The sequence below is a fragment of the Phacochoerus africanus genome, chromosome 6, assembly GCF_016906955.1.
Source record: "Phacochoerus africanus isolate WHEZ1 chromosome 6, ROS_Pafr_v1, whole genome shotgun sequence".
Lineage (NCBI taxonomy): Eukaryota > Metazoa > Chordata > Mammalia > Artiodactyla > Suidae > Phacochoerus > Phacochoerus africanus.
This window is the reverse complement of record NC_062549.1, coordinates 92,779,378-92,834,269: the sequence shown is the minus strand read 5'-3', so window position 1 is coordinate 92,834,269 and position 54,892 is coordinate 92,779,378. Positions and strand designations below refer to the sequence as shown.

General features: G+C 40.6%; 1 protein-coding gene and 2 long non-coding RNA genes across 5 annotated transcripts; 1 reads left to right on the top strand and 2 right to left on the bottom strand.

Annotated features, from left to right (window-relative positions):
* Positions 1-5,409: 5,409 nt before the first annotated feature.
* Positions 5,410-30,709, bottom strand: FCRL4 (Fc receptor like 4). 3 transcript variants are annotated; one of them, XM_047784236.1, is made up of 13 exons: positions 30,119-30,709; positions 28,480-28,580; positions 23,777-24,031; positions 22,115-22,369; positions 21,523-21,807; positions 20,110-20,397; positions 13,962-14,075; positions 13,399-13,509; positions 12,750-12,777; positions 11,687-11,769; positions 11,462-11,527; positions 7,015-7,046; positions 5,410-6,915 (listed from the first exon to the last, which is right to left on the bottom strand). In XM_047784236.1, the coding sequence occupies exons 2-13, from the start codon at positions 28,556-28,558 to the stop codon at positions 6,799-6,801; spliced, it is 1,713 nt and encodes a 570-aa protein (XP_047640192.1). In that variant the 5' UTR covers positions 28,559-28,580; positions 30,119-30,709; the 3' UTR covers positions 5,410-6,798. The 3 variants fall into 3 exon arrangements, with proteins under 3 accessions (XP_047640192.1, XP_047640191.1, XP_047640190.1); XM_047784235.1 differs by having other exon boundaries at positions 28,480-28,573; positions 30,119-30,708; XM_047784234.1 differs by lacking the exon at positions 28,480-28,580 and adding an exon at positions 28,384-28,407 and having other exon boundaries at positions 30,119-30,704.
* On the top strand, positions 21,682-34,387 carry LOC125129496 (uncharacterized). Its single transcript, XR_007135487.1, has 5 exons — positions 21,682-21,737; positions 24,330-24,375; positions 28,501-28,548; positions 30,044-30,193; positions 33,745-34,387. It is a non-coding gene; the product is annotated as an uncharacterized LOC125129496 (long non-coding RNA).
* Positions 34,388-39,088: 4,701 nt separating this feature from the next.
* LOC125129494 (uncharacterized) lies at positions 39,089-54,629 on the bottom strand. The gene is made up of 4 exons (XR_007135486.1): positions 54,452-54,629; positions 46,303-46,479; positions 44,868-45,568; positions 39,089-39,440 (listed from the first exon to the last, which is right to left on the bottom strand). It is a non-coding gene; the product is annotated as an uncharacterized LOC125129494 (long non-coding RNA).
* Between the last annotated feature and the right edge of the window lie 263 nt (positions 54,630-54,892).

Here is a 54,892-nt window from a genome sequence, read left to right as displayed (position 1 = left end):
ACTTCTGGGGTCATCTGTTACAACTATTAATGTTACTTTCCCTAACACATGGGCTAAATGCACATTTAATATTACTTTGAATCTCTTTATGTATCTATCTCTTCCAGAATATTACTTCAGAAACTTCCTAAAGAAAGACTTTTTTTTTCCTGATGAATCTTTATGTTTGGTCTATTAAGTGCACAATAACTACTTGCTGACCTAGAAAATATATCAGTGGCTTACTAAATACTAATAGTGATCATGAATATGTATTGAATACTTATATGCAAAAGGCATATTATCAGGCACTTACATTCATTGCTTTATATAATTCTCATAATTCAAAAATGTTCATTAAGCGCTTACCATGTATTGGGTTCTAAAAGAGGCACTGGGGATACATTAGCGAAAAAACAGATAAAAGTCCTGTTGCCATAGGGCATAAATTATAGCTGGGGTAATCAGATAATAAAAAATAAGAAAAAAATTTAGAATATCAGATTATGAAAGTGCTTTGAAGAAATATGAAGTAGCACAAGAAGAAGAGGAGTTAATGAGGGTTGGAAGTGTAACTACCCTAAACAGGTGGTAAGGAAAAACCTTATGGAGATTTTAACATTTGAGTAAACACTGAAAGTTGAGAGGAAACAAGTAGTGGCTATCAGTGGGAAAAGCATTACAGACAGAGGGAAGAGCAAGTACCAAAGCCTTGAGTAGGAATGTGCTCACAATGGCACATTGTCTTTACTTTACATAGAAAGAAATTGAACCCAGAAAATGTAAGTAATTTCCATCTTAGAACTTATGAGTGGCACCAAGGCTTGAACTGAAAGCTTTTGGATTTAAAAGCCCATATTCATTTTGATACACTTCCCTGCCTCCTTTGACTTTTACTAGTTACTTTAAAAGTACACACACACAGGAGTTCCCATTGTGGCGCAGTGGAAATGAATCCAACTAGTATCCATGAAGATGTGGGTTTGATCCCTGGCCTTCCTCAGGGGGTTGGGATTTGGCATTGCCACGAGCTATGGTGAGTTTGTAAACCTGGCTCGGATCCCCCATTGCTGTGGCTGTCGTGTAAGCTGGCAGTTACAGCTTCAATTCAACCCCTAGCCTGGGAACCTCCATATGCTGCAGGTGCTGCCTTAAAAAGACAAAAAAAAAAAAAAAAAGTATACACACACCATTCTAAAAGAACTACAAAGACAGATCCTGAAGAATGGCTTTCCTAATATCAGTGCTTTCTTTGTTGCTTCTTCTTCAATAGAGAGGGGAAGGATGACGCTAGGGTTTCTCCTTCACAAAACAGATCACCTACCAGACTTAGAGGTAGGCTTTGGTGTAATGAAATTACAGCTCTGGGATCTTATAAAAGCTGATGGTAGAGCTGGGCATTTTATTCTTCTGAGTTGCAGAAAGAAAGGCTCTACTGTCTGGTCAGTTTCCAATTTAGTGGTGTTGAATAGCAATTATAGTGGCTTCAGGATTTTGGAACTTTGCCAGTCACAGCTGAGATCCTGTGGGATGTTTTTTGTCTTTTTGCTATTTCTTGGGCCGCTCCCGCGGTATATGGAGGTTCCCAGGCTAGGGGTTGAATCGGAGCTGCAGCCACTAACCTATACCAGAGCCACAGCAATGCTGGATCCGAGCCACGTCTGCAAACTACACCACAGCTCACGGCAACACTGGATCCTTAACCCACTGAGCAAGGGCAGGGACCGAACCCACAACCTCATGGTTCCTAGTCGGCTTCGTTAACCACTGTGCCACTACAGGCACTCCCCTGTGGGATCTTGAATCAGCTGTGGGGGCAATGGCTCCTCTCTTGCCAGGTCACTTTGGCAGTTTGCTTCTGGGAGTTGGTTCTGGTGGCTCAACCTAGGGCCTCATTCTCCAGCCTTTCCCTTAATACTCTATATTGGAAAATCCCTTTTTTTGTAAATCGTAAATATTTCTTTGTATATAATAGATCCTGTTGTTTGCCACCAAACCCTGACTGATAGGGTAACTGGCACAAAATACAGGGTGGCCATTACATTCTGATAACTCAAGCCAGACTTCCAGTTTGTTTTCAGTTTTACAGATATAGCTTGCTCATCTGTCTTGGTCTCAGGATTCAAAGTCTTTGTCAGCCATAGTATTCTGATTACCATTCTGACCTTGCTTTCTATTATAGTAGACCTGCCTTACCTTGGACTTAACCACACTGAACTCCATCATAATCAAGGAACCTATTTCAGAAGCAATATCTTCATCTTTGCCTATTTCTATTATGCTTTTCAAAGATACTTGGACTTTTATCACTAATGTACTTTTCAATGCTATGTCTGGAAAGGGGTATCCTCTAGACCCTCTTGGGAGGTACACTTAGGGGTATGTGAATGGGTCATACGTGATAAATTCACTTCAACACTCTCATTTATATTAATCTTTGAATTCTTCCACTACATTATTCCAACTGTTGTCTCAATTTCATTTAGCCCAAACCACTGCTGGGAAATTTTTTATCTACTGAGAGAGCAACTAATTATGACCACTTCCAGCTGCTTGTGTCCATACATTGAATCCAGAATCTCTATCAAGTGAAAATATATCAATTAACTTAGCCCCAAACAAAATTATCCTCCTTCCTTCCTGGTCTACTCTCCTTAGCCAAATATCTAGGTTTTTGTGATTATAAATTCATAAACTTTAAAAATTCTCTTAACATGTAATCATGCCTTTCCTGGCTTTTACCATGTTATTGGCCCTCTGCAAAATACTGAGATAGTCATCTCAAAGTAAGATTAGTTATAGCTCCATTCATTAAGAAAGAAGCCCAACCAGACCTCTGGATAGAAGCTACATATATCACATTTGGTTGCCCTATTCTGACTTAATAACTGAATAACTCATAAAGCTGTTACCTTTGAGAGGGGCCCTAGGTAAAGAAGAGGTCTTCAGTTGCTCTAGGCTAAAGTTTAATCAGTTCTGTCTTTGGTTTTTGTGACTCAGCACACCCAAAGGATCCAAAAGTTCTGAGGCTAATCAGTATGTTGTGTGGATGCTGTAGCAAGCCTTAGAAGGAGAATCACAGACAGTGACCCCAGCATTCTGGAGCAAACTTATGCCTTCTTCAAGTAATTGCCATCTTTTTGAGAAATCTTCCTAGGTAGGTCAGGTAGTCACTGAATACTTGAACATGACACACTAGGGATCTGAGCTGTTCATCATTAGCTGGAAGTTGTCTAGTCCACTAACCAAGAGCTCATACCATCACTAAATGGTAGGGATTAGAGGAGATCTAGTACCTGAAGCCACAAATAAGTTGAACAAACAATGATGGGCTCATACTCTGCTCTTCAACTTCTCTCTCAAACAACAATTGTGGCCTGGTGGTGAGTTCCCTATGACCAGTTGACAGAGGAGGAAAAAGCTGATCCTGGTGGAAATATGCCAGCATCAGCTGAAGGTGACTATTGCAGCTCTATAGCCCCCACTCTCAGGAGTCCTTGAAGGACTGTGATGACAAGGTCTGCCAGTGGACCAATTTTTCGTAGCACAGCTAGAGATCCACTTTGCCTGGAAGATGAGATACCTAGAGATAGAGGTTCACTCTGATTCATGAGCAGGGGAAATACGATCTGGGGTTGAAAATAACAAAACTGGAAGATTGGGAAAAAGTTACATGGGTGGATCTCTCTGATTGGACTCAGAGCATGAAAGTATTTCTCTCTCTGATGAATACTCACCAAAAGTTTTGCTGCAGAAGAGGATCTCAGTAATCCGAGGGACATGATAACTTGCTCTGAGTGAGGTCAGTCCACTCTTTTCGCAACTACCCCACTGATTTTTCTAAGGGTGCATGTAGACTGTGCCCTTGGTGGAAAATGCTGAGGATAAGTACGGATTCAGTTACATAGGTATCTGTTCACCATGGCCAGTCTGGCCACTCGTGAGTGCCCAACCTGACAGACACAGAGGCGAGACCTGAGTCTGATCAAGTGCCAGATCCATGAAGGGCCAGCTTGTTACATTTCTAAAGGGCTGATATATTGTTTACAATGGATCCCTTCCATTCTGCAGAAAGCGGTTATTTCCCTCAAAGAAACAGATGATTCCTATATTCCAAAGTATTTATTAAGCACCTACAATGTGCCAGGCACAGTTTTAGGTGCTTGGGATGTATCAATGAACAAAAAGGACAAAGGTTGCCACCCTTAACTTATTTCTAAAGGGCTGATATACAATAAATAAGTAAATTTTATAGTATATTTTAAAGTGATAAGTGCTGTGGAGAAAAAAAGTAAAGCAGAGTAAGAGAGATTGGAAGTGCTGAAGCCGGGGGAAAGTAATATCTAAGTATGTGTGATTCAGGTAGACCTCAAAGCCTTGATGGCTAGAAGGAAGAACAGTCTAAGTCAAGGGAGCAGACAGTGCAAAGGACTTAAGTGGGCATTTGCCTGGTGTGTGCAGAGCCACCTTCAGCTAAGTGATGAGGGAGAAAGTAGTAGGAGAGGAAGCCAGGGAGGCCATGGGAGGAAAGATCAGGTTAAGCATTGTGGGCACTTAAAGACTCTGGCTTTTACTGTAAGGAAGGTGGGAATTCATTGCAAGGTTTTGAGCACAATGACCATAGTGCTGGGAATGGTCTGTAAGGAGGGAAGAGGCAAAGAGGGAGACAGGAACCACTGCTGTAAGAAGGTGAGAGGTGCTGTAGACAAAGGGCAGAAACAGTGAAGGAGGTGATGAAGTGAGTTGCCATTCTGGATATAGATATTTTAACTTTTTATTATGGCAATTTAAAACATAGAAAAGCATAGGCTAGTATAAGCCCTCCTTCCTCCCACGATGCACCTATCACCCAGCTTCAGAAATGGCACACCTGTAACCAATCTTGTTTCAGCTGCACCACTACCCACTTCCTACGCACCTTCCTCTTATTGGATTATTTCAATCAAAATCATAATATTTAGTCTACAAATACTTCAGTATGAAGTAAAAGAGCTTTAAAATAAAAACATAACCACAATAATACCATCTTCAAACATATCTAAACATCATTTCTTCATACTTACGTACAAATTTCCTTTAGTATTTCATAAGTAATTTCTTTCTAACTTCATTTGTTTGGGTCAAGACCTACTCATTACTTTTGACTGACATGTATCCAGTCTTATTTAATTTATAGGTCTTCCCTCTCACGTTTTTTCTTCCCTTCCTTCCTTTTTTTTTTTTTTTTGGCTGCACCTGCAGCATATGGAAGTTCCCAGGCTAAGGGTCGAACTGGAGCTGCAGCTGCTGGCCTACACCACAGCCACAGTCATGCCAGATCTGAGATGCAACTGCAACCTACACCACAGCTGCTGGCAATCCTGGATCCTTAACCCACTGAGTGAGGCTAGGGATCAAACTCACATCCTCATGGATACTAGCTGAGTTTGTCTCCACTGAGCCACAATGGGAACTCTCCTTCCTTTTTTCTTTCCTTCCTTCCTTCTTCTGTCATTTCTTTGTTGAAGAAGCCAGATCATTTATCCTGTAGGATGTTTCTGTAGTTTAGATTTTTCTGAGTGCAATTCCATGGTGCTGTTTAACATAGTCCTCTGTCGAGTATATTTCATATAAACTGGTGGTTAGATCTAGAGATTCGAGGGGATGCAGTTGTGACATTTCAGGCACAAATACTTTGTAGGTGGTATCGAATACTGCCATCAGATGGCAATAAGGTTAGGCCGTTTCTATCTTTTTTTTTTTTAACTTAATCAGTACGTGTAGCATGAAACATTCACACAAAATAGTCATTTTCTATCTTTTTCAGTCTTTCTTCATTTATTGGAAGAATTAGCTTAACACTACCTATTTGATAACTCAAAGTTACTGCTCCTATAAGAAAGATAGCTCTATATCCTTTGAGCAGGAAATTAAATTATAACGTGTGAAAAGGGTGCTGCTTGATATTGGGTTCTAATCATTTCTAGACCTTTCCAGTGGACAGACCTAGGAAATAAATAACTTTTTTGAAAAGGCAGGGTTTGCTATCAGTTTATACTGATATCTCTAATTCAAATATAGGTTTGGGGGGTTGTTACTTAATTTTTAATTTTACAGTTGTTTTCAGGGTTGTTACTTATTTTTTAAATTTTATATTTAATTGTACATATTTAAAAAAAATTCTCTCTGATTTAGAAGTCTTTATCCCTAATAATATTAATATAATTAGATTTGACTTTTGGAAGTTCAGCCTAGAGCCTGCTTCTCTAGCACTTGTAATGATTTTTTTTTCAAAGTAGTTAATATAAACTTTTAAATTCCTTTATCTGTAAGCCATTTGGAATGGATTCTTTTGTCTGCAACTGAATCCTGGTGGTGTAACCAGTGTAAGCAGGACTGTGCATCGTCTGTGAAGTACGGGTGCAGCCACTCATAGTGAAACCTATTGATGCAGATAATTCCCCAGTGGGAGAATTATTGAAGATGTATTAAACAAACCTGAGTCACTCAAGCTCTTCTGTCTAGGTACAAATCCCAGTTCACCAAAATGTGGGCTTCTGTTGTTCCACAGCAATCCTTCTCCTTCCTTATTCCTTTTTCCCTGAATCAGACCCCAGGGAAACATAGGAAGTTAGGCTTATAGCAAGTACACAGGCTTTTCTCTTTACTGTGGATCTTGGTCATTTCAGCGAAGTCTCTGAAGAGCCTTCACCACCTCAGAGTAGATGAATCAGAAGCCCTGGAACTGAACGCACATGGCCAGGAAGGACGGGAAAGTTGGAACCGGCCAATCACTCCAGAGACCTTGAGGACTGCACAGGTGTTTGGATCAGGGATGAGTCACAGGAGTAGGACATTCTCATAACGTTCCATGGCATCTTCCTCTTTAGAGCTGATCTTTCCAGCCACATCATCTTGGGGCTGTGTCTTCACCTCAGAGTAGACAATCAAGGCATGCTGGGGAGAAAAGAAGGTAGAATAAGAACTGAAAAGCGAGAGGGAATATGGGGCTATCGGTAGTAATGGGAGATGAATCAGTCAGGAAATGAAACTTACCTGATCCTCTAGAAATGTTCTGGAGGTATTAGCTGTAGAGGAAAAGAAAACCATTGAGCCATGAGTATTTTGATTCACTCAGAGCCCAGCCTTCTAGCTTATTCCCCAGAGTCTGAGAGCCCCTGGGTCCCATCCACTGATTGCCATGTTTTCCCCATCCTGACTTCCAACATGTCCTACAAGATGTAAATTTGTTTTACCATGTCTTATCCCAATCCTCTGCAAGTTCTTTTCAAGCTCCAATGATCTGTCAACTCCTCTGTCAACACCACCCCAAGAAACCTCACGCCTCTCCTTGACCAGATGTTAAGAGAGAATTTCTTTCTTAGTTTCAGTTCTTGCCTCTCTTAACTGCCTTGTAAGAAAAACTCTCTTACATTAGCATGTTCTATTTCTCGACTTTATTGCGAAAGTTTCTTAGAGACAGAGCCACAGTGAGAGAAAATTTCAGCAGGTGTGATTTGTCACATCTTGCATATTAGAAATTAAGAATTTCAGAGAACAAGGTGGAATTATGAGAGTTGTATAATAATTTTATGAAGAGATAGAGCCTGAAAAAAGAAAAGGGATACATCCTGGGACACCCAAGATTTCTATCTTTTTATCATATTTTTACTACCAATATTTTTGGGTTACAGATCTTTTTAATGACCTGATAGAAACTATGTACTCTTCCCCCCAAACAATAGTCACATGCATGGAACTCTGCATACAATTTCAGGGGCTTCATGCAACACTGAGGCACTGGTGAAGAAATTCTGCATCAATATATAAAGTGCCTAAAATATAACTAGTCTGTCAACAGTGTGCTCAGCTTAAATGGTATTTTGACAAATATGTCAAGGACAATGTGAAGAGCAGCAACTGATCAAGGTGACTCTTTAAGATGTACCCAATTAACCCAATCGAATTGGTGGCTGTTCTATCATTCAAAAGGTCCTGATTAGCAAGGATGGCTGAAAAATCAAAGTGACAGACAAAGCAGGTGTTCAGAAGATACATGTTATTCAAATATAGCAATAGGCACTATAAGCAGCAAATATTATAGCAAAATGGAAGACTTAGTCTTTTACTGGGTTTGTGACCTTGCAAAAGTCCTTAACTTTCTGCTACAGGTTACAAGTGAACTTCCTACTAGGCACAAAGATATTGGAGAGGTGCTATTTGTAGAAAAGGCAACTTACAAAATGGGATAAAATTCTTACAAACCACATATCAGATAAGGGGTTCATATGCAAAGTATATAAGGAAATCATACAACTTAATAGCTAAAATAACAATGATAATAACCCAATTTAAAAATGGGCAAAAGATCTGAATAAATACTTCTTTAAAGTAGACATACCAGTGGCCAACAGTTATTGAAAAGGTGCTCAGCGTCAGGGATCATCAGATAGTGCAAATCAAAGCCACAAGGAGATATTGCCTGACGCATGTTAGGATGGCTATCAGTAAAAAGACAAAAGATAACAAGTTGCTGGCGAGGATATGGAGAAAAGGGAATTCTGGTGCATTGCTGGTGGGAGTATAAATTGGTAGTGTCACAATGGAAAACTGTAGGGAGGTTTCTTTAAAAATTAAAAATGAAATGATGATGTGATCCAGCAACCCCACTTTCTAAATATATATCAAAAGGAATTGAAATATGGATCTGGAAAGATCACAGCACTATTCATATACTATTCATACACAATACCAAGTCATGGAAACTACTTAAATGTTTAATGATGGATGAATTAATAAATAAAAAATCACACACACACAATGGAATACTGTTCCACCTTTAAAAAAGAAGGAAATCCTATGATTTTTGATGACATGGTTGGACCTGGGCAATGTTATGCTAAGAAAAATAAGCCAGACACAGAAAGACAAATATTTTATGTTCTCAAACTCATAAAAGAAGAGAGTAAAATTGGGATTGGGGGAAAGGCGACTAGAGCTAATGGTCAAAAGTTACCAAAGCTTGAGTTATGAAGGATAAATAAATTTTGGAGATCTACATAGGGCCTATAACTAATTATATACTTAAAATTTGTTAAGAAGTAAATTTTATGTTGTATAATAATAATAAGTGGAAGGAAACTTTGGGAGATGATGTAAATGTCTATGGCCTTAAGGTGGTGATGGTTTCACTGGTGTAAATTTATATCCAAACTCATGTATTGTATATGTTAAATATTTATAGCTTTTTACATGTCAGAAAAAAGGTAATGAACTACTTATAATGCTAGAATATGAATGAACTGCAAAACATTGTGTTAGTGAAAGAAGCCAGACAAAAGGTTAGATTATATACGATTCCATTTATATGAAATTGTAGGAAAGCAAAACTATAGGACAGAAGGCAGATCAGTGGCTGCCAGGGGTGGAGCTGGGGGGAGATTAACTGCAAAGGAGTATGAAAGGATTTTCTGGGGTGTTGAAAACGTTTGGTATTTCTCTGACTGCTTACATTCATTGCAATAATTTGATCTGTACATTTAAATGTAGTGAATTATAGCGCATGTAGATTATACCTCAATAAAGCTGATTAAAACAATAGTTTTGAGTAGAAAACAGGGTGCATAATTAAGTAGTGTCTCAAAACTTTTGGTTCAGTTATATATGTGTGTGTGTGTGTGTGAGCATGTTCACACAGGTTTGCAGTACAATTTGTATTTCTTACTGTATATGACAATGAAAAGAATATTTCGACACCACCTATCTAGAGGGTTGAGAGTTCTGACTCATAACTGGTGGTGGGATGAGAAGAGTGCTGCTGGGCTAGCAAGGACCTGAGATTCCCAGGTGTCCCCCAGGTCCATGTCAGAGGCAGAACAAGAAGGAGTCTGGTAGGGTCTGTGGGTACCAAGGGACTCCAGCAGCAGGAGGCTGGATGTGATTGACTGGAGGGGAGGCCAGTGAAGGAGTTAGAAATGCATCAGCTGGGACAAAGGAATTTAAGGAAAGAGGGAAAACCTCAAGAGATCACACATGTACTTTAGAGGGGGGAACTCCTGCTTTTGTATCTGCCATCCCAGGGGAGGCAGAAGCCAGCTTCCAAAATACCAGTTGGAGTAAGTCCTTTCCCCAGAAATTTCCAGGCTAGTTAGGGGAAGCCAACCAAAGAAATAGAGAAGAAACCAACTTTGCTCCATTCTCCCCCACATCCCTTCCATTGCCAGCTTCTCTTCTCAAATTTGTCTGAATTAGGAGAGGGGAAAGTTTTGATTAACATCTTCGAACTAGGTGTTCTACTTACTAAATTGATTCTATGACCTAAGGAATCCACATGTCTATTATCTAAGAGAACAGAGAATATGTTGAAAAACCTGTGGCTGCCAGAATTTTTATTCTGAGTGCCTGGAAAGATCTTCCACAGAAGAAAGTTTAAAGAGGTGGTGAGAGACAAAGTTTTTGTAATTAAGTCATGAGTCTTGATGGTCAGTACATTGGTTGCATAGGGTTATTATGTGGATTAACTAAACACATGCATCCATATGTATAAGTATATATGCTATCATGGGTATATATATATATATATATTTTTTTTGCTTTTTTTAGGGCCACACCTGCAGCATATGGAGGTTCCCAGGCAGGGGTCAAATCGGAGCTGCAGCTGCCAGCTTACACCACAGCCACAGCAACACAAGATCTGAGCTGCATCTGCAATCTACACCATAGCTCATGGCAATGCTGGATCCTTAACAGTAAGCGGGGCCAGGGATCAAACCCTCATCCTCACAGATGCTAGTGGTGTTCTTGACCTGCTGAGCCACAACAGAAACTCCCTATAATGTACATATTCTTATCACATAGTGGGTGCTTTGTAATCATTCATTCATTACTTACAGGCAACCTCTGTACATACTCCTTCGTGATTACAATATCTATTAGAAGGATGTTTAAATTTTGTTTTGTTTTGATCATCAGCAAAGACATATTATGTATTTTTCGGTGTCTGTCTTCTCTCTTTCGAATCTAGCACCACACTGCAGCAATTTTTATCTGCTTTGTTCACTAACAGACTCCCTATATTTAAAACAGTACTATCATGGACTTGGAGAATAGACTTGTGGCTGCCCGGGGGGAGAGGAAGGGATTGGGAGGGGTCGGGAGCTTGGGGTTGTCGGATGCAAATTATTGCTCTTGGAATGGATTTACAATGAGATCCTGCTGAGTAGCATTGGGAACTATGTCTAGATAATTATATCGCAACAGAACAAATGGTGGAAAAATATGTCTACATGTAAGTGTAACTTGGTTCCCATGTTGTACGGTGGAAAAAAATAAAAATAAATTAAAAAAAAAAACAATAAATCTGGCCATTCTGAGTGTATCATGGTAAAAAAATAAAATAAAATAAAATGAATAAAACAGTACCTATCACACAGGAGGTGCTCAATAAATAGGTGTTGAATGAATGAATATAGCTTGCGGCCAACATCTCTGCCCAATGACTTACCTTGCCCCTCTCCTGGCTGAATAATCTGGATCTCAGAATATACCAAGTCTCCTTCTTTGAGATGCACTGGGAAGGAAAAAAAAAGCAATATTTTCTTAACCATGAATGTTTATTGTGACTGTCCAGTTTGGGATACTAGGAGACCAGAGGCCTTTGCCAGGCCTCAAAAGCCATTATCTTTCCCTGGCTTAAGCCAAGAGCAGATTCCTCCCAGGGACTCCTCACCATTGCTGTACAACTGTTGAAGCTCCACCGAGGCAGGACATTTGGGAGGGGGAGGCTCCCCTGGGCCCAGAGTAAGGGGGCTCCTGTGAGACAGAGAAACACATGTTTATCCTTGAAACATTATAATGTGTGTGAGAATTGGACAGACAGACAGAAAAGGATGGGGCGATGTCAGCTGAACAAAGCCAGAAGAATCTCTGACATGATAGAAACAATCAAATCTTGGATAGAATGGTCACTGGCAATTGGTTAAAAAATCCAGCCTGGGGTTCCCATCATGGCTCAGAGGAAACAAATCTGACAGGCATCCATGAGGACGCAGGTTCAATCCCTGGCCTCACTCAGTGGGTTAAGGATCCAGTGTTGCCGTGAGCTGTGGTGTAGGCTGGCAGCAACAGCTCTGATTTGACCCCTAGCCTGGGAACCTCCATATGTCCCGGTTGTGGCCCTAAAAAGACAAAATAAATAAATAAATAAATAAATAAATAAATAAATAATCAAGCCTCCTCATCAGGAGTAGTGACTTCACATCATTCTGTCTGGACCATTCAAGAAGGCATTAGACATAATCCATGCTCCTAGTTCCAGACTGTAACCTAAGGCTGAAACACTGCCACAGGCAGAAGAGGAAGACCATATTTTCCAAACCAAATTAAAAAACATAAAATCCGATGAGTATATGAGCACATGGAGGCAAAAAGAAGATTATTACAAATTGAGGCACCTCTGGAAAGTCTAGAACCAATAGTCATTTTATACATAGTTATAGTAATACATTATCTAACTATAGCACTACCTGTGCCATAAATATTCTGTGCCAACATAGAAAATCTATAACCTTTGGCGGCATCCATTTAGATGAAGGGATCAATATCAAATAAGAACTAACCTAAACACACGTAAAATCCATTACACAAACTATTAGAAAGCTCCTGGGAAGCTGTGATTGTGGCCATTTCAAGGAATGAGAAAGTGGGAGCAACTAACCACAGGGACATAGAGAAATCACTTGGCCTAATTCTGCAGCCCTGCAATTCTGTATCTTTTATTCTTACAACCTCACCTGGTTGTGTGTCCCAGTAAACCATCTCCTGCAAAATAAAGCAAAGGCAGATTTGGGTCAGCAGGAGGAGCTCTTTCTCAAATATTTCACACACAGTTGCTTGCCTAAGAGAGGTCACCAGAAAAAAAATCAATTCAAGCATGGGCCCTGTCTCGAATTCCCATGAAAATGATGTGAAAAAGAATTGAACAAAGCATATAATTTGCTGGGGACTGGCTACACATTCCTGGATTGAATATGCAATTATTTGAGACTTGATTAAGGGTTTAAGGCTGTGTTAAAATACTACGTATAACCAAACTGTCTTTCTTTCAGAGCAGTGAGGGGCTATAGGTGGATTTGCAGGTGCATCTGTGGTTTTGCCTAGAGGAAGCTCAAGTTCCAACATGGGCTTGTTAAGGAAGCTGATGGTTAGAGGCCCACGGCTTCTGCATCCAGCCCAATGCAAGGCACACGGATAGTGTCCAGAAGGACATGGTGAGGTAAATTGAATTGAATTAAATCAAGAAACAGAGATGAAGGATGTGGATAATTGTTCTCAAGCGAACATGTTTCTGTGCCTGTCTTGTACACCAGGTTTTCTGGCATCTGAAGCTAGCCTGACTTGGGCTAAGGCAAGAAGCCATTGGAAGCACATGGCAGGTGGTACCTGGGATAAATTCTCTCCCCTGGGTAGAGGGGGAGCCAGCAGGCTGGCTTGTGGAGAGCACGGCCATTGGAATACAAGATGATGGGTTCAGGCTTCGACTCAGGGAAGTCTCTGAGGAAGAAGAAGGGTAGAGATTAGCCAGCTCCCATTCTCAGTCATTTCTTCATAGGGCCTTTCAGTTTATTTTAATCGTCCACTTGCGAGGGATGTACAATGGGCTGAAGTACCCAGTTGGCCAGTCCGTTGGAACCAAAGAAACTACCCAAGGAAACTGTTAAAAAGTGTTTTAACATTAAAGTTAAAAGTAAAATGTTTAAAGTAACATTAAAGTTAAAAGTAAAATGTTTACTTCTTCCCTACATTTCACTTGAGGCTTCTTAAACCAGATTAGAAATCTGCTAATCTGAAACTGCCATCTGAAGAAAGGGTGTGAGTGTGTCTGTGAGTGCTGGGGTGGTGAGGGGGGGAATGGTGGTGTGGGGGTTACCAAGGCTGCGATAAGCTGGGGTGTCTAAGGCAGAGATAGGGCGTGGACTCTGGCAAAGGTAAGAGAGAACACAAACCTGGTTTCCTCTGGTGCCAGCAGTAAAACAGCAGGGCCACAGCCAGAAGAAGAAAGCTGAGTGTCCCCCCAGTGGCACCCGCAGCCATGAGGCCTCTTCTGTTCCCTGGCATACCTGGAGGGGAAAAGCCTGTATCAGCCTCAGGGAGTGGGGTCTAGGGCCTGGAATTGCCAGGAATCCCTGGAAACTTTCCTCAGCCTGGCTGGTGTCCTGATCCCTGGGAGAGGGAGGAATCTAAAAGCTAGGACTCATGGGGGCTGTTGAGGACTATATCAGGGCTGATGTGACACAGGAAGCTGGTTTCTATGTATGGGCAGCACAGAGCCTGAATGTGACAGGAAGTGACTCACTGTGAAGTGGTTGAAGGCAAGAGTCTGGGTGGATTGTGGCAAAAGGAAGAAAAGGTAGCCAGCTCCCTGCACCAACCCACAGACATAATTTCAGAAATTAACATTTGAGGGGAAGTCTATGCCTATGTATTTATCTCTTTATTTGTCTATGTATCTATTTATGTATCTCTATGTATCTGTCTATGTATCTATCCGTCTATCTATCCTGTATTCTTGTAATCTGGCCTTTTAGAAATTTCCCCCAGACATCTGGAAAGATGTTAAGTGCCTAACTTGGGAACAGCAGCCTGCCTGAGAAAAAAAGGAATATCACTGCTGATTAGGGCACTAGTTGAGCCAACAATAACTCATAGATTGTTCTTCTTAAATATATATATATATATATATATATAGACACCACAACAGAAACGACACCAGATTCATTCCCCATAGAAGACTGAGTCTTATGTGCTTTGAAGGTAAGGTGGGAAAGAAACTGACAGAAGACATAAACTAAATTGTTGGGGAATTCTGATTTTTCCATTAGATCAATTCTCTAAGATAAGGATGTCTTCTCTCATCACTCCTATTCAGCATAGTTCTATAAGTCCTACCTGGAGCAATTAGGAAAGGAAAAAAATAATAAAAGGCAGCCAAATTAGAAAGGAGAAAGAAAAATTGTTTCTGCAGATGACATGATCTTATATAAAGAAAATCATAAACACGCCACAAAAAAAATCTGTTAGATTTAATAAATGAATTTAGTAGAGTTGTAGGATACAAATCAACATGCAAAAGTCAGTTGTGTTTCTATACAATAACAATGAATTAGCTGAAGAAGAAATAAAGGGAAAAAAATCCTATCATTGATAGCATCAAAAAACAATAAAATACTTACCAGTAAATTTAAACAAGAAGGTAAAAGATCTACATATTGAAAACTGTAAGACATTGTTGAAGAAAACTGAAGACACAAATATATGGAAAGATACCCTGTGTTTGCGGATTGAAGAATTAATGTTGTTAAAATGTCCATACTATTCAAAGCCATCTACAGGGTCAATGCAATTTCTATTAAGATTCCATTGACATTTTTAAAGGAAATTTTTTTTAAATCCCCAAATTTTTTTGGAACCACGAAAGACATCAAATAGCCAAAGCAATTCTGAAGCTAAAAAACAAAGGTGGGGGCTTCACACTTCCTGACTTCAAACTATATACAAAGCTAGAGTAATCAAAACAGATTGGTATTGACATAAAAACAAATTCATAATACAATAAAATAGAATCAAGAGCTCAGACATAAATCCATGCTAATGTTTGACAAGGGAGCCAAGAATATTCAATGGAGGAAATAATGTCTTAATAAATGATGATGGTGAAACTTGATAATTACACGCAAAAGAATGAAACTGGATCTCTATCTTTTACCACTCACAAAAAATAACCTGAAATGTATTAAAAACTTAATTGTAAGACATAAAACCATAAAACTCCTAGAAGAAAACACAGTGGAAAAACTCCTTAACATTGGCTTTGGTGATGACTTTTTGCATGTGATACCATGAGCACAAGCAACAAAAGTGAAAATAAGCAAATACTACTACATCAAATTAAAACACTTCTGCACAGCAAAAAAATAAGCAGCAAAATAAAAGGCAATAGAGAATGAGAGAAAATACATGGAAATCATCTATCTGATAAAGAATTAATACCTAATAATGAAGTTACACAACTCCATAGCAAAAAATCCAAATAATCCAATTTTAAAAACTGATTAAAAAAGATATGAATAGACATTTCTACAAAAAGACATGTAAAAGCCAATAGGTATGTGAAAATGGGCTTAACATCAGTAGTCATCAGGGAAATGCAAATCAAAACCACAGTGAGATAGCACCTCACACCTGTTCTAATGGCTTTTATAAAAGAGACAAGAAATAACAAGTGTTGGTGAGGATGTGGAGAAAAGAAAACACTTGTACACTGTTAGTGTGAGTGTAAATTGGTGTAGCCACTATGGAAAACATTACGTGGGTTCCTTGAAAAATTAAAAACAGACTACTGTATGATCTAGAAATCCCACTTATAGGTATATATCCAAAAGAAATGGAATTACTAAGTTGAAGAGATAGCTGCATCCCCATGTTTATTGTAGCACTACTTACAATAGCTAAGACATGTGCAACCAAAGTGTCCATTGATGTATGAATAAACAAAGAAAATGTCATATATATATATAAAATGTTCCACCATAGTGGAATGTGAATATGGTGAATGTGAGTATGTGAATATTACACAGTCAGAAAAAATAAATTTCTGCCTTTTGCAACAATATGAATGAAGCTTGAGGGCATTATGCTAAGTGCAATAAGTAGACAGAGAGAAAGACAAATACTGTGTGATCTCACTTATATATGGAATCTTAAAAAAAAAAGGACTCAAGGAGTTCCCGTCGTGGCGCAGTGGTCAACGAATCCGACTAGGAACCATGAGGTTGCGGGTTGGGTCCCTGCCCTTGCTCAGTGGGTTAACGATCCGGCGTTGCCGTGAGCTGTGGTGTAGGCTGCAGACGCGGCTCGGATCCCGCGTTGCTGTGGCTCTGGTGTAGGCCGGCGGCTACGGCTCCGATTCAACCCCTAGCCTGGGAACCTCCATATGCCGCGGGAGCGGCCCAAGAAATAGCAACAACAACAACAACAACAACAAAAAGACAAAAAGACAAAAAAAAAAAAGGACTCATAAAAACAAAGAATGGTTGCCAGGGATTGGGGGTGGAGGGTGGGGGAAATGGTGAAGATGGTCAAAGGATACAAACTTCCAGTTATACAATGAATAAGTTTGGGAAATATAATGTACAGCATTGTCATTATAGTTAACAATACTATACTGTATATTTGAAATTTGCCAAGATAGCAGATGTTATAAAAGTTCTTATCACACACACACAATTGGAACTATGTAAAGTGATGGATGTACTAACTCATTGTGGTAATCAGTTTGAAATATATACATGTAGCAAATCATTGTACACCTTAAATTTACACAGTGTTATAGGTCCTTTTTATCTCAATATAATGGGAACAACAAAAGGAAAGGAAGGCACAGATGCTAAAATTAGGTTTGGGTTAAAATCACAGTTCCTCCCCTTACTAGCTGTGCCTCATTTTTCTCATCTGTAAAATGGATATAATGGTAACTATAGTAGTACTTGTATTTTAAGTTAACATATATAAAGTGCTTTGAACAGTTCCTGACACATGGCAAGTGCTATGTCTATGTAAGTATTAGCTCTTATTTGTTACCCTTACACACTGCTGTAGGCCTTCAGAAATTTCATGCTACCCTCTGACCGGCTTAGGGGACACCCTCACACATTAGGTCTGTTCCCACATAGCACCACTCTAGCTAACTTCAGCCCATTCTATGGACTGAATTGGGTTCCACCAAAATTTATGTGTTGAAGCAATCCTAAGGCCAGTATGATTGATGGTTTTGGAGATGGGGCTTTTGAGAGGTAGTCAGGTTTAGATGAGGTCATGAGAGGGGCCCCCTCATTATGGGATTAGTGCCCTTATAAGAAGAGATAGCAGAGATCTCCCACCGCCTAACTCTGTCACATAAGGCCATAGCCAGAGGGCAGCTGTTTGCAAGCTAGGAAAAGAGCTCTCACCAGAACCTGACCATGCTAGCATCCTGAACTCAGACTCCCAGCCTTCGAAATTGTGAAAAAGAAATTTCTGCTATCAAAGCTGCCCTGTCTGTGGTGTTTTGTTATAGCAGTGCAAGCTAAGACAGTCCACCTTAGCCTGAGTGCTCCAGGCTATCTCAGAGAGTTTATCTCCTGCTAGAAATTCTTCCATTTCTAAGCACAGAGATTTTGCAGAAGGTCCACACATTAAAAAGACTTTAAAAGTAATTCATGGAGTTCCTCTGTGGCTCAGCAGGTTAAGGATCCGGCATTGTCACTGCAGCAGCTCAGGTCACCCCTGTATCAAAGGTTTGATCCCTGGTCCAGGAACCTCCACGTGCTGTGAGCATGGCCGAAAAAAGAAAGAAAAGAAATTCTTGTTTTGTCATACATCAACTGAACCCTTGATAAGTACTTAACCTCTGAGATCACATTTCCTGAGCGGGTGATGACATCTGCCTTGCAGAGCAGTTGTGAGAGTAAAATGAAATTACCTGTGTGAAGTAGCCAGCTCACTGCTAGTATCAGAGGAGGCAAATTCATTCTCATGACTTCAATCTCATCTTCAAAACGGATGAGAATTTTTATACTTAGATGTGAATTACCACCAGATTTATAATTATTCTCTTCAGAGATTGCAACCTTTGGGCTCTGCAAGGTAAACTTTGCAATATAAGAGAAGCAACACTCCTACTTTCAATGTCACTCTGGATTTTAGAGCATTCAAGAGTCTTTAGAGGGCATCTTTTGGCAGCTTTCAGCTTTGCTAACCTCTTTTCCCCTTTCCCACCTGATTCTCAAAATGCCATTAAAATGACACTGGGCTTAGTCTCTGCCCTTATCTGCTGGGAATTACCCCTAATGTTACTGTTCACCAAGAAATTTTTAGGGTGAGATGAAGACCCTCCTGTGGCATCTGTTTGTGGGAAGACATGTCAGTGCCCTGACCCAAGAAGGCCCTGCTTTATCACAAGACTTTGCCTCGAGGGAGTTGAAGGGAAAATTGCACAGCAGCTGGGCCATTACCATAGTACCCCCTTCCCAGAGTCACTTACCCAAGTGTTCAGGTTCATGGCTCTGTCAAGGCTGACAGCTTTTATATAAACATCACAGTTCTCTATTTATTGATTGTGGTACTTCTTCAAAGAACTTTGACAATGATCTCTGTTTCTTTGAGCTAAAAGATTGTATTGAGATTCACATCTGGGCTGCCAGGTATAAGCTTTGTGACCTTATGCAAATTACCAAACCTTTCTGAGCTTCCCACTCCTTTTCTGTAGAATGGTGATAATAAATTTTTATTTTCTAGGATTCTTACTATGGTAAACACAAATGATATATGTAAACTGTATTAATTCAGTAACTATCTATGAATGTCTAATATGAGCTAAGCACTAGAACTGGCACTTGGGATAAAATATGGTCAAAATAGAGACCTACCTTCACGAGGCTAGTATGGACAACGTGGAGAAACAGCCAACAAAGACTAAATGGCAGGATGCAAAGGAACCTGAGACAGAGGATGAACTGAAGCCCCGAAGAAACCATTTCTTTAGTGCCAGGAGTGCCGAGTGGGAACCTGGCTTCACCTAGTATGGCTCCTTGGAGATAGGAGAAGGGAAAGATGTAAGCTAGGACTGTAGCATTCCAAAGGAAGGCTTATTTCCTCTATGACATAACGAGGCTCTGTATCCACTCTCGATACTTGTGAGTTTCCTGGCCTGCGTATGATTTGGTACTGAGACACTCTCAGACCTACAGTAATGGAGTAAAGGAATGCCTTACATCTTTGGTCTTGCAGATGATTTACTGAAAGGAGAATATAGTTGATGCTTAGAATGATGGATCATCCTGAACCCCTGCTAATGACATAAGGCTGCTCTCTGAGAGCAACACACAGTGGGTTAGCATAGAGGCACACAAAATTATCCTCAAGAGGTGAAATGGCTCCTGGCCAGCATTGCCTCACTGAAGTACCTCCCAGAAACCTGAATTACAAATATTTAATGGAAGAAATTATCTATCACAATGGAAGATGGCAAAATGGAAATAGAAAAAAGAAGCACAAAGATCACCCCTCAGATGAGAAATCCAAGAATAAGTAAGGTCAATAGGGATGAAAACTTACTTATTACAGTGACGTTCACTGCTTCACTCTGGATGAGGCCATGGCCGTTGTCAGCTGTGCAGTAGTAGAACCCTGCGTGGCTCTCCCAGATAACAGGGATCTCCAGCTCTGCTCTCTGGGAACGCCGACTTTTCCTCCCCAGACTCTCCTCCATGTCTTCTCTGTACCAGGAGAATGTGGTGTCCCCCGTGCCTTCAGCCACGGAGCAGACAAGGACCAGTGTCTCCCCTTCCACTGCCTGGCCTCCCTGGGGCTGGGTCTCTAGGAGCGCTCCAGACACAGGGATTCCTGCATGAACACAAGACAACAGGTAAGGTCGTGGTGGGAGAAGCACGGGGCTTGGACTTGGACAGGGTCACTTTTTATGTGACTTTAAGATATGCTCTTCATAGGTGCTGGCATTGTAGCCCATAGACTGAATTTTGGACTTAGAGTATCACTAAATGTAACCTTTCTGTCCTGATACACTAGGCTCCAGGAGAGAAAACTGGCTCGCCTTAGAAAAGCATTTGGGTTTTGTCTCATGTCCTCGTCAGTCTGAATTATTTTGAGGGGTAGGGAATAGCAGTCGTGGCTATCATCACACTGGCCTAGACCACACCCTTTTGCAGGAGGTACCTAAGACAAGATGATACTTCCTGTATTTATCTTTGTACGTGTATACGTTCTTCCCTTCTGCTTTACACATCACACCATTTGTTGCTATTGGTTAGGACTCACCTTCATGGAGGCTTGTCTTCTAAATAATTTGCCCCAAGATCTGACTTCCTGGAATCTGTCAATTCAAGGAGCAGGGCACTTTGTTTCTTGTTTTTGTTTTCTTTTCCCCAACTCTTTTGTCTCCCTCCATGAATCACCTCTATCACTTCAAGGTGATAGAATTTCAACAGACTCACAGACATAGAGAGCAGACTTATGGTTGCCAAGGGGTGGGAGGAGGGAGTGGGATGGACTCGGAATCTGGGGTTAATAGATGCAAACTATTACATTTAGAGTGGAGAGACAATAAGACCTTGCTGCATAGCACAGGGAGCTATACCAATATCCTAAGATAGACCATGATGGAAAATAATATTTTAAAAGAATGCATATATCATGCATATATTGATATATATGACTGAGTCCCTTTGCTGTACAGCAGAAATTGGCACAATATTGTAAATCAACTATACTTTAATAAAAAATTAAAAAGCATTATGCAAAATTTTTTAAAAATTAAGACTGAGTTTTGAGAGAAATAGAGATGGAAAGGAAATCCTGTATTTCTTTTATGATAGTATCTCACTTCTCAGTCTAAGCCTGGTGCCTCTGTCACGGATGACAAAATCTATCTGAATGGGGCAGCCCCAACCTCCACAGGGCCGGAAGGAGCAGTCAGCCAGAGGCCACAGCCTGGCCGGCTCCAGCACTCACTCTGAACATCGATCTGAAGCGGGAGGCTGAGTTTGTGGACACCACTGGTCACTGTCTCAGCACCACACCAGTATGCCCCTGAGTCTTCTCTCCAGATGGCTGTGATGTGGAGTTCTGGGGACCTGCTCCAGTTGGAGAGGGTGACTCCGCTGCCTCTGAAGAAGATGAAGTGAAGCCGAGTGTCCGGCCGCTCTAGAGGACGCCGTGTTTCACAGGTCAGGTTGACAGAATTCCCCTCCCTTGGCTGGGAGTCTGTGACTGTCAGCTTTGGCCGTGAAAACAGTTCTAGAGAAATGAGGAAAATCAAGATCTCAGTACGAGGGTATTTGGCCCTCTGGGAAAGACAGGTGTGGATTCTCAATTCCAGAAAACCTTCAGACACACAGCAAGAAAAACAGGCTTATTGACCCCTCTATCACATTTTTCTTCCCCAGGATTATTTAAGTCCAACCACCCCGCTTTCTCTGCTTCTTAGAGGACTTAGGTCCTGCATTTATCCTGAGTTTGATCTGATATTGACTTACATAAATCCCCACTGACATCCACAATTTCTGACATTGCTAAGCACCTCTGTAGGAAATGAAGGATTTACCTTGAATTCTAATAACTTTGAGATTTGATTTCAATATGTAAGCGTTTTCAAAGGATCCGATGCATTGGTAACTGCCACTGTTGTTTAGACTTGCTTGTGGTATCAAAAGTTCCACGCCTTTATTGGAATTAGAAATAATTTTTCCATTCCAAGTGTACTTCACAGAAGTCAGTCTCTCTTTTCCCCTTTTCTGGCATCTCAGAACCAACTCATCACCTTCAAACACAGAATGTGGGGCCTGGAGAATGAAGGAGGCTAGAAGCCATGAAGAGATAAGACATTGTCATTCCAGCACTCCTTCCTCTGTGTATCCTGAATTGCACAGACTTTATCTTTTTCTTCTTTTTTATTTTTCTCCCCCAAGATTTAGAGTTCGGATCCAGGCTCACTCATTTCCTTCCAAATCAGTGTAACCTGCTTTGGACACAATTCCTAAATCAACCCCAAACACATTTATTTAATTGGGGAGAGATTCAAAATATAAGGATTCTAATAGGGAGAGGAAAACTTGAGGGGAGGTGTGACCAGAGTCTCCAACATCCCTGAGTACAGCCAAGATCAGTAGCAATTTACCAAATCTCAGAACAGGAGTCATCAAAGACACAGGTTTTGGAGAAATGTCCTAGGAAGTACATTTAAATACATTACAGTGCATTGGAGGGTGCTATGCAGATGACTTATGGTTACAGACACAAATCCAGGATTGAGGGATAGTGAATGTGGTCCACTAAGGAAATTCTCCTGCTCTTCAGGTTCTAATCAGAGGCTAGTTCTGTGCTTTCTCTCTGAGACGATGGCAGTGAATATCTGCTCCTATAGACCAATGCCTGTGGAGTGATCCGATGATCTCCAATTTTGGCAAAATTGGACACAAAGAGATATGTAGGCCAGTTAGAAAGTAGGAGGAGAGAAGGAACAGATCTTAAGACAGGTGGGGACACGGGGCCTGAGGCTGGAGATCTTCCATTTCTGAACTCTTGGTTTTTTTTTGTTTTTCGTTGTTTGGGTTTTTGGTTTTTGGTTTTTGGTTTTTTTTTTTTTTTTTTTTGCTTTTTAGGGGCACACCCACAGCATATGGAAGCTCCTAGGCTAGGAGTTGAATCAGACCTGCAGCTGCTGGCCTATACCACAGCCATGGCAACACAGGATCCGAGCCATGCTTGAGACCTACACCACAGTTCACAGCAATGCCAGATCCTTAACCCACTGAGCAAGGCCAGGGATCCAACCTGTGTCCTCATGGATGCTAGTCAGATTCGTTAACTGCTGAGCCATGAGAGGAACTCCTGAACTCTTGTTTTATAGCACTTTTCACTTTCTATTTTGTGCTCAGAACATTCATGTATATATGGAAGTTTTCCCAAAGGAGGCTAGAAAGTCCTTGAAGGCCAGGGTCTAAGACAGCTTCACTTTTGAATCCCCTAAAACTAACTCTTTCCCTCAATTATGTGAGGGTGCAAGAATGTCTGTTGACTAATATTAGACATTCAAACTCTAATGTCAATAAAGAAACACTTACAGACAATGAGGGGGACATGAATCTGAAAGGAGCCGAAATGATGGGTTAGAGCAGAACGAAGGACCTCAGTTCGTGGAAACACCAAGGAGCTAAGAGGTAACAAAACCACTTCCAAGTGTCAACTAATTCACCCCCTTTCTCACCTGGAGTAAAGAGCAAGTGCACAGGGTTACTCAGGAGTGAGCCCGGGACCTGGCATTTGTATTCTCCAGAATCACGAACCTCAAGGGTATTTCCTGGCGTTTCCCTTGGATATCTCTTCCTAAAGTTCTTACGGTACCACTTTACTTTTGCTGGTGCAGAGCCTTGAAATCCATTGCAAGTCAGATTTATTCTCTCTCCTTGGAAGGCTGTGGTCCATGGAGGCTGGAGGGAGATCACGGATCGGGGGATAGTAGCTGGGGAGAAGAGAAATGAGTCTGAGGAGAAGGCCCTTGCAGTCCCACCACAGTGCTTTGCGTGAGATGGACTGGAGGACCAGGCTTTGCAGAATCTGTAAACAGCCCCCTAGCAGGGCTGCTGTTTCTCCAAGTTGCAAGTTCTCCAGCTGAGTTCACCGCACCTGGGAGGGCAGGGGTTGCTTCATGGTGTACAGGAGCAGACTGGCCTTTCAGAGGGCAACCCCTCAGGACACACCACCACCACAAGGGAAGATCAGTGATGGGACGCTCATAAACCCTTTTCCTTTTTCCATAGGACCAGGTCCTCAAGTAGATTCCTCTTGGCCTCCCTCCCACCTAGGGTAAGACCGTCTCTCTAAGATAAGCATTTGTGTGGCAGGGCCACATGGTGGGGTGGGGGATGAGGAGGGGAGGAGTGTAAGAATTTCAGGTCAATTACATTGTTTTGGAAAAGGGTCCATGTAGTACTTCCTCCAAAGTAGGAAGAGGAGGGGTGAGCAGGCTACGGCCTGAAGTGAGAATTATATTCAGATATTTTATAAAGAGTATGAGTGCTGGGAGCTAGGTGCTTCTAATTTCCCACACCTCAGACATACTCTTTCACAAAAATAAAATATGAGCCTTGCATAAAATCAGGCCTTAAGATCTTTGAAACATTGACGGGCAGAAGCTGGAGAAGGTAAGAGTAAATGCAAATTTAAAATAAGAGCAGAGTTTCCGCTGTGGCGCAGTGGGGTCCCCTATGTCTTGGGAAGGCTGGGATGCAGGTTTGATCCCTGGCCCAGCATAGTGCGTTGAGGATCTGGTATTGCCGAAGCTGTAGCTTAGATCACAACTATGGCTCGGATCTGGTCCCTGGCCCCTGGGAACTCCATATGCCATGAGGCTGCCAAAAAAAGAAAAAAGAAAAAAAAGGGGAAAAGAAAAATAAGAGGTTTAATTCTGCCTGTTTAAAATAAGGGGAAAGGCTTCTCCTTCTCTTTTTTCTTTCAGAAGTTCTTTGTACATGAATCTTTATAAAGGCTAAAAAGCCTCTCGCAAATCTCACACCTCAGAAAGGTCTTTCTCAGGAAAGTGTTCGTTTTGTAATGGAGACATCCAGGGGGCCAGCTATCCCAGCTCCCAACTCCAGTTCCCGTGGGAGGATAAGAGTTTAACTTTGGTGGCTCCTTGCTCCACTATGCAAGACTATCTCCAGTCCTAAAGATAGGAGATGTTTATTCTTCCTCTGGATAAAAGCCAATTACCGTGATAAATTTAGAATAAACTATGTGTGACAAAAGGTCCTCCTCCTGGAGAACTAGTTACTGTTTAATCCTGAAAATATGTATGTAATGAGCTGAATCCGCCTGTCTATATAAGAACGGGAGATCTTTTTCTATCTTTGCAATGTCTTAGTGGATTACCCGTGATGCCCATTATAGTCTGGTTTAATGCTTGTTCAATACTGAGAGTGTTTGCTTTCTTTACTACCTGTGTGGAGACAATTTCTGAGTTGGGAAATTGTTAAGTTTATTTCCCCAGCAAGAAACTGTTACTGCGGCTCTTTCTCCTCTGAGCGTTTATTTTCTAAGTTTTGGCATTTCAAGGTTGTGAGGGTAGTAACTGAAAGGGAGAATACACCACCATGGCATAAAAATCATTTTATGCTGAAGCCATTTGAGAACAGATTTTATTTATTTATTTTTTATTCTGAATTCCCTAATCTGCCTAAAAGCAAAGCCTCTCGAGAGTTCAATGGTCATAAATCACTCCCCCAGGAGCAAATAAATAATTGGCTCTTATCACCAGAGACCGGAAGTAGGCACCATACCTAAACAGACATGGTCACAAAACTATTATAGCTCCCCCATCTATCTCTTAAAGGCCCATTTATCTTTCTTAGAAGTAATTTGTTTTCCAGTGAGTGCCCTTCTCCCCTGCCCCTTTTTCTCTCCAAAGGCTATATAAGTCCCAAATTCTAACTGTCCCAAATGCAATAGGTTAATTGTATTTTTCTGTGTACTCCTGTAAGTTTTGGGCAAAAATTTTTTTTCCTCTTGTTAATCTATCTTTTGTCAGTTTAATTTGCCATTATAAAACTTAAGAGGATGGGGGGAAAAGCTTTTTTCCGTGGCATAATAAAAGTAATTACAAACCAAGTTTTTCACTAGAAACAGACACTCAAACATTCTTACCCCTTTAATGCTATCATCGAGATGGCTTAAAGATCCATGCTTTGAGGCCAGTCTTTCACTGTGTGTACAATGAAAATTGAATGTAAAGTGATACTTCAGATACTGCCAAAGATGCAGTAATTCATGAAGTTGGTAAAAGTTTTTTGGGACCCCTGCTCTGATGGCTCCCAAAGTCACTGACAGGTGTAGTGGAGCAAAATTTGTTAACAATTGAAGAAGAGCAATCGATGATAGGGAGAATACTTGTTCGGCTTTTGAAAGTCAGTCCTAATGCCCTTCTCTTAAGTCTGTTCCACACCAATGGGTGTGAAAAAATGAAACACTGACTTGTCCAGCCACGTGATGAAGTTTTAAGATGTCAGAGGAGTAAAGCTAGGGGTGGACTAGCAGGTGGGGATTCTGGGGGAAGGTTTTTTCCTTTAAGATGAGAGTAGAGAAGCTTAGCAGGGAAGCTCTTTTGCAATTTTAATTTCCTACTCCCCCTCACCCCCGCTTCCTGCCTTGAATATAGTCTTGATACCTAAAGCTGTGGCAGCAACCACATACCAAAAAAAAAAAAAATCAGTATTAGATTCATGCTTTGTTCTACAAATTGCCCATGGTAATCTAAATTCTGTGAGGTAGAAAATTAAAAAATTATTTCTATGTGTATTTTTTTTCAAAAATAAAAGGTCAACATTGGGGATATGCAATTTACTATAAAATTGTAAGTGGAATCACCTAAGTGTGTTTTTTCTGAGTATCTTTTATACTCAAATAAGGAGGATGGTCTATATTTAAAGGCGTAGAAGCAATTGCTTGTTTAAAGCTTGAGACTTTAAATACACTTATGTTTTTCTGTAAGAATAGCCCAAATATTCCTTAAAATTATACCCGAATGTAATGGAAATTGGAGGCAAAAACTGTAGAGTAAAAAAACAAAAAAACCTGTAGCATACTCAGAATGCTTGTTTTAAATGAAGAACCCAAATGTTCTCTTTGGTTATATACACATTCATGTGTCTCTGCAGACTTTTTTCCCTTTCACTTTCTACTATGTTGCCAGTAGGTATGGGGTTGTATTTCTCTTGAAGAGAATAGAAATCTGCACTGTCTTTCCCACCCCCACCAGTACCCACTACATCTTCCCCCAACTTCACTCCCCTCCACCCCATCCTCCACTCCCCTCAGCCCCCAGGAAGTAACCTGGGGTTAGGGAAATGGGTATTTGGGCAATAGGTCTTTTACTGGAGGAAAGGGAGAATTCCTTTGACAGCCTCAATGCTCCCAAGTCAGAGTAAACTGCCCCTGCCACATGCAGGTGGCCCTCTGGCCAGAAGACACATCTTGTCAGGGTCTTTGTGAGGTTGGGACTGAGTCTGTGGGTTCTGAGATTAGCCACATCTTCTAGCTGACACTCTCGATATTTCATTTCTCCATCCTAGAATGTTGAACACAGTCCCGTCAAGTTACAGTCTCCTCCCAGTTAGTCAGAGATTTGTGGGAAACGGTCTGCATCCACAGCACGGAGGAGGAGAACCACAAACCTAGAAGCCACAGGGGACAGTGTGCATTAAGGCACAGTGGCTCCCACTGGCTGGAGCTGGCTGACATAAGCAGCTCCCCAGAGGGAACGGGCTTGAATGATTTTTCACGGATTGCCAAGGTTCCTGGGAAGAGTTCCCAACAGGATGCTGGACTTTGTGCTGACCATTAGATGGGGGCTCAAAGTCATCATGATCTGAGCTTATTAACAGATAAATGTCTACATAGACTGCTGAAGTTTGGCATGACATGGTTGCACAGGGTTAGGGTCAGTGTTTTGTTGAGCTAGAGCTAGAAGTTGTTGGCACGCCAGCCTCCCCCATTGAGGTAATGGCTTATTTCTATCCTTCTCCTCTCTGGATTCTATATATTCTGTCAGGTTGGTGGAGACACGCCCCTCTCCTTAAACTCCTTGACATGTGTCCCAGCCCAGCCTCCAAGATCATCCAGCACAAAGGCAGGTTTGGTCCAGGAGCATGACTCCCATACTCTTAGGGTCAGAGTCCTAAGACATGTTTTCACCTGCCTGTAGTTCTCAGGAAAAAGATGTGGGGACAAGGCCTCTTTTTACAAGTATTTGAGATATAGGATGGTTATTAGGAGATCCAGAAAAATAGAAGAGAAAGGAAAAGAAATGGGGGGACTTACCAAGTGGTCCACTGACTGGAGCTGCTGCAAGAGAATCAAGAGCCAGGCATCAGTTCAAGGCAAGGAGTCCCAAACCATTCTATACTGAAAACCCACCTGCCCATTTTCCACTTCCAGCCAAAAGGAGAAGAAACATGTCCAGTGCCATCCACCCTGGAGAAGCAGGTAAGGCCATGGCCAAAAGCTCAGGCTGCAGACTCAGGGAGAAAGAGGTTGGAACATTAGCTGTGTGTCCCTGGGCAAACTACCAAAAAACCTCCAAGAGCTCAGTTTCCTCATCTGTAAAATGGGGACCATAAAACCAACCTCTTAGTCTTATTTTTAATGAGTTAAAGTAGTAAATCTATCAATTAAGAGTGGCTTTAATTATTTTTTTGACATGACTGTGGCTGCTCCTGAGGCTTGGCTTCACTGTCTTTTTCCCTGGAGTGTTATTCTCCTTCTTCAATACAAAGCAAAAGCTAATCACATCAGTGCGTTAAAGCCCAGATGCAATCCCACCTCTTCCAGGAAGCCTTCTGTGATACCTCTAGGCTTCAGCATCTTCACTCTTATTTTGACTCAGAACACTTACTGTCACAGCCCATTTGAAACTCATAACTGGACATGCAGGATGGGGCAGCAGTTAAAATCATAGCTCCAGTGTCAGATTATAGGTTTGAATTCTGACTCTGCCACTGTACTGCTATATGAAACTTAAGGCAAGAAATGGTCTCTGTGCCTTAGTTTCCTTATCTGTAAAATAGGGTTGATAGCAGTTCCAGCTCATTGACTGATAGAGGATTTGATATCTTAATACATGGGATAGTCTTAGAAACTGTCTGACACAGCGCTCAGCAAGCATTCATTATTATCACCAAGAATTATCATCAGACCTCATCCTATGATGCATTATGTAATATTTTTCTTGTATGGCCAAGTCAAATGATCTTGCATTTGTACTTTGATTTTCTTATCAGAATACCAGTGCCTGAGGGCAGAAGCTGTGTCCTCCATGTCCCTGTGTCCTCTGCAGTGCCCAGCTATGCCCCATACAGCCATTCACCCACTATTTACTGAGTTCCCATAATGTGCCAGTCACACCAGTAACTCTTCCCTTAATTGGGATCTCGAGAACAGAATATAGCTGAAAGCAAGACAAACATGTTTAATAACATTCAGTGTATAAATGACCCACTGATCTTTATTTCCCCAGCTTCGACTACTAGAAAGTCAGTGCCTCATTTGGACACAATATTGGGAAGTAGTACAGAAGCAGGGAAAAATAATCAAAGACACACTGTCTGATTTCTTCTCTTCTCATGCTTGTTGCAAACATCAGAGCAGGTTTGATCTTAGAATACAGAGCCAGAAATCACTCTTCTCTACAGAAGCTCATTCTACATCAGCTCCAGTCAGAACATGGTCCTTTCACCACTGACCTCAACTTATCTTTCACTTTTGGTCTTCATGGTCTGTGGTTAGAAAGGGAACCAAATCTAATTTTAGTTTTTTACATGGAAAAATAAGCCAACTTTTTTGGAGGGGGGTGTTTAATGTGTTTTTCCAAAGGCAATTAGGAGCAAATGAGGAACACATTTTTAGAAATAATTTTTTGTTTCCTCTCAAACCATTAAATCAATATCTTCCCCCTTTGTTCATTTTCTGCTCTTCTAAATAGGAATAAAATCCATTTTCAGCAGCCCAAAGGAGAGGCCTTGGGGAGCAGAGGCTTCCCACCCCTCCCCTCACTTACCGAGGACCAGCAAGGATGCCCACAGTAGCATGGAAGTCTGCTCTGGGATCCTGAGGAGCATCTTTTGGCAGACAGGTCAGTTCCCAGCACTGGGGAGTGAGTTCAGCAAAGCGCTTCTCTGAGTATAGCTGGTTGAGTTAATGAAGTGAAAGAGGGAAGTAGAGGAATCTTTCTTAAAATATCAATGAGTATGTTGCCCAGTGTGAGAAAATCTCAATGATGAAAGTCAATATTTGATAAGAATACTTAGGCACTGCTGTGACATCTTGGTATGAATAGCTTCTCAAGGCTTACGTTGTCATAGTTTCAGAACACTCCAGGCTTTGTCTTCCAAGGAACCTACAACTTATTCTCCCTGTTCCCAGATATCAGGTAAGACACCAGTCCTGTTGAGATTCACATAATCCAAGGATGTAGCTAAATTACTCCAGAGTCGGAGAACTCATTCAACACAGAAATGCCCTCCTCTGGCCCCTGACAAGGCTCTGCTGGAACACCTTGGCTGACTATTGATATAAGACGAAGCATTTGAATCATGAGACAACTTGCACTTATATGAAAATATCTTGACTCATTTGTCTCAGAGGAAGCAACAAACTTTGATCTGAGTAGGATGCAAAATGAATAAATTATAGCCCTATCATGCTCTTCTTGGAGAATAGACCATGAAATTTTCAACTTCAGGTCATAGAATCTAAAATTTGCTACAGGAATATCTCAACAAATATATAATCACATGTAGGCATGGCACCAGGCAGTGGAAACATAGTGGCCAGCAAGACTTGATAAGCTTTCATCCCCATGGGGAGACAGAAAAGCCAACAGGGAGTTAAATACAGAGGGAAAAATGCTCTGACAGTCCAGTAGGAGGGAAATCCTACCCAGTTCTGGGGACTCAGGAGAGTCTTCCCAGTGGAAGGGACATCCAAATTGACTGAGAGATGAGTGTTGCTAAAGGCAGCAGGCAGTCATCACCACCTCACCAGCACTAGTATCTATGAATAAATGACCTGTGGCCTTGCTAGGAGGGGAAGATAACAGACATAGGATGAATTATGTGAAATGGCCTGTGTTTTTCATATATATATATATATATATACATGTATATATTCTTTTTCAGTTATATATTTCTTTTCCATTATAGGTTATTACAAGATGTTGAGTATAGTTCCCTGTACTATATAGTAGGTCCTTGTTTACCTGTTTTATATATGGTAGTATGTATCTGTTAATCCCAAATTTCTAATTTATCCCTCCCCACCTGTTCCCCCTTTGGTAGCCATAAGTTTGTTTTGTATGTTTGTGAGTCTATTTCTGCTTTGTAAAAACAGATCTTTTATATAATTTCTTTAGATTCCACATGTAAGTGATATATGATATTTGTCTCTGTCTTACTTCACTTAACATAGTGATCTCTAGATCCATCCATGTTGCTGCAAATGACATTATTTCATTTTTTTTTCTGGGTGACTGATATTCCATTGTGTTTATATACCACATCTTCTTTATTCATTCATCGGTCAGTGGACACTTAGATTGCTTCTATATCTTGGTACATTACTATTAATTCTGCACTTTATTCAGATTTCACACTTTTTCTGTTGACATCTCTTTTCTCTTTTAGTATCACATCTATTATACCACATGGCATTTAGTTATTTCTGCTTAGACTACCCTGATCTGTGACCGTTTCTCAGTTTTCCTTTGTTTTTCATAACTTTGACAGCTTTAAGGAGTACTAGCCATTGTAATGCCATTCAGTCTGGGTTTGTCTGATACTTTTCTCATGACTCCACTGGGGTTATGGCTTTTCAGAAAGAATGCCACAGAAGCAGAGTGTACTTCTCATCACATCATATCAGGGGTTACATGAAATCAACATATCTTATTGCAAGTACGAATTATGTCAATCGCTCAGTTATGGTCATGTTTGCTAGTTGTCATCACAGTGAATTACTATTTATCCCTTTCCATACTCTATTGTTTGGAATTAAGTCACTAAGTCCAGCCTGTACTCAGGAAGTGGGGCTGGAAGGGGATTAAATTCCACATTTATAAGGAGGATTTGTCTTTTCTCCCTCATTTACTTATTTGTCTGTGTGTGTGTGTGTTTGTTTGTTCATTTGCTTCTTCATTCCTTTCTTCCTTTGTTTGCTGGTTCCTTCCTTCCTTCAATTTTTGTTTACATCACTATGGACTCATGGTATTTATCTTATACTTTAGGTAATAATCTAGTGCTACTTCATTCTATTGCTTAAAATGTTTCAGCTTTGGCCATTGGGAGCTTTTTCAATTTAGCCCTTGACAGGGAGCAGAGGGATGGAGCTGAAGGTTGGGGGTGAGGAGTGGGAGGAGAGAAAGAGGAAGCTGCAGGATTGGGACCTGCAACTAGAGCCTGCATTTCTTGTGGTGCCCTGTTCCAGTACAGAATTCCAGATCCAAGAATTTTATATTTGAACCTAGACTACCAGGTCATTTAGAAAGGTACATTTGCCAAGGTATGAGGATACAATATATTTTATTCACTCACTTGATTGATTTATAACGTTTCAACTTCCAGATATACATAGACCCTGAAGACCTCCATGTGTACTCTTGCCTTGGAACCTGCAAATGTTAGGAGGGCCCAACACTTATTTGGAAGGGAAAATGAGACACTGTTTTGGATTTTGTTTATATGTTGAAACTGATTTTCTTACTACTTCTCTTCCATTGGCCACGACATTTTTTTTTTGTCTTTTTAGGGCCGCACCCGTGACATATGGAGGTTCCCAGGCTAGGGGTCTAATTGGAGCTATTGCCGCCAGCCTGTGCCACAGCCACAGCAATGCCAGATCCGAGCCGTGTCTGTGACCTACACCAGAGCTCATGGCAATTCCAGATCCCTAACCCACTGGTCAAGGCCAGGGATTGAATACACAACCTCGTGGTTCCTAGTCGGATTTGTTTCCACTATACCACTATGGGAACTCCTAGCCACACATTTTTAAAAAGAATCAGCAAAATGAAAACTTAAAAACCATAACTTTTTAGTTAGATTTTGTAATTTTCCAAACCAGACAAATCATTGGGAGGCTGTCTGTGAAAGAATTTAAAACTTAGATCCCAAAGTAGAATCATTCATCACTGGTAAACAGCATTAAGCCATGCATTGGTTCTAAATTTTGTCTGTTAACTACCCAATTTTAGCTGGAACTGCATATCACAAAAACCTCGATAGAGAGAAAGCTGCTTTGGAGAGATGTATTTTTAAAAATATTTCATGGGAGCCTGCTCTCTATGAGAGTGGGGTAAGTTTACATTTTACCAATTCACTCTGTTTTTAATAGCTTTTCATTGATTAGTGCCCTTGGCATCTGTTTTAATCTGACTCAGCCTATCTCCATGGGTGTGAATTCAAAGCCTATGGGAGTCAGGCAGGCAATGCAGAGTGAAGAAAGTCTGGTGTGAGATAAATCAATCGCTATATTCAAGAAAAGTTTAATTATTTTGCCAAAATATTGGATGTGTGTGTACCATAATACAAGCATGTGTAAAAAGGGAGATCATATTTAAAATCCAAATTTGAAAAATACAAATTGGAATATGGACATAATTTTCTTCTGTCATTATTTATTATTTCTCAGTTGGGAACTGGAAACCTGACACATTTTCTTCTGCAACAAGAAATCAGCATGAGAATTTACTTTTCACATTATATATGCAACATAAGATTCAGTTTTATAAACTTTGTAATATTTAACTGGCCTGGAAATTCCTCAAAAATGAAAAATAGACCTACTATATGATCCAGCAATTCTTTCTTGGATATTTATCAGAAGAAAACTGAAATACTAATTCAAAAGATATATGCGCCCCTACATTCATCACACTACCATTTATAGTAGCCAAGATATGGATACTACCTAAGTGCCCATCAATAGATGAATGGATAAAGATGTGATATATATAATGAAGTATTACTCAGCTATAAAGAAGAATGAAATTTGCCAATGGCCATACATGAATGGCCCCAGGGGTTTTATGGTAAGTGAAGTAAGTCTAAAAAAGACAAATGCTGTATGATTCACTTATATGTGGAAGCTAAAAAACAAAACAAACAGACATAACTAAACTGAAACAGTCATACACTGAGTTCTTCTGTGGCCCAGCAGGTTAAGAATCCAGCATTGTCATTGCAGCAGCCTGGGTTGTTGCTGTGTTATGGGTTTGAGCCTTGACTAGAGAACTTCTACATGCCACTGGAGGCCAAGAAAGGAAGAAAGAAAGAGAAAGGAAGAAAGGAAGAAAGGAAGAAAGGAAGAAAGGAAGAAAGAAGAAGGAAGGAAGGAAGGAAGGAAGGAAGGAAGAAAGAAAGAAAGAAAGAAAGAAAGAAAGAAAGAAAAGAAAAAAGAAAGAAAAAAAGAAGAAAGAAAGAAAGAAAAGAAAGAGAAAGAAAGGAAGGAAGGAAGGAGGAGAATGAAGGAAGGAACGCAAGGAAGGAAGAAGGGAGAAGAAAGAAAGAAAGAAAGAAAGAAAGAAAGGAGTCATACATACAGAGCAGAAAAAAGTGGTTGCCAGAGGGGAAGGGGGTGGGGGAGAATACAAATAGATGAGGGAAATTAAGAGGTACAAACTCCCTGTTTGTACAGTGTGTGAAATATTGTCAGTATTGTCAATAGTTAGATAATATTGCTGTATGATGACAAATGGTAACTAGATTTATCATGGTGATCATTTGAAATATACAGAAATATCACATCACTATGATGTGTAACAGGAACAAATAGTAGTATATTGTAGGTCAATTATACTTCAAACTCATAGAAATGAGATCAGATTTGTGGTTAACAGAGGCAAGGAGGGGCTCAGGGGAGAGGGGGAATTGGATGAAGGTAACCAAAAGGTACAAATTTCTAGTTATAATAAAAATAAGTATGAGGGATATAATATAAAACACGAAAAATGCAATTAACACTACTGTATGTTAACATATGAAAGTAAAGAGAGCAAATCCTAATGATTTTCATCCGAAGTTAAACGTTTTTCCTATTTCTTTAATTTTGTACTTCTATGAGCTAATGGCTGTTTACTAAAACTTATTATGGTAATCATTTCAAGATGCATGTAAGTCAGGTCATTATACTGTACACGTTAAACTTATATAAGGCTGTATGCCGATTCTGTATCAGTAAAATTGGAAGAAAGAAATAAATGGCTGTAATATTTAGTTTTTTTTATATAAAGTCAAATAGCTATTTGCAAATGTAAGCATCTCTGATAAAGGATAGAAACTTTGCACAAAGATTTTTATAGTTAGGAGAACTACTTCTGAGATGTTTGGAGTTCTGGCATTCCTATATTGCTATATTTGTTTTTCAGTGTTATGTTGCCTTACTCTTCAGTTATTTCAATTTGTAACTCTTTATCCCCACTGTCCCATTCATTGGAAAAGACCAATTTAACCACGCTGGTTTATTTTCAGATTTTTTTTTTGAAATTTGTTTTTCAGATCCATAATTTGGGATACATAGTTCAATCCCTCCCTTTTCTTTCTAGAACCTGATTTTATTTTTATTTTTGTCTTTTGAGGGCCACATCTGAGGCATATGGAGGTTCCCAGGCTAGGGGTCAAATCAGAGCTGTAGCTGCTGGCCTACACCACAGCCACAGCAATGCGGGATCCGAGCCGCATCTGCAACCTAAGCCACAGCTCACCGCAATGCCAGATCCTTAACCCACTGGGTGAGAACAGGGATTGAACCTGTGTCCTCATGGATGCTAGTCAGATTTGTTTCCACTGAGCCACGAGGGGAACTCCTAGAACCTGATTTTAACGAATAGGGTAACAATTTGGGGTAATTACTAATGAACGTTTCCCCGAGAAATAGTGTTTAAATGGATGGTATCATCTGCTAAAAAGGTCAAGTATTTGATCTAGTCTTTGGTGGGGAGCCAAGGTCCATGACATGAACAAGTTATTTTCTTTCAGTTCTCTTTGGTATCATGTCACAAGTAAACCACCTAAAATTCACATATACATATCAACATACTCTGCATCTTACTCATCAAGTAAGGTACTGACCTGGGTTCATAATCCCAGGAATTTATCTGGCTCATGATTTTAATTACTGAGTTTGAGATGTGTTCTTTTTTAGCATAGAGTGATTTCTCATGAATAATGTAATTATAGAATTTAATTTTTTTTTGTCTTTTTAGGGCTGCACCCACAGCATAGGGAGTTTCCCAGACTAGATGTCGAGTCTGAGCTACAGCTGCCAGTCCACACCACAGCTCATGGCAACACCAGATCCCTAACTCACTTAGCGAGGCCAGGGATTGAACCTGCATCCTCATGGATCCCAGTCAGATTCATTTCCACTGAACCATGACGGGAAATCCTGAATTTAATTCTTTATCATTGCAAAGCCGAGCAAGTTGACTGCACTGACCACTGTGGGAGCCTATTTGTATTTTTTCTCACTAATTTTGTCCAGACTAAGTTCACTTTTCAAAATTGTGGTAAATGCAAAAATGGCCACAAACTCTCTTCAACCTACATCTGGGAACTTTTAAGTGACTTTGTAGCTTCTTGCATAAAATGAATGTGGTCTGGCCTTGTGTCTTGACCAATAAAGAGAGGCAGAAGCAAAGATGTGAGAGTTCTGAAAGTCTCAGGAAGTTTTGCATGCTTCTGCCTTCACTGCTTTGCTATAAACCGGTCAGTCCAAACCCAACTATCAGCTGATAGCAGAAATGCGTGAGTCCAGCCAATGAGCAGTCCAGCACTGCCCTGGTCTGAACAACTGTAGAGATAAACCCAGGCCAAGTTACTGTGCTGCCACATCGTAAGATAAATAAGCGGAACTTGATTTAAGCCATTAAGTTTTAGGGTGGTTTGGTACACAGAACTCCTATGCGCTATAACTTATCTCAGTACACTCTTAGCATCATGAACAAAGCTTTTAATCCCATCTTAATTCTAAACAATATCAAAATAAATAGTTATTCCAGGTACAGTATTTTTATTTATACTTTTATAAACTGCTGTAGAAAATACCATGTGTTAGTTAAAAATTTTTCTGCACTTAGCCTTTCAGCTCTTAGAACATATTTTCAACTTCCCAAACATCAGCCAACGCTTGATTCTCTTCGGGAAACATAATATTTTTGCCCTCAATAGACATTCTTTTATAGATTTACCCTCTGTGAAAGTTTTTGTACTTGGAAAACTCTTTGTTTCCTACTGAGCACATAACTGCATTTTATAGTGGTGATATTTAATTTATGAACACTAAAAAGAAGCCCTCTTTAAAGTTCAGTTCTTTATTTTTTAGTTCATTAATTTTTTCAACATGCATCTTCCTCTAGCCTATCATAATTCTTGCTATAATATGTTTTATAATGGTATCTTTATTTGTATTTAATCAACAAAGGCACACTTTATTTGCATATATATAGGAATACTTTTTACTTTTACAAGGAAATGATCTCTTCTTGAAACCACAGACTCTTCTTTTTCTGTCTTTTATTTTCCTACTTTTGCCAGAGACATGGGTAAAAGAGGCACTCTTTTCTTAAGTCTATTGTGAGTAAATAATTGGATGTTTGAGGGACTAAATGGCAGCTGTCACTTGGCTCAGATTCAAGGAGACAATACCAAGCGGCAGATACTGTGGTTAATTGGGGAGCACGTGCACCATTTGAAAGCAGAAGCTGAGATTCAGCTCCAGAATAAATACCATTACCAAGTCTGAAGATCTGTTATTATCTGATTTTCAGACTTTTTTTTTTTTTTTGTCTTTTTAGGGCCACACCTGCAGCATATGCAGGGTCCCAGGCTAGGGGTCTAATCAGAGCTACAACTGCCAGATCCAAGCCATGTCTGTGACCTACACCACAGCTCACAGCAACGCCGGATCCCCAACCCCCTGAGCGAGGCCAGGGATCGAACCCTCAACCTCATGGTTCCTAGTCGGATTTGTTTCTGCGTGCCACGATGGGAACTCCTGATTTTCAGACTTCTTAAGAAGAGCTCCAAGTACAGGTTCCTTTTACCGCTGCTCAGCTGAGGCTGCTGTGGGCTGTTCTTTCTTCACCTCTAAATAGACAGCAGAGGAATCTTGAGGAGGAAAAAGCTCATGAAGAAAAAGAAGGCTGATGTTTTGTTGAGGGCCCACTGTGTCTAATACATTGAACCACCTGCTTCATTTAGGGAGAATAAAGAGAAGAGAAAAGCCAGGAACATGGACCCACTTTGCCTCCGAGACGTGTTCCGAGGTGCTCTGCTGGGGAGGAAATTAGAAAATCATGAGCAGTGAGAGACAACCAGCCTCTTACAGCCCAGTCCTTAAATTTCATCCCCCAGGATTTCAGCCTCTGTCCCAAGACAGGAAAGAGACACAATAGAGGCTCTGAAAGATGCAATCATCAGGAGAGACCTAATTTTCTTCTCCTGTGCAGAGCGATGATTGCCTAGGGGCAGAAGTGACTGCTCTGAAGAACTCCGCTGTGTCCAGCAGCTCACTTTCCCCTTCCGCTCCAGCAAAGACAGAAGCACTGCCCCATCAGAAAGAGAAAGACAAATACCACAAGACATCACTCATATGTGGAATCTAAAATGTAGCACAAATGAACCTACCTACAGAACAGAAACAGACTCACACACATAGAGAACAGACTTGTGGTTGCCAAGGGTGAGAGGGCAGGGAACGGGATGGATTGGGAGTTTGGGGTTTGTAGATACAAACTACCACATTTAGACTGGATTTAAAAAAATAGAATGGATAAGAAATGAGGTCCTGCTTTATAGCACAGGGACCTATATCTAGTCTCTTAGGATAGACCATGATGGAAGATAATATAAGGGAATGCATATATATATATATATATATATATATATGCATATATATATATATATATATATATATATATATATACGACTGAGTAACTTTGCTGTAGAGTAGAAACTGGCACAACATTGTAAATCAACTATACCTTAATTTAAAAAATAAGCACTGCCTAAATCTTCAGATGGGCACTCCAGACCTGGGGAAAAAAAACACACACGCTGGATTCACTGAGAAAGGGGACACGGTTAGGAAGAACATGGTGGCCAAGGGCTCACATTGGTACTTTTTCTGACCAGATGCTTCCAACTTATCTTGGAAACCCCAAACGAGCCTCGGCAGGACCTGGGAAGACTGGAACATCCATGCAAGCCTCACTTCATCCCTACATCTTTCCTCAGTACTCATCATTGCTTTCCATGGGCTCCTGGTCCCTGGCCGGGTTAGGTGAGCTGCAGCAGAGGCGTTCACGGAGATTTGGGCTGGACAGGTTTCTGAGAGCACAGAAGTATGTTTTAATCCTTGGTACGGTGAATTTGGAGGGGAAGAAAGGCCAGCAAGGGGGCTGAAGTGTAGACAGTTTCAGAGGGTCCTGAACCCAGACAGGCACAGGGTCTTGCAAGTTTGGTAGCCTGCTGCTTGATACGCCTGTGCACGAGCAGTTTGGGGAAGCTCATTGGGGCTTGAGGTCTGGTATGACCAAGACAAATCTCAGTTGAGTATGTCTGAGTCAAATTCAGAGAAAAATAATCAGCTAGTTGGAAATATTCATCAATAGCATTGCTCATTTCCCTCAAAGATATAGAATCTGTAAGTATCTTTCCATAATATTGGACTACTGTCCCAGAAAAGATACTTAAGTTTCAGTAACACGTAATTTAATCAAGGGGAAAAAAAGGAACTTGGACTTTAAACAAAGCTCTGCACTCTCTGATATGCCTCAGAATTATTAAATCTAAAGGTTCCTGTGAATACTGCTGCTGGCTAAAGTGGTTCAGAAAAAGATTCAAACTCTGAATGAGATGAAGTCTTAGACACGGGCAGTGCTTACAATATACAGGAAGAAAATGGATTATAATTATGTGAATATATATAAAAAATCACCATAACATGAGTTTTTAGTTTACACTTAAAGCAGTTTTTTTTTGGAATCCCAAAATATATCATAAAATATTGCCTTAACTCTATGGCAGTTTTGTATTGATTCCGGAGCTAAACTTGTGGTTTCAAAACTAGGCTTTGTCATTTACTAGCTGTGTGACCTCATTTCACTTTCTTACCCTCTCAGTGCCTAATTCCCTTATATGTACACAATACTCTATACAATCAGTCAACATACATCGAGCCTTTAGAAGAGTATCCAGCACAAAGTAAGTGCTATGTTAAGGATTAGCTATTATTATCATTAAGAATTATGGTATTCATTATTATTTCTGAAAGCAGGGTTGGGAGAACAGTTACTGAGACAACTCAGAGACAGTGACATATGAATTGACATATAGGAATCAGACAGGGATGGAAGGGTGGGGCTGGGAGAAGGGGTTTTTCCTGAAATAGCATGAGCTTAGTCTCAGAAAGGGAGAGAGATGCAGAAACAGCACGTTCAAATTTCTATTTTTGTGCCATTTCCAAAATTCTTTTTTTTTTTTTGAGTGCTGAATAAGTCAGAAGGAGAAGTCCAGCCTCCTTAGCTCACAGTCCATGCACACTAGCTGTTGAATAAATGAACCAACACGCACATGTGGGCTAGACCCAGAGGCCTCACTGTGGGGCCTGGCACCAAAACCCACTCCTGAGAGGCAGCGGACTAGTGTTTGCCAGAGGGAAGCTCTCTTTAGTGTGGATTTGGAATAGAAAGAGTCCACTTATTTCACATATCAGTAGATGATGGTCAAGAAGCCACTTGCTGGCAAGTTCACAGTGAGAAGAAGCATCCCACATTCCGCATGAGCCCCTGCATGTGTTAACCCTTGGCAGTAAGTTCCTGACTGTTCCACTGTGTCTCTAACTCCTGGCATTGTGCCTGGCACTGAATCAGTGGAATGAATGAGATATGCAAAATGCCTGTCTTCCTAAGGGCAGACAGCAGGTGCTTTACACCTGGAAATTTAGGGATTTTGCTACTGGCTGGGTAACCTAAGTGAGTCACTTAACTTCTGTAGACCTTGGGAGTATAGTGAGGTGCATTAAACAAGAGCTCTGGGACCACACGTCCTCAGCCAGCTTGTAGTTGGGTCATTTTAGGGTTCCTCAACATTCCTGAATCTCTGTTTCTCTGTTTGTGAAATGGGGAAAAGAGTAATAATCATAAGACCTCTCACATGCAGATTAAATTAGTCAATGCATGCTAAGTGATGATAACATTATTTGACACACAGTAAGCACTCAATATTTGCTACTATCATTTGTATTATTGTTGTTGTTAATTTTACTAATTAGCCCAAACTAACCCTAACCTGGTTGTGTGTTTGCATTACTCAGGGAACTTACATAAATACTGTTTCTTGGCCCTCATTTCTAGAAATTTAGATTCAGCAAATCTGGGGTGGGGTGAGATTTTTTTTGTTTGTTTGTTTTCTATGATGATTCTGTTGTGCAGACAGATTTATTGAATCCAGGGTCATGCTGCTCAACTCTATGGGATGCTGTCTATATAGATGACAATGTGAATGGCTTCCCCTGGAGATGTACCATGTGATTTTTGACCTGGTTTCTTCCAGATGTAAGAGGCTATGATTCTGTAGACACAGTTCAGAGAAATCCTATAACATAAATTCAGGACATACTTGATTTTGAAATTAAGGGGCCCATGATTTTGAATTCTCGAGGATTTTAATTATTTGGCCACCACTGATTTGCTTTGCACAAGTGAAATACAGTCCCTCCTGGAAAGTTTTAAAAGTGAATATTTAAATGAAATAAGCATCAATTGTATTGGGATCCCTCAGCATGGAGGTAGCCTTCACCCTGCTGGAGTCTATCTTCTTCCTTTCTCTCTCCTCCAAGTAGGGCAGTTCCAAACTCTCTAAATGCCCTTAAGAGCCATGGAGATCTACAACCACTTGTTTGGTGTGTACCAGGCTCCGTTTTGTCCCTCTGCTCAGGAGGTTTGTTGGGACAACATTTCGCTCTGGAGACTCTTGGAACAGGGCATTTTAATAAGTTTATTTTGTGACTGAGGGATACTAAAAAGAGGCTGGGATCCCTTCCCTTTCCTAGGTGTTAGGAAGGATTTCCCCTAATTTTGGCATTTGTCTTTCTGTGAGCTTGCTGGATATCTGGGAGCCCTTAAGGATGGAAGAGCTGTCCTTGGTACCAATAGGCTTGGTGTCACTAATCCATATACTACATGCATTGTGGCATAACATTACAAGAGCCTTTCCAAAAAAGGTAAAAGAACTGAACAGTTTCCCCAAAGAGAAACATCAAAAGCCTCTCTTAAGATTAACAGCTCTTCTTAGGTTTGAGAACTGAAAAAGGTGATGGGAGGGGACTGAATTGGAACAGGAAATGTGATTATTTTATTGTGGGTAAAAGACCTAGCCTACATTAATTCTGGAATAAGTGACTTTTTGGAGTCGAGGTAGTGATATCTGATTGACTATTGTCAAACTGTTAGATGGCTTTGTGTGCCCCGTAGAATCTTCTTTGGGGGAAGAGGTGGGCTTGGGGCAGTCAGCACCATCCTGTTACCAAAAGGGGCAGCCTGGGACTTCTCTTTGTGTGAGCACAAGTTGAAGCAAGCAAGCTGTGGCTGACTTCCATCTATTAGTGTTTGTCATGGGCTTGATTCTCTATTCACAATTCATTCTTCTCTGATTTTACATGGTTTTTGTCACAAGCTTTCTGAAGTCCCTCATGGAATGAATTGGGGTATAACTAAAGGAGTAAGTGAGGTAACACATTTTATCTAAAATGATTCTTTATCTTACATCATCCTCAGAATGCCTCTATGACGGCAAGGAGAGGGTGCATTAATAGCCCCATTTTGGGAAAAAGAAAATGAAGCTCAGAGAGAGCAAATCATTTTTATAGGTTTTTAATATATCTTGCTCCCAGAAGTGGCAGAACTGTGGCTAGAACTTCTCTTTACTTCCAGTCCAATGCTTTTTCTATTATGTAATATATTATCACATATAATTATAATAATGTAGTATGTTATAATATAACAGTTATATTAATATGCCAGTTATATACTATACTCATATACACATTGTATGGAGAAAAGACAGTCTCTTCAGCAAGTTGTGTTGGGAAAACTAGACGACAACATGTAAATCAATAAAGTTAGAACACACTCTCACATGAATACACAAAAGTAAACTCAGAATGGCTTAAAGACTTAAATATAAGACATGACAACATAAAACTCCTAGAAGAGAACATAGGCATATGATTTATCTCTGACGTAAATCATAGCAATGTTTTCTTAGGTTGATCTCCCAAGGCAATATCAATAAAAGCAAAAATAAACAAATGGGACCTAATCAAACTTAAAAGCTTTCACCCAGCCAAGGTAAACAAAAACATAATAAACAAAACAAAAAGACTACTTACGGACTGGGAGAAAATATTTACAGAGGATGCATCCAACAAAGACTTAGTTTCAAAAACATACAAACAGCTCATACAACTCAGTAACAAAAAACCAAAAACCCAATCAAAAAATGGGAAGAAGACCTAAATAGACATTACTCCAAAGATGGCGTATGGATTTCCAAAGGGCACAAGAAAAGATGCTCAACATCGCTAATTATTAAAGAAATGCAAATCAAAGCTACAATGAAGTACCACCTTACACAGGTCAGAATGGCTATCACTAAGAAGTCTACAAGTAACAAATCCTGGAGAGGGTGTGGAGAAAAGGGAACACTTCTACATTGTTTGTGGGAAAGTAAATTGGTGCAGTCGCTATGGAAGAGAGTGTGGATGTTCCTTAAAAAACTAAAAATAGAGTTGCCATATGATCCAGCAATTCCAGCCCAGGGCATATATCTGAAGAAAACTCTGATTAGAAAATATACCTGCACCCTAATGTTGTTCACTAGTCACAATGCCAAGACATGAAAGCAACCTAAATGTCCATCAACAACAGATGAATGAATGGATAAAGTATCCATTGTGTGTATGTGTATAGTACTCATATACATACTACTCAGCCTTAAAAAGAAAGAAAAAATGCCATTGTGGCAACATGGATGGATCTGGGATTTATCAGAAAGAGGAGGACCAGTACGCTACAGTATCGCTTACATAGAATCTTAAATATGACACAAATTTATTTACAAAACAGAAACAGACTCACAGACATAGAAAACAAACTTATGGTTACCAAAGGGGAGAGTGGTGGGGGAGGGATAAAGTAGGAGCTTGGGATTAATGCATGCAAACAGCTATGTATAAAATAGATAAGTAACAAGGTCTTGCTCTATAACCCAGGGAACTACATTTAGTATCCTGTAATAGAGGATCATGGAAAAGAATATGAAAGAGAATATATACTGGTTTATATATAACCACAGAAACACAATATTGTAAATCAGCTACACTTCAATAAAATATAAATATATACATATATACACACATTGCATTATATTCTATAATACTTGGAATACTCAGATTATTTCTTTTAAAATCTAGCTTCCTGTTGTATTTCTCTTATTTATGCATCTCCATAGAGATTGCTTCTAATAAATAGCTATTTTTGTTAAAGGGCTCTCTTGAAATAAATGTAAATGTGCAATCAGTCTCACTTGACCCCACATATGTAAAGCACATTCTTGGAGGGTTAATTTACTCTGGCAGCCCCACCCACTGGGTGACAGCTCCCAAGATTAGTGTATGCTGTCTGGTCCACACAGCAGCACTTTTGGTGATAATCAATGATGGAGCCACAAAGAGTGAAAGCAGAAGTTACAAACCTGACTTTCTCTGGAGCCGCAGGTAAAAAACAGAGCAGTAGTTGCCAGGAAACCAAGCAGCGTCCCCCAGTCACCGCAACCGGAAGGTGGCATGGCCTTTTTCCTAGGGGACCTCTGAGGAGAGTGTTCTGTGGGTGAAGCTCAGAGGTCAGGGACTCGGCTGGAATCCTGAAGATACTCCAGGGGAAGTGGTGTGAAGTGCGGAATGGGGCAGGTGTTCCAGTGCATTTTGCCTTAATTTGAAATGGTTAAGTGATGTTCAGTTATTTGTCCAATGCCCTGGAGTGTAGCCCACTCCTCTCAGGCTAGTGGGAGGCTAGCAACTAATTTTCATGACCTCCTGTCTCTGTTTCCACTGTAAGTCACTGAGGAAATCCAATCTTCACGAAATACCCTTCCCCATACACTGGCATGCTTGGAGTTTATCTTCTGAAAGAGAGCCCATAGCCAAGGCTCAAGCTGAATGACACTGAAAAGCACTGCCTCACTGGGCTGGCTCCTAGGCTATTGTTGGCCTGATAGAGTATTTTCCAGAATGTTCTGCAGAGAGGTTGTGGGATGTTCCTTCTCCAAAGGATGCTGAGCTGCTCCGCAGGGTGACATCCTCATGATAGAACTGGTACAGGCTCGATGGAGAGCCCCACTGGGCTTCACAGTGAAGCTCCACCACTTCCCCCATGGCAGCCTGGGCCCCGGGAGACCTGAAGGCGAGGACAGGACGAGACATTGGACTTGAGGAAGACAGTGGGCTGTCAGAGAGGGTCCCCTCTACTTGACTGACTGTTCACCACCTCCCCCTGCATCCCCTCAGCATAACACATCCCCGACCACTCTCAGATCTCACTGTCCCCACATTTCGGATTGAATCATTAGAGCAGAGCTGTCCAACAGAACTTCCTGCAATAGTGAAAACATCCTACATCTGTACTGTCCTTTGTGGTAGCCGCTTGAAATGTGACTAGTGTGAGTGAAGGAGTGTATTTTTATTTTAGTTAATTTAAATGTAAATAAGCCCAATGTGACCAGTGGCCACCATATTGGACAGAACTGGTGTCGGCCTTTACCCCAGAACTGGTTTCCTCCAGCTTGCTGACTGCAACAGTGTTCTGTCATTGCTTTCATTTTACTCTCTTCTTCTTTTTTTTTCTACCAAATTTGTAGCTTCCCTAAGGCAGCTATTTATTTTGGGAGGTCGGCCTTTGTCAGAAAAGAATTAGCTCTTCATACCTCGGGTCCCTCTGGCTATCTTAAAGTGTTCTCATCACCCAGTAGGATCCCTGAGCCCAGTTTGAGAACCTCTGGGTGAACTGCAAGAGGGTGAATCTCACCTCCCATGGTGAAGTTCACCACCACACTCTGAATGAGGCTGTAGCAATTGTCAGCTGTACAATAGAGTCCCCCAGCTTGGCTTTCAGTGATAACAAGGATTTGTTACCTAGAAAAGCCAAGTTTTCCTCTCCAGGCTCCCTTTTGTGTCCTCTCTGTGTCAGGAAAACATGATGCCCCCTGTGCCTTCAGACTCAGAGCAGACAAGGACCAGCCAGCATCTTCTCTTCAACCACCTGCCCCCTTGGAGGTAGAGTTTCCATGGAGACAAAAGACACAGGGATCCCTGTGTGGACAGGAGACAGCAGGTGAGGCCTGACTCCGGGAAACATCAAGGCTAAACTGGTTTGTACTGCTCTATAAATGACAGCAGATGGGTTGGAAAATTTAGAGCAAGACTAGAGTAGGAATTGAGGAGGGTGGGTGTCAATTTTTAGGGTATTTCTGGGGAAGGTGAGATCCTCACTTCTCAGCCTTTAGTCATCTGAGGCTCCTCGACTTATGATGTGCTCACTTCAGGAGGCTGATTCCCCTAGGGGGGTAGGGTGGGCAACTCCAGGGAAAAATTCCGGGGCTTGGGCTGTGCAACAATGAATTCAAGTCTTGTGTTGAGCACTAGGAAGGATGATGGAAAATATTAGCCCTCCTTTAAAGTGACATCATACAAGATGATAAGTTGCTTCTCTCCCTTCATTTTAAATCTACCTCAAGACCCCTCCGCTTCAATTTTATCTTCTCTAATTGTCCTGATATAAAATGGGTCTGTCTTCTCTCAACCCCTAGAGTGTTCGGTTTGGTATGAGGCTATTTCTCTGTCAGCTCCCTGCCCGTAGTGATTATGCCTGGCACTCTATTTGTATTCTACCCAGACTCTATAGCATAATTATGGGCACTCAGTATATATCTGATTATTTCATAATAGGAAAGGTAAAGTTAAAAGGAAAGGGGTGGATCTTCTGATGTTTTGTGATTCCTGAGGTCTCTTGATAACCATTCCAGTACTAAAGCATTATTAGAAATGAGAGGACTCCCAAAGCAATAGAAATAAAAGCAAAAATAAATCAATAGGACCTAATCAAACTGACAAGCTTTTGCACAGCAAAAGAAACCAAAAAGAAAACAAAAAGACAACTTACAGGAATGGGAGAAAATAGTTTCAAATGATGCAACTGACCAGGGCTTAATCTCTAGAATGTATAAGCAACTTATACAACTCAACAGCAAAAAAGCCAACAACCCAACGGAAAAATGGGCAAAAGACCTGAATAGACATTTCTCCAAGGAAGATAAACAGATGGCCAACAAGCACATGAAAAAACGCTCCACATCCCTGATTATTAGAGAAATGCAAATCAAAATTACCATGCAATCCCACCTCATACCAGTAAGAGTGGCCATCATTAATAAGTCCACAAAAAACAAGTGCTGAAGGGGGTGTGGAGAAAAGAGAACCCTTCTGGACTGTTGGTGGAAATGTAAGCTGGTATAGCCACTATGGAGAACAGTATGGAGGTACCTTAGAAATCTATACATAGAACTACCATATGATCCAGCAATCTCACTCTTGGGCATGTGTCTGGAAAAAATTTTCCTTAAAAATCACATGCACCTGCATGTTCATTGCAGCTCTATTCACAATAGCCAAGACATGGAAACAACCCAAATATCCATTAACAGATGGCTGGATTAGGAAGATGTGGTTATATATACACAATGGAATACTACTTAGCCATAAAAAAGAACGCCATAATTCCATTTGCAGCAACATGGATGGAACTAGAGACTCTCATACTCAGTGAAATAAGTCAGAAAGAGAATGACAAATACCATATGATATCACTCATATCTGGTATCTAATACACAGCACAAATGAACCTTTCCACAGAAAAGAAAATCATGACCTTGGAGAATAGACTTATGGTTGCCCGGGGGGAGGGGGAGGGAGTGGGAGGGATTGGGAGCTTGGGGTTAATGGATGCAAATTATTGCTTTTGGAATGGGTTAATAATGAGATCCTTCTGTGTAGCACTGAGAACCATGTCTAGATACTTAAAACACAGCATGACAATGGGAGAAAAAATTATGTATACATGTAGGTATAACTGGGTCCCCATGCTGTACAGTGGGAAAAAAAGAAAGTGTGTTGGGGGAAATAACAATAAAAATACATTTAAAAAAAAGAAGAGAAATGAGGGGAGCCTAGGACAGCAGCAGACTCTCTCTGGAATAGACCCTCATTCCCACCTTATGGGAAAAGAAGGAGCTAAGTTCTAAATGATGCCCTGCTCTACCCTCATTTTTCCAGCCTCCGTGTCCCTTTTTACCAAAACTCACTATGCACATGATTTGGGATTGCTGGCTTTGTTTCTATAAGTGCCAGGGACTTACTGACACCGTCTGTGCCTTGTGCCAGTGAGACCCTGAGCCTTCTCCCCACATGACGGTGATCTGGACATTTGAGGAACTGCTCCAACCTGACCCCAGGGCCCAGTCATTTCTGAAGAAGTGGAATTGGATTTGGACTGCTGTAGGGAGAGCTGAGTCTCACAAATGGAGTCACTGGACTCCCCTTGGTTGGCCATGAGGATGTTGGCTGTCAGTACAGGAAGTGAAAACAGGTCCAGAGAGAACAAATATAATACCAGGGCAGTGAGACTCAGAACACCTGGGGAGACTCATTTGTATTCTCAGCACAGGTCTTGCAAAACTAGGTCAACAGAATTAGCACCCATCTCATTGACACCACTGAATTATCAGTTTCTACCCATAACTTCCTAGAGAAGCCTGATAAGCACACCCTGTGTCTCCCCACTCCATGACAAGTCTTGTCTGCATTGAACTCTGCTACCCCTGGAGGGTAGTCATTCCCTTGAACTTCCATCCTTACAAGGTTTGACGTTCTTTCCCACAGAAATACATAATCTTCCCCAGAAAGCTGGGCAGTTACATAAGCCATTGTTGCTGGAGACTGCTTTTGGTACGATGAAGCTTGAGTTCCTTGTAAAACAGCGTGTCTTTTCCCACCCTTGTAGTAAATCATTTCATTCAGTTCTCTTCCCTCCCTTCCCCAGCATCTCAGAATCATTGTATCTCTTTCACAGATAAAGTGTGGGACCTGGAGAATCAGCCAGTCTGTAAGAGACGGCAGATGGACTCAATTCACACCTGAGGTTTCCCTCCTCCATGTGTCTGTTGCTCTCTTGCATCCACTTTCCCACAAAGCCTATCTGCTTGTAGCTTCCTCTGACAATTTTGCTTTTTCCTCACAAACTGACTTTTCACTCAGAAGCAGGTGACTTCTGAAGCCTGACTCTCTTCCTCCTCGCTTGAAGGGACTGCCAGGTGCATAAAGTCATGGGCCCTCAAGTTCAAGGTACTGTACAGGGGCTTTCCAGCACATATCTCTTGAATAGCACTTGAAAGGAAATTTTTAGCCTCATAGGTTCATCATGCTCACTTTCTTACAGGGTAGAGGGAGCATGTCGTCGTTATCACTTCACCTTGGAAGATGATGGTCCATGGTGGATGGAAGAGCAGCAGGCACAGCTTTTGTTTGGGCAGCTGATGGAAGGAACCTGCAGGAGTTAAGTTTCCTCTGGGCACCAGGCATCTAGTTATACCCTTTAGATGAGGTCACTGAATCCTTACTAATACCGAGAGGGTCATTATCATTTTGTCCAATGTGTAAACCAACAACTAAGGCTCAGGCTATTTTGCCCATGGTCACAAAGCTAGAATGTAGCAAAGATAGGATTTGATCCTCATTGGCTGAATTTTAGGACCATACCCTTTCTACTAAATGATGCTCTCTGCTTGAGAAAGAAAAGAGAAGGAGAGGAGTTCCTGTTGTGGCTCAGTGGTAAGGAACCCAACTAGTATCCACGAGGACATGGTTTGATCCCTGGCCTCGCTCAGTGTGTTAAGGATCCAGTGTTGCTGTGAGCTGTGGTGTAGGCCAGCAGCTGCAGTTCTTCTTTGACCCCTTGCCTGGGAACTTCGATATGCTGCAGGTGTAGCCCTAAAAAGAAAAAAAAGGGAAAGAAAGAAAGAAAGAAAGAAAGAAAGAAAGAAAGAAAGAAAGAAAGAAAGAAAGAAAGAAAGAAAGATTCCACATATATATGATATATGGTATTTGTCTTTCTCTTTCTGACTTACTTCACTTAGTATGAGAATCTCTACTTGCATCCGTGTTGTTTCAAATGGCATTATTTTGTTCTTTTTTATGTCTGAGTAGTATTCCATTGTGTATCTGTACTACATCCTCTTAATCTGTTCATCTGTTGATGGATCTTTAGGCTGTTTCCATGTCTCGTCTATTGTGAATAGTCCTGCAATGAACATATAGGTGCATGTGTCCTTTTAAATTATAGTTTTGTCCAGATACATGCCCAGGAGTAGGATTGCTGGATCATATGGTAGTTTTATTTTTAGTTTTCTGAGGAACCTTCATACTGTTTTCACAGTGGTTGTACCAATTTACATTCCCACCAACAATGTAGAAGTGTTCCCTTTTCTCCAGCCATTGTTATTTGTAGACTTATTAATGACGGCCATTCTGACGGGTATAAGGTGGTACCTAATTGTAGTTTTGATTTGCATTTCTCTAGTAATTAGCAATGTTGAGCATCTTTTCATGGGCCTTCTGGCACTCCATATGTCTTTGTGGATAAATGTCAATTTAGGTCTTCTGGCCATTTTTCAATTGGGCTGTTTGTTTCAGAAAGCAAACTCTTAAGCAGAGAAGAGCAGGAAGGTTCCAGGAACAGAAAGGTAGACAGAACCAGAATGGCTGGGTGTAGGGGAAAAAGGACATTTCCTTGCAGCTGTTGGGAGAAGGAGTGGTACAAACTTCTCTAGGCTCTTGTGCTGGACACTATAGCTCCAAAGCCATGAAGAAGAAAAAGAGAGGAACTTACAGGGCTCTCCTCAGCCAGGAACTGCAAGAGAGAGAGAGAGGCATGAGAAACCCGCACGGGGTTTCCCTTCCTCGGCTGCACACTCGCACTTGCTCTGCCTTTCTCTGTCTTCTCTATGTCACCCTGTCACTACACATGATGGACACTTCTCCAGTTCATCATCAGGACCTCTTGGCTACTCAGCTGTTCTCTTTTTTGGTCCCAGAAGCTAGTGTGGAATAGCAGAGGCCGGGAGGACAGTGAAGAAAGACGTTTAGCTCTTCCCTTTTCTTGGCCCTGGTCTCCCTTACCTGCTCTCTGGTTTGACTCTGGTGTCCAGAGGAGGGTTTAGCAGAAGTCCGATCTCACCAAGTCCTTAACTAGGGCTTGGCCTTTTGCAAGGGCCCTCAATGGAGGCAACTTCCTTTCTCATTCACTCATTCATTCAATAAGCATTTGGTGAATATTTACTGTGCCAGGAGCGAGTCTAAATATGAGAGTTACCAAGACTAAAATATTGCCTCTATCCTCAAGAAACTTAGAGTCTAATGGAGGAGACACTAAGTGGATAAGCAATTGCAAGATAGTGTGATGGGTGTATGAGAGGGGGAGGATAGATAATTGCAGGGACACAGAAATGGGTATCAAACTTCTCCCTTTTATTAAGTAAGAAAAGACCATTTATGTAATTTTGCAATAAAACAGGGATACTTCAGAGGAAAAATGCTAAGCCTATTTCCAGAATTGAAATCTGAAACTCTCATCATTTTTCAAAGATTTTAATTATTATTTATATTTTTAAAAGCCTAACGGTCCATATATACTTTCAATTCCATAGTTCGTTTCGCTTTCCTTGATATTTTTCTTGTACATGGACTATCTTAACCTAATTTTGGTGCATGTTAAGGTACAGCTTAGAATTCTGCTTTCATTTCTACATTATTATTTTATCATAATAAATACAATGAACATCACTATATATTTTATTTTCTCCATGCTTACCCCTTTTAGATTCCAGAAACTGGGTTTACTGAGTCAAAATATATGCCATTTTTAACTGGCTGCCCAAATATGGTTTACCCTTTCTGTTACCAGGAGCAATTTATGACTGTACCTGTTTCAATCTTCCCACATTGGGAAATTAGCATTTAGCCTTTTGGGGTCACTGTGGTTGTTGCAACTTTGATGACTGTAAACTGTACCTCCATGTTTCACATCTGTGTTTCTTTAACAGAGTTACTTATTTGTACAAGAAATATTAATTGAGTGCTAGCTATGTGCTAGGTATTATTCTCAGTTTTAGGGATAAACAATGTTTTTTATGAAGCTGGTGCCTCAAGTAAGCAGCTGCTGGAGGAAGTGCTTTTTATTAGATAATCATATTCTTTATCCATTTACCCAAAATATTTTCAAGTTTTCTTGTCAATTTATATGAATTCTTTACATCATATCTCAACTCTTTGCCATATTTGCTGCAAATATTTTTCAAAGGCAATATTCATTTTTACTCTAGTCATGTCATTATCATAATATGGAAATATCACACGTTTATTTTATAAAATCTTCTCCAAATTTTCTACTACTTCAATATTCAGGAAGACATAGTCTGTATAAAAATCCAATGTAACCTTAATTCATTTTCCATCATATTTTTGAGAATTTAAAAAATACACTTATCTCTGGTGTATTATCTGGTTTACTTTAAAATTTACAGTGGAACTGTAAATATCTATTGTGTAGTGATGTCTATCATAAATTAAGCTGATAAGTAATTAAATATGTTTATAGATGTCTATTACTTTCTATTCATCTATTTTTCATATCCTGTACTCATAACATCATCCCTTTCATGTTGTTCTAGAATCTATTTTTGAAATATATGAATTAGATTTTCAACATTGCTCTTTTAAAAAATTGATTCTTTGATATTCTCACCAATAGATTTTTCCAGATACATTTTTGAACTCTTTATTGAGTTACAAGGAAAATTCTTCAGGTAGTTTGATTGAAATTATTAGAATCTATAAATCAACTTGGGGAGAACTGACATCTTTATAACATTTCTACTCTAGTGCTCCAAACTAATGACATGTCTTGATTCATTGAAGTTTTCTTTGAACAGTTTTATAGATTTCCTCTTATAGGTCAAAAAAAAATACCTTTATCACTCCTATTTTTTCACTTTTATGGCTACTTTTTTTTTGTCTTTTTGTCCTTTTTAGGGCTGCACCTGCAGCATATGGGGTTTCCCAGGCTAGGGGTCTAATCAGAGCTGTAGCCACTGGCCTACGCCACAGCCATAGCAATGCCAGATCCGAGCCGCATCTGTGACCTACACCACAGCTCATGGCAACGTCAGATCCTTAACCCACTGAGTGAGGCCAGGGATCGAACCCGCAACCTCATGGTTCCTAGTCGGATTCCTTTCCCCTGCGCCACGACGGGAACTCCATGGCTACTTTAGATGGATTTCTTCACCTAACCTCAAACTAGTATTTGATAATATTCAAAGATGTCATTGTTTTGAATGCTTATCTTGAATCTTACTAATTAATTTCATATTCACACTGTTCTACCTATACCACATAGATGATTTAATCAACAGTAGAAACTGCAAAGTTCAGAACACCTTAGCAAACAGGCAAGTGCCAAATAAATGTGGTGAGAGTGAATAAAGAATGAATAATATATTTTTTAATGTTGCCTCCCAATGTGTATGCCTCTCACTTTTCCTGCTAATGTTGAGTGTGTTGGCAAAATTTTAAACTATTACAAATTATAATTATAGTAAGCATCTTGGTTCTATTTCTGACTTGAATGGAAATTTTAGTGCTGTTCTGTTGTGTGTAATATCGGCTGTCAATCTAGAATAAGTGTTCTTTGTTATGCTAAGTAAGTAGTCTTCAGTTCTGCAATACTTATTTTAGGAATAGATATTGGCTTTTAATACCTATTCGAATACCTTTGGCACCTGTTGTCACCACATGATTTCTCCTATTTAGCATTTTGATGTGTTTTATTAGATGATGCCAGTAGATTTCATATATTTTTCAATTCTGACACAAATTCTACTTAGTAGTACTTAGTGTAAGATGAAAATGCTTAGTACATGTAAATTAGGAGTGAGCATTCAGTAAATATTAGCATTTCTACTATCATCATTTTTATTTTGACATTCTGCTAAATTTTTATTTAAGAAGCTAGAGGCTCATATTCTAAGGAAAGTTTGCCCAATCCCTTCTAACCCTAGAGATGCCTGAGGGCAGAACCCAAGGGGAACTTCTATGAGCATCTGAGCCTAGCGCTCTGGGGTAAGTTAAATACTCCCTCCTGTCCACGTTCTGCTCTGTGGTACCCACTCACCTAGAACCAGCAGCAAAAGCCACAGCAGCATGGATGCCTCTTCCAGGAGCCTCAGAGAAAGTTCCTCTTGGCAACTGGCAATGGTGCTCTGATCTGCAGACAGAGGCTGTCCACAGAGGCACCAATGAGCATGGCCTAGAAGATTCTGAAAAAGGGAAGCCAAGGACGCTGCTCTTTGCTCATTGCCATTTCCTCTGCTGTGGGTCCTAAGGAAGTAAAATTGTTCTTTTGTTTATAGATCTGCTTAAATATAGGTCTACAATGTAGCCAACTTAATCAAGGGACTGTAAGGCTTGGTGTCCTATTGTGACAGTTCAAGTCTCCCTCATTTCTGTGTTTGGGGGGATTCATTCATTGAACAATCAACTCTTGCTTATTTCCTGTGTCTCCTGGGCTGAGTTATATAGGTGAGCTTTATTTCTCAAGTTGTATTGTGTTGAA

What these genes read in the sequence shown, in the direction of transcription:
- FCRL4 (XM_047784234.1), bottom strand. Translation starts at nt 30,179, where the DNA reads ATGCTCCTCAGGATCCCAGAGCAGACTTCCATGCTACTGTGGGCATCC. An exon ending in TTACTGGGACACACAACCAG is followed by an intron (nt 11,770 to 12,749) that starts GTGAGGTTGTAA and finishes TCTGTCTCACAG; the next exon opens with GAGCCCCCTTACTCTGGGCC. An exon ending in TCAGCCAGGAGAGGGGCAAG is followed by an intron (nt 7,047 to 11,461) that starts GTAAGTCATTGG and finishes TTTCCTCTACAG; the next exon opens with CTAATACCTCCAGAACATTT.